At 44.5% G+C, this 72,089-nt stretch overlaps 1 protein-coding gene and 1 long non-coding RNA gene across 2 annotated transcripts; both read right to left on the bottom strand.

Moving 5' to 3' along the window:
* Window positions 1–13,209: 13,209 nt before the first annotated feature.
* LOC102574216 (acyl-CoA (8-3)-desaturase) lies at window positions 13,210–32,424 on the bottom strand. Its single transcript, XM_006269865.4, has 12 exons — window positions 32,134–32,424; window positions 28,113–28,223; window positions 26,012–26,209; window positions 25,239–25,337; window positions 24,185–24,313; window positions 22,978–23,035; window positions 22,417–22,493; window positions 21,584–21,681; window positions 21,045–21,141; window positions 17,843–17,922; window positions 17,507–17,632; window positions 13,210–15,458 (listed from the first exon to the last, which is right to left on the bottom strand). The coding sequence occupies exons 1-12, from the start codon at window positions 32,365–32,367 to the stop codon at window positions 15,407–15,409; spliced, it is 1,359 nt and encodes a 452-aa protein (XP_006269927.2). The 5' UTR covers window positions 32,368–32,424; the 3' UTR covers window positions 13,210–15,406.
* A 9,055-nt stretch (window positions 32,425–41,479) lies between these two features.
* LOC132248668 (uncharacterized) lies at window positions 41,480–51,082 on the bottom strand. Its single transcript, XR_009459977.1, has 3 exons — window positions 50,913–51,082; window positions 42,097–42,239; window positions 41,480–41,640 (listed from the first exon to the last, which is right to left on the bottom strand). It is a non-coding gene; the product is annotated as an uncharacterized LOC132248668 (long non-coding RNA).
* Window positions 51,083–72,089: the final 21,007 nt, after the last annotated feature.

Below are 72,089 nucleotides of genomic sequence, written 5' to 3' on the forward strand. Positions count from 1 at the left end.
CCTCAACACCCTTCGGTGGAGGGCATCTGGACCTGCAGATTTAAAAATGTCTAGCCCTTCCAGAAGATCCCTAACTACATCTGCACTGACTAAAGGCCTGACAGAGCTATCCCTGAGATTGTCCCTACCTCTGGTAGGTGGGATATCCCAGCCCCTGTTCAAGAAAACAAGCAAAGAAACTGTTAATAATATCAGCTTTCTTGTCTGGCGTAGCCACAAGATTACCCTTTGCATCTTGTAGGGGCACTACATTGGGAGTAAGAACAGGGCACCAGGCAGTGTACTTGAAAAAGGACTTTTTGTTGTCCTTTATCCTGGACCTCCTCCTGCTGCTCTTTGCCAGTGCAGGCACCTCTTTGTCCCTCTCCAAGGTTGAATGTCTTATATGTTTGCTTCTGCACTAATCTAGAGGACTTTGTGTAAAGCGTGATAGTTAGAGTGCTTCCCCCTTGGGCTTTTTGAATCTGTACTTAGCCAAAGATATTAAGTTCCTTCTCCTGAACAATACAATTTGTGTGAAGGAGTTTGCAGAAACCGAAGTAAGGCTGATCAGGAATCTAGCTTCTCCCTATCAGTGTGGACTGTAGATCTCCCTTTCAGAGATCTGGTTAAGGATTTATGCTATTGAAATTGTCCTCAGGAACAGGGAATGAGTTCTCTCTACTACTGCTACTGTGTACCCAGATAGCAAAAACAGAAAAAAATACCCATTACCATCTGCACATGGCCAGAAGATGGAAGCCCATTCAGTCTGCTATATTCATCATGAACTCTTGGGTGGGACTATTACTCCTATGAGCCTTGGTAGAAAAGGCTGTTATAAAACCACCACAGTCTTAGTAAGACAATTTTCTGCAAATTGGAGACTTTCTATCCATTTCAGACTATAGAATTCAGTGTCTTGATTCTGATATTCCAATCCCTGCCCAGGGCTGTGCCTAGAAGTGTGATAATCATGTCCTAGCATTGCCAACCCTGATAAAAAATACGAATAATCATAGAGCTAGTCTTTCTTGCAATCAGTTGGCAAGCTCAGTACTTTGAATTTGCCTTATTCCACTAATTACTTTAAACTCTAACTCAACCACTCACGTACTCTCTCTTTCATGCATACACAAACACACACAAAAACCTACCCCACTATAAAAATTAAACAGCCAATATACTAAGTAAACTATTTCTCCTACATACTGGGCATCTCTACATATGTGTATTTACTCTGCAGTAACAAAAATTACTATGCAGTATGGGAGTGCATCTACACATGCATGTCTGTACTGCACAGTAAATATGGCAATTTATGTTGGCTTGAGCGTAAGTTTGATACCTGCATCATTCAGCTATAAGATTGATGTCTGATTAGTTACTGCACAGTAACACACATGTAAATGCCTTACTGTGTAGTAACACTGTGTGAGGACTAACTTGGAACTAACTTTAGTCCTAAGTCAGTCCACACAAAGCATTAATATGCTTTGCTTCCCTGCACGTGTAGACACTGGCCTATTCCCACTTACTGTGCAGTAATTTACTGCACAGTAAATTTAAACCAGCATAAATGCACATGTAGACATGCCCGCTAGAATTTAAAGAAAAAATGTTCATGATATTTATTTCTTTACTATATATGGGGGTGGACTAGTGGTAACAGGGCACAAAAGAGAGATGAAATGGCCATCAGACTTTTCCTATATAGCTCAGAAGAAGCCATTCTTTTCTCTATATTGTAACCAGTGTATTTTTCTGTCATCCTTTAACTCACCTTTTACAGTCAGTGGATATGAATTATGGTGGGATGCTGCTTTCCGCCTATTAAAATTTTTAAGGTACTCCCATGTTTTTGTTCTGTGAATCTCCCATAATCATATACCTTTTCTCCCTCCCACGAACCAGTTGCTGCTGCTTCCTCTCCACCTCTACACACACATGTGGCTAGTCATGTTAGTCTGAAGAAAATTATAAAGTAGGCAGAAGATGTCAACTTGTCCTACCTCCTGTCTTCTACCCCCACGTGAGACCCTTGCTGCTGCTGTTCATCAGAGTACCAGAAAACTGTTAGTCTAAATTGAGAGTGCAAAGTTCATATGTCTTTCTGGCAAAGGGAATAGTAGTATTAGGACCTTGTTACACATTGCACTTTCAGCTGCTGAAATGCTGATCACTGTGGGTGTGTCTATATGACATGCTTTACTGTGAAGTAGCGTAGTTTACTGAACAGTAAATATATGCATCTACACTTGGACATGTTTACTGAGCAGGAAAACTCACTATTCGCAAGTAAATTTGCTGCCTGCAAATGCAAGTAGCAAATTTACTTGTGATTACTAACTACGCAGTACCACTCGTTTAGACACCTGACTGCAAGCAAATCTGCTCCTGGTTGGCTGGCCACCAGGGGAAGGGAAATTACTCCCTGCCCACAGGAGCTGCCTGCTGCTGTGGTGGGCTCCACCACTGGAGCGCAGGAGGCGACTGTGTCCCCCTGCCCTGGCAGCAGAGATCTCCAAGCTCCACACTCTGAGATTGTGATTAGGGAGCAGGAGATGGGAGATCCTTATCTCTCAGCCCCCCTTTGCCATTGCAGTTGGGGAACAGGGGACTGGGAGATCCTGATCTCCCACTGCCAGCTCCATGACAGTGTAGCCAGAGCCATGAGCTCCCAGCAGCCAGGGCTGGGGAATCTGCTACCCACCCAGTTCCACAATCATGGAGCTGAGCTAGGAACAAGTGCTCCAGCTCCCAGCCCAAAATCATAGAATGGGGTCTGGTAATTGTCCCAGTCAGGGGCAGGTCCCAGCCCCATGCCCCAATCGGGCAATCAAGGCACAGGGCTTGGAAATAGCTACAGGGGTGGGGCAGGTCCGAGCCCCTTGCTTTGATCCGCTGAGGGGGCAGCTAGTAACGAACCCCTGGCTGGGAGGGCAATCCCTGCCCAGCTTGGGGCTTGCTGCCAACTCCCCACCATTGGATTGGGGCAAGGGATTGGGACCTGCCTCTCCCCTGCAGCCGTAAGTCCCCTGTCCCAATTCGGGAGCCAGGGGTGGGAGCTTTGTGCTGCTAGGGAAGGGGCACATTGCCCCGGCAGCAGGCAGTCCCCCATGGGCAGGAAGAAATGTCCCAGCTTTGGCCAGGAGATGGCTGTTTCCTGGCCCTATGCTCCCTGACAACCCCTGGGTTAGCACACAGGGAGAACCTAGAGTTCCCCCTGGTGGTGGCAGGGGCCCATTGCAGGGCCCCAGGAAGCAAAAGCAGTTTGTTGCCATTAGCAGCAAATTTGCTCCCGCTTCTCTACACATGTAGACACCTCTCCATGAGCATTTACTCATCACAGTTCTAATGCATGTGTAGACACACACTGTTAATGCTAGTTTGAGTTTGGTGTGGTTGCACATTCAGGTCAGCAGGGGCCTGGAAGACTCAAAGGTAAGAATCCCCCCTCCGGTCCCATTCAGGGTGTCCTCTCTGCCCCTAGACCACCAGGGTTCCCCTGGATCCTCTCCCCCTACTGCCAGGACTCCCCCCTCCCCACCCCCACTTGCTTGTGTCTGCCCATGTTGCCTGTCTCAGGGAAACAAGCTGAGAAAGGATAACCTGTCTGGCCAGCCCGCACTACTGCTTCTGCCAGAGTGCTGTGCTTCTCCACGCTGAGCCCAACCCAGAGAGCAGCAGTAGTGGTGACAGTGGTCGGGCCCGCTAGTTAACCCTTCCCTGTCTGCTCCCGCCAGGACAGATAGCACAAGCAGCCACAAGTAAGCAAGGGAGAGGGGGACAGTGAGCAGGGATCTGGGAAGCTGGGGAGGGCAGCAGTGGATGGAAGTGGTCCCAATCTGGGCCAGCAGAGGAGTGGGGGCAGGTGGAGTGTTTATACTAAACTGGATAACACAGATCCAAGATAATCCTGCCCTGGAACAGTGCATCTTTATGCCGTCTAAACAATGTTTAAAACTAGTTTCCAGTTTTAATGTGTGGGCAATCGGGGATTAAGAGCTGCAGGAGCTGCCTTAAATTAGCATGTAACAAGTCCCTCACCAGAACCTTCACTCCCTCGTACAGACCTGGTGGTCCATGTGCTAATGGGTATTTCAATACCTACTCCACCTCCATAGTAGTTGCTCTTCCTTAATTCAGAAGAATCAGATAGTACCTGGCCAGAGACACTCGAAATTATACAGAGAAATAACAAAAAAGGTCACCTATTAAGTTGAAGGGCAGTGTGGAAGCATAATTAAGTAATGACCCATGCCAGAAATGTTCCTGGAACTAAGGAATTTTAAAGATAAGGAGGCATCCTTAACCTTTCTTAGTGAAAGCAAATGTGAACTGCTGTAAACTAGCAGATGTCCCTGGTGCAAAGAGGGAGTTAAATAGGAAGGAGAGAGAAAAATACAGCTTTTTGTTGATATTATAGAACATGTTGTGTGGCATCCCATGACATACTTCAAAGGATCTCTCAAAGATCTAGGGTGCCCAACCACCTGGTTTGAGAATCACTTTGATAGAAGAAAAATCAAAATACATAATGAAGATCTGAATACAGACTGGACAATAGTATGAGTCAACTAACTGAAGTGAATGAAAGATTAAATTGAGTTTGGGAATCAGGAAAGAGTAAATACAGATCTGAGGAGAATGGAGAAGGTAAGATGTGGATGGGGATTCATTTCTAATCATGGTGTATGTTCCCCTTTGGAAAATTTGTCCTACTTCCTTGCACATCTATAGCTACCTCCTGGCTCTTGTAGAAGTTGGCAGCTGGAAATTCATTTAGGTGTGATTCTATCTTAGTTTCAAATACAGTGAAGTGATTAACGTATGAAAAAGAATAGATTTGGCACACTGTGCTTACTTTCCTGTTCCCAGCCTTCCCAAACCAAAGCCATGGTTTTCACAAATATATGGCATATTTTTCTTTTCAGACTGGATAAGGAATTCTCTCATACAAATTAGATGGTCCCTATAAGTTGGATTCTGAGTAGCTCACAATATTTTAACACTTTACTGAGAAATACCCTGCAAGTTAGGAAGTACTGTCCACACTTCACTAACAGATAACTGAAGCATAGAGAAGCTGTGACTTTTGATGAGGGCACGGAATTAAATTCAACTTTCAGGTCTCAAGCTAATGCGCTAATGTAAACTGCATTTCTGGCATGAATATACGTTGAAATAAGCTGTAAACTTTTCTTAAGCTTTCCTGCTTCTGTGAACATCCCTGTAAGTTTGTTCACAGAAAACAAACACCACATTTTCCTGCAGAAATCCCCAGCAAATGTATATGACATATGAAGAATTCATCATGATTATTAGCTAAATTTTTCCTCAGGCCTAGTCCTATATCCTTCTTGCTGATCCTTATTTCATTCCTCCTGCATGCTCCTAGCCTTTGCCCTCATTCACTCCTTTGAAAATATTCTCTGCCTTCAGCACTTCGTCCCTGTCCCCACTGGCCCAAAATAATACCTCTCTTCATAATCTCCCATGGGATATTGTATTTTCTCAACTTGCCCTCTCTCTCTAAACATTAACTTGTCCACTATCCTCTTCTTGCTTTACTGGCTGTGTCACTGTCTTCCAGCCCCATGCATACTGTCAAGTAACTCAAGTACTCTCTGTGACAGCTAAAAAGTGTACCTTTATCATAAAAGTGCTTGCTGAAGGCTCTATGAAGATTAGACTAAGTGTTTTTCTCCGTATAACAATCCAATGTGGCCAGTGCGCAAGCCAAATAGAGAGTGGCAGTTGACTATTGACTTTCAAGCGTTAAGTGCTAATACTAACCCCTTGACAGCTGCCATCCCATCACTACCAGCCTTGACAGAAAGCATCCAGTGTTATAAGCCTGCATAGATAGAATCCATTAGTATCAAAAACATGTTGCGACGCTACGTGTTTGTAGCTGTAAAAGTTGCCACAAAAATAACGTTCACCTGCGCCTCAGCGAGAGCTACAGCCCAGGACACTTATGCAGCACTAGAAACTTTGCTAGCTGTGTATCCACCACCTATAAAACTACAAAGCGATAATAGCCCTCACTTCTGCAATCATCTTGTATATGACTAGGCCACGAAACATAGCATGTTATAGACATATCACAGCCCATACCATCCGCAGTCTAAAGGATTAGTAAAGCAAGCCAATGGCATCCTCAAATCCAATTTGCAAGTAGCCACTGGCCCAGCTCTTAAAGACTAAAACTTGCACCTGAATCGAGCTATCAATTAAGCTAATAACCCACCCCATCTGGGAGGTAGCCCCACACAACAAGCCTTTAGATTGAGTAGTCCCTGCAAGCCGACAGGAAAGCGACCTAGAAGTAGTAACCCAGGAAAGCTCCAGGCAGGAGATCGAGTAATAGTAAAGCATCCTCAAGGAAATATATGAGAGAAGACACTATTAGCAAAAAGTATGCATAATACATAGTGAGTATTTAAGTCAAATTTATCTAATGAGAGCCAGCTCCTTGTTGTCTTGTTCCTACAAATTGAATCTGTCCACAAGTGCAGCCATAACCATTTCTAATTGAGCTTGCTACTGAAGACGAGTCCTGCTCTGTCACCGGTCTAAATTGACTAACACCATGAAGTGGTGGACTGTTATGAATGTACTCTTTTTATTAATGCTTTATTGTTTTTCCTGAGTAGGGCGTGTCTACTATCCCTCTTATTACCCAAATATTAATGAACTTGCTCTTGAAGACCTCAAAGAGTGGCCTGACCCTGAAGAGCATCCCCCGGAAACGTGTTCAGATAGCCTTCATGTGGTCCAGCTACATTATCTATACTAAAAGAAACCCGCCACCCCGGAACAAGTGAAGTTCTGGTCTCTGAGTAGAAAAAAAAAAAAATTGTTGACTAGCAAAGTGGTAACTGTCAGTGCACCTGTGGCACCAGTTATTATCTTAAGTTCATTCCCTACCTGAAGGCTAGAATAGCTAACTGTGAGAAGGGAAGTGATTGTTGTAGCTCTGCTCGTTAAAAAATTTGTTGTTAGATACTTCTTGAGGGGAACCCTGTTAAACTCAATGCCCCTGAGTTTGTGTCCCCAATAGTGCATTCTGCATCTGTTCAGCCTCTCGAGCCACTGCGCTTATAAAAGAATCTGCCCCCTCCCATCCCTATGGCTGACAACACTCTCCAATGATAGTGTAAGGCCCACCAGGTAAGAAAGGGCATTACAAGTTAAAACAAAATTATTACATAGTTTGTAAATCATACCTATACAGAGGCGTAGTGGAAGGGTACCCACTTTAATACAACCAGAAAGAGGCTGTATCTGCAAGTCTCCACCACTTATCCTCATCCTTTTATACCAGTGGGGTTCCTAAAGCAAATCAGTGCTATAATTTTGCCAAATCAATGCCGTTTCATTAACCCAATACAGCATCATCCCCATGAGCGACAGTGAGAACTCTTTCGCTGTCTGGGAAGTGCAGCATAGTTACAGGCTCCCCAAAAAAGAAAGATAAATGTAATCTGTGAAAAAACAAATTGTTCACTACTATCTCTAGCTGTTCCCCCATGGGAGGCCCCGACACTGCCCGGGTATAACTCCACACCATGGTGGAGGTCACAAGTTAAAATCCTAACCTTCCTAAATGCTTCTTATTCACTGCCCAAGTATTGTTCAAACCAGAACAATAGTATGTTCAAGCTACTTTTCCAAAGTGTTCAGCAAGAGCCCAGATAGCTAAACAGTTACTTAAATAAAAATAGCCAATCATTTTCCGTTCCATAAGTGCACTTAAGTCCCGCAAATAAAGAAATACTCCAAGTTATCTTTAAGACAGACTTAACTCAGCTATAAATGTGTAAAACTTAAATAAATCCCAGAAAAACACTGAAAGGGTAGCCAATCTCCAACAGGCAGTAGGGCTGCTCACTAGGGCAGGCATGCTCAAAGGAAAAACATTAAAGCACAGTGACAAATTGCTAACTAATGTAGAATTAAAGACAGCCCGTCTTGCCCAAGTCATGATAGACACTGCTTTTAAAGCAGACAAAAATCAAACTTAGAGTACTGCGTGTGCACAAGTCCAGTTATCATTAAATATGCATTTTTCCCAAATAATAAACAACATTAAAAATAAAAAATAGCCCCCTGTCTTAAAAAATCATGAAGTGCCTGCAACATTTAAAAAAAGATACCCCTACCAAAGTACCTAGATTACCATTTGGAAAAACTGTGATAAAAAAAAAAAAATGTTCATTCCTAGTGCAGAAAATAAAAAATGAAAACTAGACCACTGCTTATTTGCTAAACATAAGGCTAAAAGAAAGATGCCTTTGCAACTAGAATCTACATTGCCCCATATGAAAAATAGTTACCCCCGATGGCCCTAAGTATGTAGCACAGTCCCCCTTAGTTCAAGTTAGTAGCACCTTAATTAAATTAAAAACCCTATGAAGAAGCTAGCCTCTCAGCCCACCTAACATGACCTGCATATATGAGTTACCTAATGTGTCATACATAACAATAAAGCAACATGTTTATTAAGAAAAAACAAGTCGTTTGCTACATGAAAATGGTACCATCTAGACTTTATGAAATTCGGATTACTTAGGAGCTAAAAGTAGAGCCGTTGCTCTATTGCAATTAAGTAACCATACTATTGCCCTAAAATAGCTAGAAATTTCCTCTGAGTCTATACTTCTCAACTTTATGATACCCGCTTCATGGGTATCAGATATAGACATACCATGGTTAGAAAACTAAAACAAAGTAAAAAATAAGCTGCACAGCCTTAAGGCAAAAGCTCGACAAAGCACTCAGTTAACTCTCCTTGCTCGAGAGAGTAGGCAAATCATCAGTCTAGCTGTCAACGTGCCCAAGCCTTGTAAATAGTATGATGTAATCTGTACTATTCGTGTGTCACCAAGTGCTACCTCAACTATGTAGCTAACCATCTTAAGCATCATAGTATTTTACATTGCCCTAGTGGCAACAACTAAATAGTGTTTTAATCGTTGTTGTAATAAATCTGTTCATGCTATAAAAGTTACATTTATAAATCCCTCCCCATTTCCTGATGTAGCACATGTGGCTTTAGCATTTCAGTTGTAGCTATCATAGTGCTTCAGCAAACCAGGAGTAGAGTGTGACAGCTAAAAAGTGTACCTGTATAATAAAAGTGCTTGCTGAAGGCTCAGTGAAGATTAGACTAAGTGTGTTTCTGTATTTGTTTAAATATTAAGCTATATGTTGTTGCTTAAAATGTAGTAAAGCCTTGTATAAAGTAAAGCCTAGTAAATTTAGGAAAACCTAAAGGTAGTAAGGCCCTGTAGTGCAGTTAAAATTACCTTATCAAAAAAATGCAAGGCCTGTACTACTAATTAGTCAGTCTGAAAACAGTTAAATAAAAAAATCTGAGTAGTCGTTCGTTATCAGTATCATTCAGAAGCTATAAATAAGCTAGACTATCTAGAAACCATTCAGAAGGAAGATACAGCTCTGTAAAAAAAATAGTTAGCTATTGCCTAAATCAGTGAACCCGTAAACCTCGAAGAGCCCAAAAACTGCATTCCAGAGTCCTTCACAGCACCCTTCGGACAGTGTTGTTCAGAAACGCCTGACTTCGCTGAACTTTGTAAATAAAAAAAGCTTACTGTTTATCAAGCATCAAAAGAAACTGCCGATAAGTTGCTGACCCAAATTGCTTTTGTCTGTCATTGTTTGTTTTGTTACTACACATAGTTGTGTTTTTGTTAAATCAATAAATCTTTCTTACCTTTCTACCCCCGACCATACTCTCAATCCTGAATTCTCTGCAAGCGGCTGAAACACTCTCCCCCAGTCTTACCATGGCATCTTGCCTTGAATTATGGCTGGTAAACCATCATCCAGTTATACTGCTCAATTTTTTTAGGACTTACCTTTGCATCTTGCTCTGCAAAGCAGGTGATAAACTGACTGCCTCTGTGGTGCTTCTGGTAGAACTTGCTGACACTGTAGATCTTCCTATCAATTACCAGTCATCACTCCTGCCCAGAGGTCCCATGGCCCTGACCGGTGCAGACTTGGGGAGCTTCTGGAACAGGATCTTTCTTTCGCATGGTGGGGCCAGATTGTGGAGACACCTTCACTTCCAACTCTACACTTAGTGCTGAGATTTCCTTTCCCCTGGTCTGCTGCCCCACGGCCTAACTGGAGACTAAAACATTTCTGCCTTTCCATTAATATCTCCTACATAAAATCCCACTCAGAGACATGCCCATCTCTACTAGCTCATTTCCTTCAGCTTGCCCACACACTCCTGTCACAGTCTCCTCCTTTCCTAATTTATTTTCATTCCTCTTGGACTCCATTATTCAATAAAGTCCCCGGCTGATTCTTGCACTTTGCAAAGTTTATCATAGAAATGCTGAAGGGCTGTAGCCCCTGTTGGGGGGCTGTGGCCCTATGGGGGGCAGTCTGTGAACAGTACAAGGGGCTGCACCCTGCGGAGGGCGGGGGACCCACCCCTCCTGAGAAGCCCCCCCATACACCCTGCCCACACCCCCAAGTCACCCCCACAAACCCCTCACCCACATACCTAGCCCTGTGGATCAGGAGTGAGGGGACTGGGGTGGGGGGCAGGCTGTGGGTTCACAGTAAGGGGCAAGGGCAGGGGCAGGGCACTGTCATATCAGTGCTGCTCAGCGCTACACATCCTGGTGAATGAAGGAGGTAGGGGCAGCTCTGGTTTTTCTATGAGAAAAAAGCCAAACGTCAATACCAAACTATATAGATATTTAGAAATTATTTTATTATGGTGATAGAAGCACTGGCAGGCTTCCAAATTGCTTTAATATTGTAAAAATATCAATAAAACATTCCCCAACTAATTTGATCTCAATCTCTCTCTCCCTCTCTCTCTAATATAATGTCTAGTGGTCTTTTGGTTTACTTGTGGAAGAACATGGATTTGGGGGTATTTTAAAGAGTGACTTTGGGATTTTTTTTTATCAGGGATTTTGCCATTTTTAAATAGGGAACACCAGAATTCCTGCTAGTGAGGCAAGTGGCAGGACCCAGGCAGAGGACCCTGCTCAGAGCTGGCTCCTAGGCCCAGATGGAGGTGGCTGGCCACTTGGGGCCAGGAGGACATGCTTTGACAGTTCAGTGCAGGCCACCACACTGAGAACATCTTCTGGGCAATAACTGCCCAGATGCCCACTGTCCCTTGCTGTGCAGGAGGGCTCTGCCATGAGGCCCCAGTGGCTCCGATGGCTGCTGCTACAGCTGGTGAGAGGCTGAGACCAGGACTGCCACTACAGATAGTGAGTGACTGGGGCCGAGATGCTCGCTTGCTGGGGCTGGGCAGAGTAGTGATCGGGGGCTGGGACTGAGCAGGGGAATGACTGGGGGGACACTGGGTGAGTGAGCTGGGGCTGGGGCTGAGTGGTGGGGGGTGATGTGGGGAGCAAGCAGGGGTTGGGGCTGGGCAGCCCCCACCATGGTCCCCTCCTCCCTCCTCCAGCCCCTCCCCCCCACCTACATACCTGGCACGGACCCCAGGTCCAGGTCCCTGAACCCTGCATGGTGCTTGCTGTGGATGGGCAGTCAGTGTGCTTCAGCACCAGGGCATAGAGACACGCTGGCTGGCTATCAGAGTGGCTCTGTGGAGTATGCGAGCCTCTGGTTGCCCAAGGGCATGGTCTGGGACTGTGCCCTGCCCCACTTTTTTCACCCGGGTTTTATTTTGGTACCTGGATATCCAGGAGATAAATTCTGCCCTCATGCTGTAAATATGCAGCACAGGGAACATTTTTTTGTTCCCACACTTGTGTCTTGTAGCATCTCAAAGGAGTTTGAGACACTGCAAGAGGTACGTGTGCACTTACCTGGACATGCCCTTAGAGGGCACTTAGCACAAGTTAACAAGCTTTAGTGTGCTTGTATTTTAAGCGCCCTCAGTATGGTCTAAGTGTAACATCTAACCATTATTAAGTTCATTCAACCCCCTTCATTCCAGGTTTTCAGTCATTACTTAAAGTACCCTATTAATGGGCAGCAATTGAAGTGCCAGATCATACACACACTGTAAATATCTGTCAATATAAATCTTAAGGATCCATTGACCATCATCCATTCAGCTTCAGTCTCCTCAAAATTTCCCATAGTCTTACTATTAGGATTCTGAAGTCCTCTTTCAGGCCACACCTCATAAGAGTTACTGTGAAAGCAAAACTTTCTGCAACTTCAGAGGAAAATTATATGAGAGTCATGACTACCAGTATTAAGATAAGGCAAGTGCTGATAATTCCTTTTTAAAAGTGTTAATAACGGTTGAAAATAACTACGGAGATAACACGACATTTTGCCTTTTGATAAGAAAATCGAATTGGCATAGTCAGTGGGAAATCTGTTGAAATATTACTGTGTCTTTGTTAACTGAATATGGCAAGGCAGAAAAGTCTGTGAAGTTCAGTTAATGTAAATGTGTAAGAAGAGCAATAAAAGGGGAAATTACAGGGAGCCTGGGGATGTTGGCACTAACAGAACAAAGGATGCCTGACCAAGTAACCAGTCTCCTTGCTGGGCCTCCTCAGGTGGTGAAATAGCCTACTTCATTTACTGTGCTTTGTAGCATAATGTTTTATTACTTAACTCCTTAAATCTATAATTATGTTTTCTAATAAATGGTTACATTCACCTGGTTCCCAGAATTCTCCCTCCTCAGCGTACCAATCTTCAGGAAGACTGGGAGCATGTCATAATGCTAATTTGCCATAGTATGATAAGAGCTTTTTTTTATTCTTATAATTATTCAGGGTACTGTATATAATGCCAGTGCTTTTTTCTCTGGATCACGGTTTAAAACCTTCAGGTAGACTCCAAGCAATTGCAGACTTCCCCCTCACATTTTACTATTTTAGGAACCATAGAACAGATAAGTAGCCCAGGTTTAATCTGTTGGATTGACTTTGTTATATAACCAGAGAAGACCTGATTTTTCCTGTTCCACTTGTATTACTCTAGTGTAACTCAGGAGTAACTCTTGTGTTATAAGTAGAATTAAATGAATATGGAACCACTAGAAATGGCAGCAGGAAGGACCCTTTAAATTAGGAATCAATAACATTAGCAAACTGTACAACCCACTAAAAGGTAATTCACCAAAAAAGAAAAAAAAAAACCTGCAGGGGGGTGGCCCTTTCTATTTCTGTGCCAGTCATACAATCAGTCACTTGAAAGAGATGGAAACTGTTCATCAAATGTCTCTTGTAACAAATAAATATTTATTCTGTAAGTCAGAATTAATACACTAAGACAGAAGAGACATTGAGAGTCTCTATACCATTAAAGCAGCACATTATAGAGCACTACAGTGAAGAATGGTATTCTTGCTCCAAGCGTGTTACACACTCAAATGGATGGTTCAAGAACCACAAAGACAGGCTTGCTTGCTGTCTTCTTGCAATGTCCCTATACAATTATATAAATGACCATCGATATGTAGAAGTGCATTTCTAGACCATGAAATTATCTCGTAGGAAGTGACAACATGCTGTTATATTTTAATAGTTTCCATTTCACCTGTGCTCTATGTTTTAAAGGAAAATGTCCTCCAATGGCCAACTTTGCAATTTCCACTGGTACTTTGGATCATTTACCTCTGAACTGACTGGAAGCTCATGGGGTAGCTGGAAGCTTATTTTGAAATGTGGAATATTCATTCCTAGGGTGATACAGGAGGTGTCGTGCTGACTTTGAAGGGTCAACATTTAAAAAATAATCCTTCCTCTTCTAAAATGATCTCGCAAGCCATTAAAGGCAAATGTGGAACCCTATGGCATTGTTTTACTGACTCAGCCTTTACAAGGGATACCCAGACACCATCACAGCAAAGTTTACATGGCTACAGAAATGGTAAAACCAAAAGAAGCATTATGGAAAACATAAATTCACTTAGACAATGAGTTGTGGAATATGAAGCTAGATTGCCTCTACATTTATTTACAGTCAATATAGGACATTTGCTAAACAAGACAGAACAAACTGCCATCTCCAAAAATCCCTTTATCCCCTTACACAGCAGCATCATGTTTGTCTGTCAGTCCAATGTACTTGTTATCCACTCTCTGTATCCCATAGTTGGAGAGTCATTGTATTCCACCACAGAGCAGCCAGCGGGTGCATTAATGTGTCTTTTATGATGCACATTACATTTAGTACCTCCAATGTGAGGTACTAAATAAATGTTCATTAAGCTGCGCTAATGCACAGTAGTGCATTTGCACACTTTTTTTAGTGAACATAATGCACAGTAGACTATTTTACTGTGCAATAGTGTCATTTTTTACATGACACTTCAACGTGCAGTGAAATAGATTATTGTGCATTAAAGTGCACTTGTAGACATGCCCAATCAATGTTATGTTCAACTAAGTCTCTGTGATGAAAGGGGAGTTCAACTTTTTTTTTTTTTTTTACCCTTCAGGAGCCTTTTATATCTAGGTACTTGAGCTTTTAATTGATATCAATCTGATTACCTTGTTTTTCAGTTCTAACACCAGTACACCATAAAGTGTAAAAGTGTTTAAATAAGATTACCATTTCTTTTCTTGTTTTGCACAACTTTTTTAATCTTTCCCCAATTTGCTGAGTTGCAATGGCCCCCAGCAGACATTGATATAATCAGACCATTGGGATCCGAGGAATTTTATATCCAAGCCCCAAAATCACATGGCATGCCATGACGGGTGCATATGGCAAGACACATGATTTTGGGGACTAAGGATAAAATTCCTTAGATTTAAATCACGTGACTACTGCTGAGTGAGGAGCTCGGGGCTGCCCTCCTGCCCAATCGTCAGGATAAGCTCATGAGTGGAATTGAGCACAAGGCAGCCTTGTGGTCTGGGGGACAGAAACTCTGTAGCCAATCCCTGAGAGCAGGCAGTGGGCATCCCCAGGTCCTGAACCCCAGGGGATGCCCACTGCCTGCTCTCAGGGATTGGCTCAGAGTTTCTGTGTAGAGTTTCCAGACAGAAGGGTTTCCCTTTTTAAGTTCTGGAGAGTGGTGAGTGGATGGGCTCCCTGTGCACTGGCATGTTCCCTGCCTTACTTTGGAACTCTGCACATGGGTCTACAGAGTAAATCATTTAAGTGCTAGAATGTGGGAGACAGGACTGCTGAGGACAGAGACAAAGACAGAGACATCTCTTATTCATTCATAAAGCCACTATTCTACAAGGTTCCGCTCAGATATCCTACTGAGTCAGAGTCACAGAAGGCAGATGGAGTAGAGTAACACTTTCAAAACAAGAATACCTTTAAAGCCCAAATTCATACTGAAATTAGGCATCTCCTCTGCCCCCTAGAAAAGCACAATCGTATCCCTCTCCTTGAGATCCAGTGGTCTGCTGTGTAGGTTTTTTGTGGCAGCTTACATGGAGAAGATATTTCCAGCAGACTTTTATGTTTCTTAGCCATGCAGATAGGCCTCAAGCCAGTGTTCTCCAGAGTCTTTCAAGGAGCTGTAAAGACAAGAGTAATAAGGAGCTTAGTTTATCATGGGTAGTGAAAAGATGAAAAGGTGGCAGTCTGCTAAGTGATCTCAATGGAGAAAGTGGAGTGAGAGATGGCAAACTAGCCTTGTGAAAGAAGTTCCCTTGGAAAGGGAGTGAGGTGGGAGGGAAGGACTAAAAATCAGGAGCAGGAGAGGTATCTAAAAGATGGCAAAATGAGAAAATGAGGAAGCAGTGGAAAGAAAAATGACTTTAAAGGACAAGGAGGAGGAAAATCTTCTTTGAGAAGGGGTCATAGATTCCCCCAAAAATATATGTCCATGACATTGAGCCAAGGGGGCAGAGGGAGTTAATGGCAAAGATGGAATGAGAAGGGACTTGGATGTGAGGAGTCACCAGATAGACAGAGGTGCAGTAGACTACTTGGTCAGACAAGAGGAAAGGGGACAGAAGGAGCCCACATAATTGGGGGGGAAGAAAGTCAAGCAAGAGAGAGTGGAGGAATATGAATGGCTATTTTCTGTCTGAATAGCAATTAAGACCCCTCCTTATATGCTTCATCCAGTTCTGGTCTCATTAGTATAGGAAAGATTCCCAGACTCAAACCTTGGTGTCTCATGCTCTTAATTATTTGCTGGATATATTGGCAGTAGTGAAGCTAAGCACATGCTTGCTTGCAGAACTAGGGTCTTTAAGGTGTAAATAATAATGAAAGTAATTATGGTAAGCAGGAAAGAATCCATAATAGAATATTTTCATTACAGCTGGTTGTACTGGTTAAAACCAAAACAGTTCCCACGGGGAAAAAAACCCTCTTTTTTGAGGAAAGTTAGAATTTATATATATATTTTTAAATGAAGGAAATCAAATTAAAAAAAAAATCAGTTTCCCAGTCTTCTGTCCTTTTCATCCATTCTCTTATGAATGTCAGCAAAGGAAAAAAAAAGAATGTACTCCTTTTCTAATTTCTTCTCTTTCTGTTGTACTACTTTTTATTTGGTTCTTTTACCTCCACTTTCAGGGAGTTTTTTCTGTTGGCTATTGGCTGTGGAAACTGTCATTCATTTGTGAATGCCACATTCGTGGTATTTTTGAGTGAAAAAGGAACATTTTTTAAAAATGCTGAATTAAATACCTTGCTGTTCATTTGCATGAGTATTTACTGAACTGGATCTCAGAATTTACAAAGACAGTTTCACAAAGAGTAATTCTGACCTTGCTATTCACACAGGCCTTCCTCTTTAAGTGTGTATACTTATAGAGATGATATTCCTTTTCCTTTTATGGTTCTGGGCAGTTTCAAGCTGTAACAAGGGGCCTTCCTGGGGCCGGTTAGAGGTTGGCCCACCCACCTGTTCGTAGGCTAACCACCCAACTCTCTCACCTGCCAAGCCTTGATGGAAAATGATTAGGATATTACCCAGGTAGGAGGCTGCCCATTTCCTGCCCCAATGTTATAGGGTGCTATCTGCTGCTCTGAAACCTCCCTTATACTGCAGCCCATGCCTCATAGATGGCATCTAAGTTCTTAATGTCTCTGGCCCCATAACACTCTGGTCTGGACCCCAACTAAACCCCTTCTCATCAGGTGACTTACTCTGCTCTCATTCTGGGCTGCCAAGCTCCCTGCATTCTTTTCCCTTTCAGGCGTGGCATCCCTGGGAACTTTAGCCACACAGGCCCTGGCCTTACCTCCAAGGCCAGTCAGAACCCCAAGCCCCTAGCTCTACGTGCCCCTCACGGTGGGCCTCTGACCCTTTTGACCCTTTTGGTTCTGGCCCCAATATTGACCAGTCAAGGGTGCCTCAAATCAGGCTTCTGAGCAAGTAGCCCACACTCTCTTACATGGGTCCACCTTCTCAGGCCCTACTATGGCAGTGCCTGGTGAAAACCTGCCATATACTCCAAAACCCCAAGCTACTGAACCCCATTTTTACCTTATATTTTTCTGCGGACCCACATCTCTAATCTTCTTTCAAACTTCTCCTCCACTGTAGGCTATATCCCTGCCTAGCTGTATGCTAGTGTGCAAAACCATTCTCTTAATTGATACTTACTGCAAAATGTCTGCAAAGGCAGTGAGCAAGGTCTTGGTTTTGTATTCAACACCATGCTTGGCACAGAGGGATTTCACCAAGGGAGCTGCCTTCCAGAAGTTGTGTCGAGGCATTGTAGGGAAAAGGCTGTGATGAAAGAGAGAATGACAGGTCACATAGGATTTTGCTCCCTCCTTCCTCCTTGTCCCATATGGATCCCTTCTCTCCTCATGTTACCAAACTGATTGGTACCTGGATGACTCTAGTACCTCATATGAAACCTATAAGGCCTTCCACATACTTATACTCAGAAGGATCCCTTTATATGCTCACTCTTCTCCCCATACTCATACTCACTGGTGCTCGATTTGGAAGTTCAGGTGCCCAGTGAACCAGTCATTGAACAAGGACTGGTGGACATTACATGTTGCCTGGACCTGAAAGAGAAAAATGGACAGAAATATATGTTCCATTTTTATAAATGTGCAAAAAATATTTTTTTCCTCATTTTTGTCTAAACAGTTACTTTGGGTTGAGAATCATGGGCATCATTTACCTAACGAATGGAATGAGGTCTGAATGTGACTAGTATGACCCACAGGCCACATATGACATATGACCCACAGGCCACATCTGGCCCCTGGAAGCCCATTGCCTGGCCTCCAGTGTTGGCCCCACATTTGAACTGATTCACCTGAGGCCAAGGCCCAGGATGATTCCACACACAGTGCCCATTCCGCCAGTCCAGGAGGAGCACCATGAAGTGTGCCTACTCCAGATGGTTTGGGACCCACAATGCATGTGGTGTACATAGGCACTGCATGCAGTGCAGGTCCAAGACTGTCTAGAGGAGGCACCATTTGCAGCACATTCCCAGACCAGCTACTCGGTGCACTGTATACAGTGCAGATCACAGAGAAGCTAGAATGTAAACCATGTGTAGTTCAGTCTGGCAAGAGCAAGTGCTGCCTGTAGTGTGCACACTCCAGCTGCTCCAAATGCACCTGCCTGGGCTGGGCTGCACCATCAGCAGGATCCATTCCAACTGTTCTGGGATCTGTACTGCATTTGGCATCCCACTTTGGCTGCTCTGGAACACATGTTGCATCTGCGGTCCATGGGCCCATTGGCCCAATTCAATTGGACTGGCCCCATGTCACTCATCTGGTCCATGGGGCCAGATAAGTGTGACATCCCTCCTCTAGTCTAACCCTCTCCTGGAGACAGGATGATCACTATACAAACCATCCCTTATACCAACATCCCTTGCACTGTTTTTCTAACCTATTTCTAAGGGCCTTTTTACACATTACACTGAGAGTGCACACATGTTGATCAATGTTAGTGCTAGCTCAAGTTTGGAGCAGTCACATGTTTAGGACAGCAGGGGTCTGAAGTACTGAAAAGTAACAATCTTCCCCTCCTGTTCTGGACTTCCCCACTTCCCTCTGCCCTCTGGACCTCCCCAGTTCTTCCTCCCTCAGGGGTTCCCCCTGCCTTTTGGGGCTGAGCCTGGCCTAGAGAGTGGCAGCAGCAGTGGCCAGGCAGGCAGCTTAACCCTTCCCTGCCTGTTCCCCCAGGACAGACGGTACAGGCAGACATAAGTAAGCAAGGATTTGGCATATGGAGCACTGGGGAGGTCATGAGGGATGCAATAGATCTAATCCAGGCCAGCAGAGGAAGTGGGGTGGGTTGGGTGTTTGTGTCCACATGTAGCTTAGAGTGGCTACATGTTAGTGCAACATGAGCTGGGTATCACGATCAGAGATCAAACTAGGCTGGAGTTGCATAACTTTTAGCTGGTTAAAACTAGTACTCAGAAATAGTTTCAGGTGTTAATGTGTGGACAATCCAGGGGTTAAGAGCCACCTAAAATGAATGTATAACAAAGCCCTAAAACTACACAGTCAACCTTGTCACACATATACTAGGCATATTGACCAAAATCACCCTTGTCTGCCACAGGTAAAGCTGGGGGATGAGGGCTCCACTGCTGCAAGCATTGCTAAAACACGCTTGAGAGATCCAAGGAAAAGTCCCATGCCTACCACTATAAAGGAAGACAAAAATCCCAACAGTCCATGCCAGCTTGACCCTGGGGTAAAATTCCTTCCTGATTGCAAATGTGGCAACCTATCTGTGTTCAGAGAGTGGCCCTCTGACTAGGAACCTCTGGGTTTTAGTTCCAGCAGAAGCATGGCATCACCTCATCAAAATCCCCAGCCTTGTCTGCAACCAGCACCCAATGTTTCTGAGGAAGGTGAAAGAAACCAACCCTAACACCTGTGGCAACAAGAGTGGAAAAAGTTCCTTCCCAGCCCCATGCTGGTACAAAAAAACCCCAGAACTATGGGAACAAATAAACTCTCTCTGTTCTGCTTTGAAACCTGGGGACAGCAAGCATAACTGCATATTATACCCTCTAACTTGACAAACAAAACTCCACTTTCTGTATCCCGTCTTTAAACTTATCCCAGATATTTAAATCATCTTTCATAACTAAAAGAGTTGTGAAGCTCTGCTTCATTCTCTTGCTGCTGAACATGGTCTCTCCAATATTTACCTGTGCTAGGCTATAAAACTCTTCTCATTATCTCCCAGCAGTCTATGGGGAGGAAGGAGGGAGGCTCTTCGGCCTCCAATTATCGCTTTTTACAGAGACCTCCAAGCATAACTAACTCTTAGATCATCCCTTGCCAATGTTTATCCAAGCTCTTCTTGAAAAATAAAAATGATGGGATTTCCACCATTTCCCTATGCAGTTTATTCCATGGCCCCACTGTTCTAATGGTGAAGAAGTATTTCCTGATATCTAAGCTAAACCTACATTGCTGCAACTTCACACCACTGATGTACAAAATTATTGATTCATCTGGAATTAGCAGAATAGCTTTTCTCTTGAGCTCCATAGAGACCTGTGCCTAATCTTCCCTAAAAAGACTCTCTTCATATCTGCCATTTGAATGGATAGGATAAAAGCATATTGAGGAATGACAAACATTTCTTTCTGGATTCTTTCAACTCTTAGAGTGGGAGCAAAAGTAACTGGGCTTGTCTATACATAGTATAACTATATCCCCTAGTATAAATATATTTCCCTAGAAACAAATGTAATTAAAGAAGTACACTGCCCTAGTCTGGATATAATTATACCTGTTTAAGCATATTATATTGTCTCTCAAAACTATTTTATCAAAATATTCCATTATAGATCTATCTCCTCCTTCTCCTTAATTGGGACAATCGCAAGATTGATTATAACTTCAAGGGCTATATTTAACGTAAGTCAAAGAAAAAACCTGAGGATATTTTGCATGGAACTTTTGATCAGTGAAAAATAAGAAACAGAAAGAAATCTGATTTTTTTTCCCAAAAGGGGATCTTTTTCCATGCAGTTCTTCAAAAACTTTTTCTCAGGACTCTAAGTGCCATTTATAACTTTCCATCTGTGTCACAAAAAGAAATCCTCAAACCAACTTAGGGTTACAACCCCTAGAACAGGAGTCTATCACCTTCACAACTGCAGACTCCAAGCTTCCAGCAGTGGACAAGATCTTACCTGGGTAGATACCCAGTCCATGTTCTGATCATAATCAATGTGCATTGGGATGTGGTTCATTTGGGAAATCCAGATAAACCAGGTGCTCTCTAGGTACCTAGGCATAAAAAATATACATAGACATGAATGCAGTCATCGTCCACACTTCATTTTAGAGAGACCCGTTCTGTTACCTGGGAAAACTAGTGATTTTCCTGTAGGAGATCTTAAAGACTAAATTGGTAATGCCCTGGTAAAAAGTCTCCCACCCAAACTCACAAGAAAATCTATACTGACTATGAAATAGCATTCTTCTGTACTTCTGTGTTTTCTACCCCAGCAGTTCTGCATACCCAGTATTTTAGCAGCATTGCACTGTTTTAGCTGAGGATCTCACAGAGCTTCCCATAATAATACCCAGCTTTTCCCTGCTTGAGTATGGTTACTCAAGAATTGGCAATATAACAGTATTTTTATATTATTCCTGCAAGTGCTGAATCTCCAAATACTGACAAAATGGATAAGGGCCAGGGAGACAGTAAAAGCCCAGTGAATATTACCTGGAGAACCAGTAGTACGCCATGAAGGTCTTGAATCCCATTAGGGGCACGTACATGAGACAGACTCGAATGTTATAAGTCACCATCAAGAACAGCTCCTGTCATACATTTGGAACAAATGTCTCTCACACAGGCCACCTTATAGTACTACACTCCCCTACCTCTATATGCACCAGCCAACATGAAGCACCCCCCAAAATCATAGAGTTATAAAATTACAGCGAAGGAGGGCTGGAAAGGACCAACATAAAGTTCACTTGTAGCTCAGAAATGTCATGCATAGTTCATGCTTGTTTCCCTGTACCAGTAGGATCCATGCCAAAGCAAATATATTTGTAATTTTCAGTCATCCTGCAAATAGTAGGAATCCACCACTATTCACTTGGCTGAGGGGACAAATACCCAAAGACTAAAACACATAAGAACTGCCATTTACTGGGCTGACCCATAGGTCCATCAGACCCAGTACCCTGCCTCACATAGTCGTAGAGAGCAGCTACTGAAGAGGCAGGTGAACAGGGCATGGCCAGAATTTTCCAATCTTTGCTCCTCTCAAATTGTAGTTTCCATCATTCACAGATTTAGGACGCTCTGGTCCAGAAGCTGCACTTCTATCTACCATATTCAATACCTACTGGGGGATATTTCCTCCAAGAATTGGTCCAATCACATTTTGAACTGGGTTAAACTGGATGAAGATGCTGAGATAACTGTGCAAATGAATACTGAATGTATTCCTAATTGGTTCTTTGATGACAGAATTAGTGCACTGGGGATGAGGAAAACTGTGATTATTTTTGCAAAGGTTTCTGGGTAATGCTGATAATACTTACAAACCATTTTTTGTGCTTGATTGCAAAGTAGATTACAGTAAACTGGAAAAAGGGAATTAGTACAAGTGGAGCCAAAACTGAGGAAAACAAAACAAAAGAGAAACACATTAACAATGTCAGTGGATCACAACCTGTGCAAAAATCTAGAAAAATAAAACGATGAGATTGTTTTGATGTGGGATTTTCAGTGTGGTATAAAGACAAGAGTGATTTCATGTCTTTGTTCCAAGTTTCTGTTTTATTTATCTTACTCCATGCCTTTTCCAATCTCAACCCTCTTTCTTTCCTCAACTGCTCTTCTTTCCCTGTATATCCCTCCCTCTTATGCCAGCTGCACTTTGGCTGTTACCATAAGAATCACTTTCAACAGACACACACCAACTGACAATCCTGACCCTTGGTGGCTAGTTTCCTGAACACCAGGATCATCCACCAGACTGCAACATAAAGCAGAATATCCTTTCTCTGTCCTTTAAAGGGATACAGTGACAGGGATGGGAAACTGTAGTTACTGTTGAGTGAGAGCCCCATGGCAATGACAGGAAGCTTGGAGATACTCACAGGGAAAATACTTGTGTTGATGATTGTAAGGCATGAATTTTTTCTTCTTTTTCCCCAGCTACAAAAGGAGAGGAAGACATAACAGGTGAGCTAAACTACTAAAAAGCTTTATAAGGAATTTTCCAACCCTATCTGACAAATACCAGAAATCAACCTCTGGGCAGTTTCTTCTCTTGAATTTGTCCTGAGAGACGTGATTTTCTTAAAATACAAAAAAGGAAATAATTAGGAGGGAGGAGATATGAATTTGATTTCATCCCCTGTGCCTCTGTATACATATGAAGAGGTCGCATAAAAGCAATTGAGTTTGAAGAGCCCAAACACCTCAAAAAGCAGGAGGTGACAGGCACATTACATTTTCATATTTGTGTCTAAATTTATTGCTTAATTGTTCTGTTGAAGGAAAGTATTCTAAATTATTCTAAATTTAGCTAATACTGTTCTGTTTGCTGGGGCCTGATAGTACAGAAAAACAGGCAATGTCTGTTTCATTCAACCAAACGGATTGGATATGGTAGGATGCATCTTGCAACAATTAATCTGCTTCATTTGGTGACATCTATTTATACACTAAGTATGTTTCTATTCCACCCTGCTTGAATTCCCAGGAAATTGTAAGTACACAAAGGGACCTTCTTACTTTTTTTACTGCTTTTTATGACTAAGTCTTAAGGATTAGATGATGGTTAATAGATGCAAAATGGATGTTGAGGACTTGAACAGAGTGGAACAGTGTAACATATCCCCATCCCAGGGCTATGTGGGTCCTATGCCCAAAAATCAGGTGACAGTTGAAATTAGCTTTGGACAGCCCTGGGTCTCCCAGCCTGGAACCATTCCACATCTCCAACTGGCCTGGGACTGCCCCAGGGCTGGTGATGATGATCAACTGATTGGCAGCACCAACCCCCAGGGAAGCCCTAAGTCTCCAGCTGGGTGGAGGGGATCAGAGGCTCCCAGTGGAGGAAATAAAAGGGTTTCCCCTGCCAAAACTTTAAATCCTGTTCCTGGCACCTTGCATGTGTGGCATGGCAGGGCATGTGAATGTTGAGATCAGGGATCAGGGATCAAATCCCATCCCACAATAAATTTAACATATTCCAGCAGCACTTCCCTGGCTTTGGAATCCTCCAAGCCTCACACATATTTTTATTAAAATACATCTTTTTATTAGCCTGAATTGCTTCCAAACATGCCCAACACTCACCTCCATGGAGAGTATCTTCCCAAAGCTGAATAAGACAGGGTGCATATTGAGATCAGGATCTTTGCGAAAGCAGTTGGGTTTGGCATGGTGTTGATTGTGCAGGTGATTCCACCAGCTGGGTGGCCCCCCCTGTGGAAAGTTCAAAGGCCAAAGAAATTGAAGTACCATGTTATCAAGACACATTTCATCACTTATCTATTTGTCCAAGAGATGTGATGCATTCTCCACCTTGCTATATTTAGAGCACACATCCTCACAAAAAATTATATCTGACTCTAGAATACAGTTGTGCAATAATTTGGGACCATGGGCCACATAAGAAATTGTGTTGAGGCGCTGTGGGCTGGTTCAGCATCCTGCCTAACCACAACAACTCACCAATACTCCCCATGTGAGATGGGGATGTAGGTGGGTTGGAAACGATGTTCAGGAGCAGGAGGATGCAGGGCAAGGCCGGGATCATGAGGTGAAGTCACAAAATGTGACAGCATGGTGCTGGGTGCCAGGGCCCAGGGCTTGGGGCAGAGCCATGATCTGCTGTCTGCATACCACTGTGACAGGCATGGGTTCCATGCACAGGGGCATGCAGGGAACTGTGTCTCTGCCCTGGTGCAGCCTCACCACCTCAAGATCCTGGGGTCCCATGGAGACTAGTTGGGAGCCAAGAAGGCAGGGAGCTCCAATCACATCTGCCCAGCAGAGTGCCCTGTCCATGAGGCTCCTGGCCAGTCTCCATGGTACTGGGGCAGTGGGGCTGGGTCCAGCAGCAGCTGTAGCTGAAGGAGCCACTGCTGCTGCCAGGACTGCTGGGAAATGGAGTCCAGCAGCTGTGCTGCCCCAGCTCAGCTGCACACCCAGGCATGTACCACAGCCTGGGCTGCCCCGGTGCCTGGCCTGGGTGGGGCCAAGGCACCTGCCACAGGCTGGGAAAATGTGCTCCATGGGCCAGATTCAGCCTGCAGGCCATATTTTGCCAACCCATGATTTAGAGCTTATCTCATTAGATAAGCAGTCCTGTTCAGTATCAGACAGCATTCTGAGGATTAGCACTTACTTTCAGATTAACTAAGAATATATGAAACCACCGGTTCCATTTTGTATTTAGGAAGACTGAAAAGTGTCCCACATCATGTTGGAACCAGTTCAACTGTGACTGAAAAAGAACAGAATGGAAATATGAACATTGGCATAAGTTTCCCACACATTGATGCTGCACCCCTTCCCAAAACCAGATACTGCTAAGAAGCTAAAGCATCCATCAGCCCTTAAACCCCTGCAATGGATTACCTATATTACACAATCCACTGATTAATTGCACAGTAAATTTAATCCCTCCACACCTAGAAAGTCATTATTGTGCCATTAACTAGGAAATCTCGCTATAAATTTAGACAGCCAACATGTAGCAAAGTAATTATTACAGCATAAAAATGTCCATCCAACTATAAAAAAAACCCCAATCACCTACAAGTTAGTGCTTGAAACTGTGTAACAATTGTATTGTTGGTTTCTATCCAGCTTCAATTTGAATGTGTGGCAGGGCTCTTAGATCACATAGGGAAAATCTGACCATAGCAAAAATGATTTCCTTGAATTTCTCTCAGCACTCTTACTGCTACAGCAAGCAATTTGCATTATTCCTTCAGTTAACAAGTATCATTGATATAAATGGAAGCCAGAGAGAGAGAAGCTGGCTGCCTACCACCAGGCAGGTAACAGGATCTCGGCAGAAGAAATCTCATGGCTGGAATAAAACCTTGTAACTGTTCTCATGCATGTTGAAAAAGAGAATACACCTGAGTTATTGTGGTGGATTAGGTAGTTTACCTGTGCCATAGTGAACAGGGCCACACCAACAAGGAAAGGCACTAAGGATGCACCAAAGTACCACACAGTGAGCCAGGAAGCAGCATCCAGTACCAGAATGTGCAGGAAAATCAGGATGAAAAAGAAATAGTTTGGCTTCAGGAGACCCATCCTCTCAACAGTGGCTCGCAGCTCACGGAAGTCCTCCACCAGCTGTTTCTGAGGAAAAACACAACATTACTGCACTGTCTGTGCAGAAGAGCAGCCTTTGGAGTTAAGAAACAGCCTCTAGATCAAGGGGAGACACTTTGTTATCCCTTTGCTGCAATAGGTGTTTCTGGGGCAAAGGGAAGCCATTACTGTACACAGTAGCCATGTCTACACATGCATTTACTGTGCAGTAAGCGTTTTTTAGGCCAGCATCTACACGTGCAGCCATTAACACCGTAATGCCACTCGCTGGGTGACTGCATCAGCCTGCCCTAGTCAGCACCCTGGACAGCCCCAGCGCCAGCTCTAACTTCCTCCCCATGTTCCTGCTTCCCATCCTAGGAGAGAGGCCCATAGCCCAGCCCACGGGGGGCGCGCTGTCACTGGGTGCCACAGGGCATGCTGCTGCAGATGCTGGAGCTGTGGTTCCAGGAGCAGGGAAAGCCCCCACTGCAACTCCCTGAAGTGGAAGAGGGCAGTGCAGCACAGAAACAGCTGGGGCTGTCATTTGTCTGCAGCATCTGGCACTACTTTCCCTGCCCCATGGAGTGAGCTGCTCTGTTTGGCTCAGCCTGGACAGGGTTGGGGCTGCATCTGCTCCCAGCTCCGGGTGCCGGTTTCCCTGCAACACCTACCTCCATCCCAGGCACAAGCTGGGCTTCTGTGCTACCAGGAGACTGCCTATGAGAGAACTGGTGTGCACTGCTGGGGGGCTCCATGTAGCTCAGCCCCTGCTTGCGCTGTGCCCAGATTCTCTCACAGGCAGTGTCCTGGTGGCAGGGAAGCCCAGTGCAGCGGCAACATGTAGAGGGTGCACAGGAGTGCACCTGCACCCCCTGAGAGCACTGGTGCACCCCCTGTCAGGCCATGCTCCCTGCCCAGGTGGGAGCGCTGGTGCCACCTCTGCGGCCACTCACTGGTTGGTAAGTTTTGCCATGGGGGAACCTCCCCCCCTCCCCCCAGTCGCTGACTGGTCCCTGGGGGGCACATGTCCCCCCCCCAACTAAGACAGCATCAGTCGCCCATGTCCCAGTGTGTGCCTGGGACAGAGGTAGGTGTTTCAGGGAAATGGGCACCAGGAGCTAGGAGCAGATGTAGCCCCAACCCTGCCTGGGCTGAGCCAAACAGAGCAGCTCACTCCATGCAGGAGGGAAAGCAGTGTCAGGCACTGCAGCCAGATAACACAGCCCCAGCCCTGTGCATACTGCGTTGTCCCCTTCCCCTGCAGGGAATTGTGAGGGGACCTTTCCCTGCTGATGAAACCATGGCTCCAGCATGTGTGGCAGCATACACCACAGCTGGTGACAGCTTGCCCCCCTGTGGGCTCGGCTCCAGCCCACTCAGACCAAATAGCGTTAAGGCGACTAATGCAATGTTAATTGTCTTACCTTGCCTTAAGTGTGCAGGTATGGACACTCCAAGTGTTACTGCACAGTCAGGCATCTACACCTGCCTTACTGCACAGTAACTAACTGGGCTTAAATTTGATACCTGCATCAAGCAGTATCAAATTTACACCCCAGTCAGCATAGTTACTGTACAGTACAAGGGTGCATGTGTAGACAATATTTGTACTGTGCAGTAATTTTGGGGTTACTGTGCAGGAACTGTGCATGTGTAGATGCACCCAGTAACTGTTTGATCTTGGAGAATATCCAGTGAGGGGTTCTGAATGGGGTCCCAGTTACATGGGATGGACCTTGTGATATGCCAACAATCCCAGGGGAAGTCTTTGTGATCCTGAGATCTGTCCATGTATTACCTTCCCAAGTGGGCTCCTCAGCACTCCCATCTGTGATGCAATGCTAGATGCACAGTATGTTAGAAAGCATGGCTGCCAGTCCATTAATTTTTCCATTTTCCCACATAAGAGCCCATATCCCTTCCCACATCTGGTTCTCCAAACACTCACATTTTTATTAGGCTCAGAGGTAGATTGATCTGGTGCCAAATCCCCAATCTGCAGCGGTTTCAAGTATTTTGCCACCAGTGTTTTATTGTTGTGGAAAGCAACAAAGGCATCCTGAGAAAGACACAAGGGCCTGGGGTGAAAAAGGAAAGACAGGCCACATCCTATGCTGCTCAGTACTTCTGACAAATAATTGACTTCCATACACCCTACCTCCTTTAATACCCATGCTATTCTGTAGTTATTCCCTCGTTCCACTGCTCTCTGGCCCTTTGCTGCTAGGTGTCATCTGCTTTGTTACACTGAAAACCTCTCCACGATAATACTCACAGATCCTCAACAAGACAGCTAAAAGGACATAGATTGCAATAACTCAGGCAGAAAATGATCATTAAGTTTCTGCTTGACTGGAAGCAAGCACCCTGCTAGAACCCAGGGCTCCCTTCTTTCAGTCCAGCACCTACCTCACTGAGCCACACACCTTCTGGCTATGCTCCGTTCCACCAGACCCCACAAATAATGCACATATTTTCCACTCATGGCTGTCCAGGGGACCAGCTTTGAAAAAGGCACTGGAAAAAGAACTGGAAAATGGCTGTGGTGTGGTGCTTAGCCTGCTGTATGGGAAACCAGAGAAATTTAATTTCTTAGCCCCTCTGCATGAGGTGAGTGAAGTGAACATAATTCACAAATAAATCCAGAGATTTCAAATAGAAATCTATAGTGTTAAAACATTCAAATCTGCTATGGTCTTTCTAAGTTCTTTATAACAGAATAATTGCTCTATTCTTTTTTCTGTAGTCAAAAATGAGTGAAAAGTAAGAGCTGTCATTTTCCAAGGCATGCCTCAAGTCTAATGAGGGGTGCCTCAAATTGAATGGGGACTGCTTTGAGTCTAAAACATTTAAGAACTACTGCCTTAAAGCATGGCTTCTAGAGAGCAGGAATCTTATTTTTTTTAATATGCCTGTAAAATGCTCAGTGAGCCTATGTGTGACAGCATTAGAACGGTATTGCTGCAGGGCTACCAGAATGAAGGTCTCTCCCACACCTGTCTTTAGAAATGTAATCACTGTAATTACTATATTTAGTTGCACACCACACACCACCAAATAAGACATGCTACTTGTTTTGCAAAGGCAGAAGGAAGAGAAAAAAAATTCTAGTCTTCCCTGGCAGGGCACCAGCTCAGCTACAGTTGAACCCTAGAGCACGGGCACAGTCCCATCATCAGTGTCAACCCCCACTTCCCCTGCTACTTTGTCAATAACTACTGCTAGTTTGGCACTTCCTGTGAGAGGGTTAAACCTGTAGTTGTCAGTCCTACAGCAGGGAAGAGGTAATGGTGCTTATGACAGGATTATATGCTTGCTCCATGCAGCCAGAGGATTCTGACTTGACTCAGTTTGTTCTAAGCATTGCTTCAGGCCATAATTTCAGCTTTCCACTGCCTCAGTTCAAGGGCAGAAATCTTTTCTTCACTTGAGACATGGACCCCAATTTGGGATGGCTAATTTTCAGGGAATTAGTATATATTGTATGCAAATAAATGCAGGAATTTCAGGTCAACAGTTTGCTTAGGGCACTAGATGTCGGTGTTGCACTCGCTTAGACTAAAACTTCTTAGTTTGGAACTGGTAGACAAATGACTTTTTCCAACTTTGAGCTACTCTGGGTGTGTCTACATGTGCAATTAATGCACATGAATAAACTGGGAGCAATTACTGCCCACAGTGGATCCCAGGCTGCTCACAAGAGTTGGTCAGGAGGCTGCAAGCAGCTGCACCAAGTTCTGCAGAGCCCCAGCCAGGCTTGTTGCTGGTGGCAGGTGTGCACATGCCTCCGGGAGGATGTCAGGGGAAGTGCGAGAGATCCAATCCTTGTGGTGGCAGTGCAGCCCTGGCCTCTTCCCCGTTGTCCACTCCAAGACACATCTGCCAAGAAAAAATGCCTTCACATACCATGCTCTGGCATGCATGCTGGTCAGTCCTTCTGACACCTGGTATTGCTATTTCTATGCTTTTATTAAAGGCAAAGAGAAGAGGGTAAATATACAATTAAAGTAGAAAGAAATACCACCACTATTTGGGCTAATCATTTCACTGGTAATTCTGAACCTGAGGTCTTGAGAAGATGAGTAAACCAGTTAGAAAAATCATGCTGGGATGGCAAGGCAGAGAGTCACACTTTCTAAAGTGTCTTGCATTTTATTTCATTCCCAGGATACAGCATCGGTTCAAAGCCAGAAGACCTTGCTCCACCTCATTTCCTTCTAAAGGGCCATATCAAAATATATCTGTGTACCTGTGTACCTGTGATATCTCAGGGATATTCAGCTCCAGCCCCAAGCACTTGCAAGATTATGCAAATGATGACTGTTCCCTCCACTGAAACAGGTGCATTATGGGTGGAGTTGGCATTATTTTGGAGAATTTCAGTGTTTCCTACAGCTGCTGGCTCATATGTTACCAGACCATAGAAATTCTGGAGGTTCAATAAGGTATCTTTATTATCTTTTACTGCAGTGCAGCAATGCACTCTACAAACACAGATATACTGGGTCTTGTTCTTATGAGACAATGAAAAGAAAGGTAAAAAATGAGTACATCTATTTTTGTCATGTCTGAAGGCATCACTATCTAACCACTGCATCACATTATGTAGAAGAGAAATTCAATATTAACAACTGAAGGAATGGGAAAGGCAAAGGGGAAACATCTATCTGAATTGCTGAATTGAGACAGTAAAAGGAAAAAATTGCTTACTCCACTGCAAACTGAAAGATGAACATTTGGGTGCAGACAGACATCCCACTTGAACCATTCCAAGAGTGTCACTGACTGGGAACCAATTCACAATTGTCCCTGGGCAGAAGTGTCCACATGCACATTGGTATGGGTTCTAAGCACTGGGTCCTATGGGTTAGGAGCAGTACAGTGTGGGATGCCTGGAGGTCATTATCAAACACTAGGCACAAGTGCACTGTCTGCACATAACATTGAATTGGTGCAAGGGGGACCAGCTTAAAATAGCACTCCATTTTCCCAATGTGTTTTTGAAATGTTCCAGGATGTTTAAAACAGTCTAAAGTGGCCTGTACATCTAGTCTCATTGACCTGGTACAGATAATACACTTTTACTGGTATAAGTGATCAGAAACTAGTCTATACCCATAGTATAACAGAAATTGGCACACAAAACTGGGTTACACCTTTAACATAACAGAAGTTTGATGCACATAGACTGGTTGGACAATGCTGGAACTCAGTCTAAGATTTGCTCCCTACACCAAAGGGCAAATGTATGTTCTATTCACTACCTATCTCAACTAGGCTGCTTACAGAAAACTGTGTAACTTAAATCAATTCCACCTCAGGCTTTTTGAATGTTTGTACCTACCCTTGGGATTTAAAGTGTATTTAAAAAGGAGAATGCACGTGACTACAACAGCAAATGTTGCATTCCAAAAATAAGCTATGAGCTTTTCTTTAGTTTTTCTCTGAACATCCCTGTAAGGTCATTCTCAGAAAACAAACCCCAAAAATGCATGCAGAAATTCCCAGCAAAATATGTTAAATGTGGAGAATTCTTCAACATTACCAGCAAAATTTTTCTCAGGCTTAGTTTCAGATATCCTCCTTGCTGTTCCTTAAATCATTCCTCCTGCATATTTCCAGCCTTCCCCTTCATGCACACCTTTGTAATTTCTCTCTGCCTCTGGCATTTCTCCAGCTCTGTGCACTTGCACTGGTCCAAAATAATGCCTCCGCCTTCATAATATGCCCTAATATATTATGTCTTCCCAAGGTCCCTTATCCTAAATAATAACTTGCACTATTTCTTTGGACATTGACTTTTCCACTGTTTTCTTCCTCTTTTCTTTACTATATCACTCTGTCATCCAGCCAAGCATACTGCTGAATACCTCAGGTATCCTCCTGCAGGTCTCATCATACCATTCTGCTTTGTATTGTGGCTGATAAGCCATCAAAGTATTGTGCTGCTTCCCCTTTAAAGGTCTTACCGTAGCATCTTGCCCTGCATAATGGCTGATTACCCGCTTGCCTCCAGGGTGCACCAGGTAGAACTTGCTGACATCATAGACTTTCCTGTCAATTACCAACCACCGGTCCTTCCCTGAGGTCCCATGGCCCCGGCCAGTACGGACTGCAATCTCGTCCCAAGTAAAAAGTTGGGGAAAATCTGGAACACATTCTGACTTCTCTCTTGAGGGTCCAGACTGTGGTGACACCTTCATTGCTAGCTACACCTTTCACCTCCCAGATTTCCTCTTCCCAGGTCTGCTGCCACACTTCTAAGATGGAAACTGGACCAGTTCTACCCTTTCATTCCCATCTGATATATAGCATCACAGATTCTGAGACACTCCCAGCAAAGACACTCCACCAGCCATTGGCTCTATCTCAGACACACCTTCACAGATCCTCCTTCTTTTTTAGTTAATCCTAGCCTGTTGTACATATTACTCAACAGAATGCCTGCTTATTCTTGTCTTTTAAAATTAATATTTAGAAAATGTTGACTTGTTGCATTATAGTTATTTAGAATTCTTTAAAAGTTAACTGAATATCGCTGTATATTTGGAAATGTCTTGTTGAATCCTAGTTTACATGTTAAGCAAAAGCATTGCTAAGGTAACAAAATATGCCATCAGGAAAGATGTTTTAATAAAGTAAAGAAAGCTCTATGGGGTATACATTCTGCAAAAAGTTTCCTTACCTTTTCACCCAATGATTATGATTTACCCATCAGACAGACATTTGCCAGGAAGTTTCAGCCTCAAGCAAGGAAAGATTCAGTAGCCTTTTTTGAATTAAGCAGCAACATGAAAACCTGCAGTTACAAATAATGGCAGGTACTCTTGGTTTCACCATATACAAGGAATTTCCAAAAGTTTTTATAGACAAGAATACATTTATTGCATTGAAGATTGTCTGTAGAGAAAATAGCTCTTATGTGCTCTCCTACACTCCACATCAAATTATAACTCTGCACTAGGGAGAGCAGGACCAAATTCTGCAGTAGCATAGGGCTAAAAACTGAGCCCTTTATCTGTGGGGGAAGACAGTGGAAATAGGTCAACACAAGAACAAATCTTTCAAAAGGTCCTTGTTCTTCCTGCAACTTATCCCTTTATGCTCTTTCTGTTTCCTCCCTTTTGGACCATACTCGTTCTATGATATTAGCCAGGCTCTTAATGGAATTCTGCCAACAATGATTCATTTTTGTTTGATCACTTTTAACCTGCCGATGTTAAAAGCAACGCCAATTAGGAATAGATCTGAGGGAGATTATAATTTGTATATAACCTGTCAGTCAGTTGTCCTACTGTTTGTCTAATCATTCATACAGCCACAAAAGAGATTAAATTAATTATAAAACTGGAAATATATCATTTTAAACCACAACATTTGACCTAAGAGTCAAAGGAGGAACAGGAGTACTTAAAGCTGCGTTAACTTGTTCAGGTTTAATGGGCTATCTTACCTCTAACAACAAGAGAAGGAGTTAGGAGCAGACACTTATCTTTGATTTGAAAACTGTCCGCAGGATGCTTGAGCAAAGAGTGACATTAAGGATTGTAAGAACTAATTGTTTCACAGTTAGTGTTATTATTTAATTATCTTAACATGCTGCCAGACATTTCCACAAACTGAAATTCATCTCATGGAGTTTCACTGGTCATGCCAGGCAAGAATTAATTTGAGCTATTTTTAGTTAATTTAAGGGTGCTTGAGAGAGAATTCGCTGCCCATTTCCATAAAAACAGAAGAAATTGCCAGCCTTGATCAGGAGTATGATCCACATTGCATAATATTTTTTCCCTGGTACCAACACCAGACAATTCTGAGAGTGGAAGAAACTCTAAAGTAAGCAGATCTGGGATAATCTGTGGAACAAACACCTTTGAAAATCCCATCATCCTAATCCTTTATAATCACGTATTGTTTTAAACTCTGAAGCAGGAGTTCATCACAAGTACATTTGATTTTTACCATTAACTTTATAACTTTGGATAATCTAGCTGTTCATATAAATATCTGATCCCTTTGAAGCCTGACAAGCTCTTAGCCTAAACCGCAGCTCATGTTAAGGATCCAGGGTTGGTAAAATGGTAAATTCCAGGGTTTAATCACAAGTTGTTTTTCAAAATATTTCTTTTTCTCAGTTTGCAATCTGCCACATTTTCATATATATGAATGTTCTCTTTATTCTTCTGTTCTCTGACAAAAAGAAGAGAAGATGCAGAAGTTTAATCTCTGATAATGTACAAATGTCCATCAGAAAGAAGCAAGATCGAGGCAAATACCGAGACTGGAGTGAATTGAGGTAGACATTTCAATATAAAAGTACATGACTGAGCTTCCACCTATAAGAAATTTCTTTCCATAGCACAAGTGAATTTGAATACTGCTGTGCCAATAATAGGAAGTTCAAATAGCCAGCTATGCTTAGAACAGAATTTCCAAAACTAGAAACTGTCTAGTCAAGCCAACAAACTCAACCAATCCTGAATGTCACCACCCAAAATGAAAACAAAACAAGAAAAAATCCTAGGGCCAGCAAATTATCAAATTCTTTATGCTTTCTTGAGTAACTGCCTTGACATGGGAACGTGCCTGAACATGATGCCTGTAAAAGCTAATGCCAGCTCTCAGCATGTCTACCTAATTGCTCTCCCAGCTTACATATGAGACATTGTTTGGTGTTTGCATTCACCTGGTACTCTTTTTTTATAGTTTCAGTTTACTGGCTTTGAACTATTCCGCACCATGAAAGGGCTCATTTAATAAAGTGTATTATTAGATTTGAATATTTTGCATACAAAGTTTCCTTTGCGAGTCTAGCAATGAAAATGAATCTATAAATTACATTTATACTTTTTTAAGATTCTCCCCATATTGTTTTAGGAGCTTAAAGGGACCTTCATATAAACAGAAAGCGAGTCCATTATTTTTAAAAATCTTGCATTTTTGGCAGATTTAATCATTCGAACATGTTTTATTATAATACACCAAATGTTTGAATGTTCATGGGGTGGGGGGAGATTTGAATGTAATTCTGAAAGCAAATGCTTGAGGTAATTCCTAGGATAAATATCAGATTCTTATGTTTTTTCTCTCTCTATCTATGTATATACACCTCCTATGGATCTCAACCTTGATGTGATGGAGAGGCTTGTATGCTACCAATAGCCTCAAGAGTCCTGCTGTTTGGAGTTTGGCACTCCTGGTAGGGTCACCGAGGGTGAAAAGGTTGAGAGTGAGGTTTCCAGGCTGACAGTGATCCAAAAATAAAAATAAAAGTCCTCAGTGGCGGAGGTCTTCAATGCACAGGTGCCTTCACGCAACAGCATATCTTACAATAATGGATGAGTGGTGAAGAGGGCAGATACTAGTGATTGCCAGAAATTTCTAGTGATGGACCTGTACAGAGGCAATGATTATACAACAGTTGATTTGTACTTGGTACTGAGCTCCAATCATAACTAAGCAGCTCTTCTTACCCCATATGGGAATGGGGCTGGGAAAGGTGCCCTAAACATCATCTGTCTCATTTCACCTGACTGCAATACCATGTCCAGTGGAATCAATGAACTAAACAGAGTGAAGGACAGTTCTCGTGACCAAAGAATATGCATGATTTGATATTGAAATTGCTACACTTAGTGAAACCAGACATGCAGGAAAGGGACAGTTCATAGAACATGGTGGTGGCTACAAGCTGTCATTTACAGAAAAAGGACAGCCTTCAAAGATTGGCAAGATGACATCAGCTTCAAACAGAAGCAAGACACTTATCACCACATTAAAGCCAAGATCCAGAGGAAAATTCAAGAGTGAGAGAACAAGTGGTGGGAGGACAAAGCAAAAGAATTTCAAAAGTCTGCTGACAGCCATGATACGTATAGTGCAACCAAAGCTATATGTGAGCTAAGCAAACAAGGAGCCATCCCTCTGATGTCCAAGGATGGAACAACATTTCTTAAAGACAGCTCCACCACCAATGCATGATGGAAGAAACACTTCCAAGAATTCCTGAACTAAGATTGTAATGTTGAAGACAATTCTACTAAAGCCATTCCACAACACCCCTTTAAGGACTGCCTCGGAGATCCACCAACTTATCAAAAGACCCTGAAAGCCATTAAGCATATGAAGAACAACAAAGAATTTGGTCCTAATGAAATATGAGCTGAAATTTATAAGCAAGGTGGAAGAAAGCTCTCTCATTAACTATATATCATTATCATGAAAATCTGGAAATCTTCCCAGTGGCTCGAGAGATGCTAGAATCATTACCTATTGAAGAAACGAGAGAGATTAGATTGTAGTAATTAACACAGTATTGCACTTCTGCCCATAGCTGGGAAGATCCTCACCTCACTAAGGAGATTCTACCTGAGTCCCAGTGTGGCTTCAGACCACTGTGAGGGGTAATGAATATTACATTTGTTACTAAACAGCTGAAAGATAAGTGTCATAAACAACCCAAAGATCTTTACACACCCTTCACTGATCTGACTAAAGCCTTTGATTCAATTAGCAGAGAGGCCCTCTGAAAGATCCTGATAAGACTTGGGTGCCATCTGAAATTTTTTGCCATTGTTGTCATGACATGACAAGACACATATCTTAAGCAATGCCTCAGAAATGGACCCCTTCACTATTAAAACTGGATTCAAGCAAGGATGCTTGATTGTTCCAGCACTCTTTCTATCTATATTGCAGGTATTATGCATCTTATTGCTCACAGACTGCTTCTGGAGTAAGCATCCAATATTGCATGGACAGGAATCTCTTTAGTATCTGCCAGGTACTTTATAATCAAAGATAACCAACACCATCATTACTGTTCTCCAATATGTTAATGACTGCATCATATGTGCCCACTCAAGAGCTGCAGGTCACACTTGATTGCTTCTGTAAAATGTATGAAATGGTTGAACTCACTGTCAACTTTACAAAAACCAAGATACTTTACCCCAAACCAACCAGCTTCTTCACACATTACACCTAGAGGCCAAACTTGAGACAATGTTGAGCATTTCTCCTACCTGAATAACCAAACTTTTTTCAAAAAGTAAGCATAGATGCTGATATTTAATACCAGATAAAATATATTAGTGCTATCATTGGGCCTCTCTGAAACTATGTTTTCAATGATCACAGGACCCAAACCAAACTTCTCCTCTATCAGACTGTTTTCATCCCTACCCTGTTGTATGAATTTGAAACTTGGATAACATCCCAGAAACACCTGAAAACTTTGGAATAATGCCATAAGCAATGTCTTCAGAAAATCCTCCATATAAGCTGGAAGAACAGAAGAATAAATGCCAGTGTTCTGGCTCAAGCAAACTTCTCAGCATCAAAACGATGTTTATACAGCACCAGCACCATTGGACAGGGCATGTCATAAGGCCCTATAATCCCAACTCACCAATGCTGATCACTCTAGAGGTAGGCCAAAGAAGAGATTCAAAGACACCTTGAAGGCCAATTAAGAGAAATGCAATTTTAACATACATACACTGAGAGACTCAAGCACTGAACCATCCCCAGTGGCTCCATGACATATGACGTCATCAATCATTTTGAGCAAACTCGTTTCATTATAGAGATAGATAAATGAGAGAAACAAAGGGAAAGAGCTGTGACCTGACATCACCAGGATCTACTTCTTTTTCCTGGAGCTTTTTGCCATAACTGCAATTGAACAGCTGATCTCAGATCACCTCTTCAGTCATCTGTGGAATCACTGATGACTTCACTATTTGATGGAAAACTCTCATTCTCATGCTAAAGATTGGTGGTAACTATAGATATGCACCACCTCATAACTGTGTTTGCCAGGCAAATGCATAACAATGATTCAAACAAATGAAGTTTAAATACTGACTGGTAAATATCCAACTCCATCTCTCAGTTACACTTCCAAATGCTTGCTGAAAATTACTAGCATATTAATATATTCTGGGTTTGGACATAGACTATATTATCTTTATATTATCTTTTGGGAAATGTTATGCACAGGAAAAAGCCATGGGCAGAAGCAACACCCCTTTGGGCTGTGTGGCACATATACAGTGAAGTGAATTCACTGTACATGTGCTACACAGTGGTTGGGGGTATGGCCTCACACCTCTTGCTGTGGTTCTAGATGCCAGTTTGCTTTCTGAACTCACTAGCATCGCAGCATAGCTCTTGCTGAGAACTCTGTGTGTGCCTTGAGCTCTGAACTCACCAACTGGTCAGTGCAGGATCTAACCAGGGCCCCTTCTTTCTCACAGCTCTGGAGCCCAGGGGGTACAATCCTCTGCCATGAACCCTCTCCCTCCCCTGCCCCTGAGTTTAGCATCAGGGGAAAAGAGGGAAGGAGCAGCAGCAGAACTGAGTTCCTGCTTTCACAAATCTTCCAAGCCCAGGGCCTGAGTGCCAGTGTAGGTGGATGGGGCAGAAAAGGAAGAAGAAGGGTGAACAACAGTGGAACTCACTCCTGGACTCCAGAGCTGCATGGAAACATAGGCTCTGGCCAGACCCTATGCTGACTTTATGGTAACCTGACAGCTCACAAAATATGTGGTGCATCTGACAGGAGCAATGTTGACATACTAGTGAACTCATAAAGCCCATTGCCTATGTGGTGCACAGCCAAAGGAACTTGCAGTTGCATGACCTCACGTTCCCTGAATCTGCCCCTAGAAAAAGCATGGTCAGAGAGATACCATATTTCTCAGTGTATAGGTTGACATGGTGTATAGGTTGACCTCTAGTTTTTCAATGTGAAAAGTTAGGATTTTTATAGGCATGGTGTATAAGTTGAGGCCAGGCTCAGTGCTCGGCTGGCGTGGCCCCACCCCTGCAAGTGGCGCTGCCTGGGCCACACAAACCAAGCAAGTGGCACTGCTGAGAAACAAGCCTAGTCCTGCCCCCTGCAAAGGGCGCCGGGCTTGGCACTTGGCACTTGGCGCTGCTTACAATAGACAGGGCCAGGCTCAGCGCTTGGCTGGCATGGCCCCATCACCTGCAAGCCCAGCACCTCTCACAGGGGATAGGGCTGCACAAGCCGAGCACTGAGCCTGGCCCCATTGAATCATAGAATCAGAAGGGACCTGCACAATCATCAAATCTGGTCCTCCACAATGGGCAGGAAGTTTTGGACTCAGATGGGCTTGGCAAGGTGCCTGTCCAGCCTCATCTTGAACACTTCCAAGGAGGGTGACTGCACCACCTCTGCTGGGAGCATGTTCCAGATTCTGGTGACCCTTACAGAGAAGAAGTTTTTCCTTATATCCAACCTAAATTTACCCTCTATTAATTTATGCCCATTGGTCCTCATCCTCCCTTGAGGTGCCCTCCTGAATAGTTCTTGATGTTTGACCCTGAGGTACTTGTAGGCCGCTATCAAGTCACCTCTCAGCCTTTTCTTCCTCAGGCTGAACAGGCCCAGTTCCCAGAGTCTCTCCTCATAGGCCTTACCCTCCATACCCTTATTCAAATGGGTGGCCCTTCTTTGTACCCTCTTGAGCTTATCCATGTCCTTCTTGAAATGTAGTGTCCAGAACTTGGCACAGTACTCCAGCTGAGGCCTCACCAACACTGAAAAGAGGGGAAAGAGTACCTCCCTGGATCTATTGGCCACACAGTGGCTGATGCACACCAGTTTTATTTGCCTTTTTGGCAGCCTTGTCCCACTGTTGGGTCATAGTAATCTTCCAGTTCTCATTCAGATGTTGTACCAGGCAGTAGGCCACCACCCATTGTATAGTTGTAGTGACGGTTCTTCCTACCCAGGTGAAAGACCTTGCACTTCTCCCTGTTAAACCTCATCTGATTTCATTCCGCCCATAAATCTAGTCTGTCAAGGTCCTTCTGGATCTTTGCCCTATCCTCTGGTGTACCTGTGTTTCTCCACAGCTTGGTATCATCTGTGAACTTCATAACTGTGCTTTCTAACCCTTCATCCAAATCATTAATGAATATATTGGATAGCATGGGTCTGAGCACTGATCCCTGGGGGACCCCACTGGAGACAACCTTCCAGGATGAGGCCATCCCATCGATCACCACTTTCTGGGAGTGGCTTCTAAACCAGTTATCCACCCACCTCACTGTAGACTGGTCCAGCCCAGTACTTTCCAGTTTGTTAGAAAGCATCCCCTTCTCCATGCCCATGCCCTGTGACCAGCCCATCCACAGCCAAGCACTGAGCCCAGCCCCATCCCCATCCCAACCCCTGTCCCCTGTGGGCAGTGCTGGGCTCAGCACTCAGCTGGGGATGCACCACTTGTCAGGGACAGGGACAGGGCCGGGGCTGGGCTTAGCTATTGGCTGGTGTGGCCCCATCCCCTGCAAGCAGCACCAGGCTTGCAGGGGATGGGGCCGTGTGGGCTAAGTGCTGAGCCTGGCCCTGTCTGCTGTGAGTGGCACTGCCAAGCACCAAGACTAGCGATGCTCACAGGGGACGGGGCTGGTCTTGGCACTCAGCAGCACTGCTCACAATGGATGGGGCCAGGCTTGGTGCTTGGCTTGTGCAGGCCAGACAACACCTCTTGCGAGGGAAGAGGCCTCACCAGCTGAGCATCAGGCCTGGCCCTGTCTGCTGTGAGTGGTGCTGCTGAGTGCCAAGTCAAACACCACTTACAGGGGACAGGGATGGGCCGAATGCTCAGCTGACACAGCCTTATCCCCTGTGAGTGGCTCTGGGCTCAGCGCTCAGCTGGTGTAGCCCCATCCCCTGCAAGGAGCACAGGTACAGCCCAGGCAGTGCCGCTCACAGAGGATGGGGTCACGCCACCCAAGCACCGAGCCCAGCCCTATCCCTGTCCCCTGAGAGAGACACCAGGCTCAGTGCTCAGCTGATACAGCCCCATCTCCTATGAGTGGCACTGCCTGAGCCATGCCAGCTGAGTGCCGAGTCCGGTGCCACTTGCAAGGGAAGGTGGTGCAGTGTATAAGTTGCAGTTCAATTTTAAGAGTTAAAAATTGGACTTCAAAATTCGACTTCTACACCATGAAATATGGTACTTTCAGTGTCACAGGAAAACAGAGTAGGCAGTATACCAGAAATGCTAAGTTCTGGTATTACGAATTGCCTTTCTAGTAGATTGTTTTGTTTCTGTTTTCAGGATCATATTTTCCTACCTTAACTCCTACAGTTTCTTTGCCCAAGTTAAATAAAATATTACATTTTGTTAATTTACAGTTGGATTGGAAAAGCATTTGTGATCTATCTGCAGCAAACTCCCTGTATTTTTCTAGTACTTAAGTGAATCTTGTAGCCTAACAGTGTATACAACTGTGAAACATTTATATCACTCAAACATATTGTTTTTAATGAGCTCACTACTTCTGTCAATCATTCCTCAGGGCCAGAGAGGAAGCCTTTGTTCCAGAAATTGAAAAATGTTTCTTGTCCAGTTTTTCCAGGACAGCAAGAAAGCTGTTCTTCTGAGTTGCCACATTAGCACATTATGTTTTTATTTCTTACAGCCACTTCTGAAAATCTGTGTTGGCCAAAACAAAGTATTTTAAAATAAACAAAATGGAAGACTGTGCACATTATATTTTTTATTCTGCCTGAGAATAGTTCCCTTGGTAAATACTGAGTCCACACAGTTCAATGCCTTTACAGCTCAGTTAATCAGTGCAGATACCCCACTTGCTGCTCTGAAATTTTCTTGCACTGCATTGGGAATCCCTACTAGCAACTGATGGAATTTGTAGATCCAGAGTCAAACTAACCAGCAAAATAAATATATGGTGAAATCTGGTTAAATAAATCACTGGATTAACTTGTCACTACAATCCTACTAGCCAGTGCATAGAATCCCTGCTAGAGTCCTTTAGATTTGTACACAAAATGCTTTGGTTAATTTGTCATCTGTTAAAATCTAAGTTGTCATTTCTGAATGAACTTACACACTATATCACAATGATACATACTTCTGGTTATTACTCACCTTAAAAGGTGCTTATTTATAACTTCTAACAGCAGTATAATTTTCATGTTTTGTGTCCTGGGCAGAGGTGATGATGCTGGAAATTTAGATTGCTGCTGCCACAGTTCTGTCTCCCCTTATCCTTCACTGTGCATTGATATTGCCTGTAAAATGCATCTCATGAAAAAATTAAATGGCTAACAACTGTAAATTAGTCATTAATGCATACTTAGAATGACCATGAGTCCCACTTTTACCAGGACAATCCAATTTTAAGGAATTGCATCATGCTGTACAAACAAATGATTTTATCCCTTTTTCACTAGGCTCCTTGAGACAAGTATTTAAAATAGGACTGTTTCAACTGCCCCCTTCCACTCTCTGGGACTGGAATTCAGAGATAGCTAAGCAGTCTAGAGAGTGGCCAGATGGAGTAGGGGTGTGAGACAGGGTGCAGCAGAGGAGGGGAAAAATATTCTGTTTGAGGCTAAGAATATATAATCACTCTAATTGAGGCCTACCAATCCAGCTGGAACAATAAATATTCCAGGTTTTATTTAGTTACCAAAAGCATAACCAACCAGTGGCCATCCAACCTCTTCTGGAACACCTCCAGTAATGGAGAGTCCACAGCTTCCCTAGGCAATCTATCCCACTGCCTCACTCTTCTCAGTGAAGTTTTTCCTGATATCCAACCTAAACCTACATTGCTGCAAACTCAACTGAAGCTGAAGAGTTCAGAAGAGGGTGCAGGTATATTGCAGGTGCTGGCATTGAGTCATTCAGCTATTTTTGAGAGTAGACAGGCATATCTATAAGGAAAGTATGAAGCTCCTTTCATTGCCCGCTATTCTGACCCCTCTCCTTCCCATTCCTCTCCCTAACCCTATTTAGACTTCCATTACTAGCAGGAACAACAGCAAGAGGAAGAAAGGAAGACTTGAAACTCCTTTTCCACTGCAGGAGGCAGCCTGATTTAATCCATAAGGATTTTTTTACATTCTAGCCTTCATGTTCTGAAAAAAATGTCTCTCAAAAATGTTGTCTTGTTTTCCGTTTAAATGTGTGTGAGTAGTACCAGGATGATATTCCATTGCCACTGATTAATCTGTTCAGAGGTCATAGTTAAATTACTTAAACTGGGGTTCTAAAGACATGGTGTGAGATTCCTGCTTTCTGTGTAACTTGAAGAAAGTAATTTAGGGCTAATTTCTTTTTCAGCTTCAAATGCCCAAATGGGACTTACATAACCATGTACCTGATTTTTTTTTAATCTTTACATTGTTGTTTGATGCTTCTGTTATCATCATAGACCTTCTTGTCATATTTCCAGAAGGGTTTTCTAGATTTGAGCCTATTCAGTTGTGGTGTGAAGATGTCCTTGTTGATTGGGAGATTTGGGTTACTGATGGCCTTATGGTATTCCTGATGCATGTGGCATCGTGGAGGAGCTGTTTGGGAGCAATGTTTCACTAGGACTGGAAGCCATAATAATGGCATACTTTTTAGCATTCCTGATATAATCTGCATAGCTGCATTTAACTGTGTATCAACAATCTTTGTGTGCATACATTTGTTCCAGAATGGGGAGCAATTTTCTTCTGTAGAGAAAACAAGTGCTACAGTGGCCATTTGAAGTGTGGTTGCATGTGCTCCCCATGTCGTTCTGGCCAGTTTATGCACAAGGTCAAATCGTGCTTTCATTTTTTTAGCAACATTCTCTAAATGTTCATAAAAGGTGATTGTGAGTTATGCTAGGTGTTTTGGGAACTTCTCATGGTTAATCTTTTCTCCACATAAAGTGATGGGGAGTTTCTGGTCAGCATGGGTGTTGTTTAGATGAAATGATGTGACTACGGTTTTCCTCAAATTTAGGCGAGGTCTCCAACATGCGAAATATTCTCCCAATAACTTGTGGTCTTCGTAAAGATCTGTCTGAACTTTAGCCTGGGTCCTTCTTCGAGTAGCAAATGCCAGGTCATCAGCATAACTCAATTTCTGGCTGGTGAAGACAGGAAGATCACTTATGTATACATTAAAAAGTGCTGGTACAAGCACTGATCATTGTGGGAGACCATTATTTAGTAGATGGGTTCTGCTGACAGTGTTCCCTAGACGGACATGATATTGCTAGTTAGACAGTACCTTGATACTTTCAGCAGGAGGCCATCTTGCTATACAGTATCATAGACTGCTGATAAATTGATGAAAGCAGCTCCTATAATCTCCTGTGATTTATTTCATGTGCATGATTAACTCATTCTGCTTCTGATCTGAAAGCCTGTGGGTTGAAAGATTAAAGCTGTGGCACCGCCTTCTTATACAATAGGCTTCCTTAGCTCAGAAGAGGGAGAAAGATACAGTGCTCTAGGCATTAATGTTTCACTAAGAATTTAGGAGGATTAGAGCATATGCATCTTAATTTCTAATAAATACTGTTGTGAATTGTTTTGATTCACCCAGAATGTCATACGGTTAAATTGGTACTGCTTTACATTTGTTGATGTTAAAAAAGGCTTATTGCAGATTTTTTCCCCAGATTTCTGAATAAGTTGGTTCGTTTTAAAGTATGTTCAGGCACCATACATGATAACTTCAGTGTGTAACCTCTATAGGTGGCCTACAAGATACACAGATTGCTTAATTGTTACAAGACATGATTCAGGCAGCTTACATGTTATTGCCAAAGTCTTTCACAGCATATTAAAACTTGTTTCGTGAGTCACTGCATACATTCCTGAATAGTCTTTACAGTTAGTGAGTTGGTCAGTTATCTGGGGTATCCTCAAGTTTAATGAGGGGTACAGACTGTCCTGGCTGTGTCCTGGCATTTCACCAATGTTTCTTCGCAACATACTGCAAGCCTTATTTATTTTAGCTAGGTTACTTGGGGGAGGAGAGAAAGGGATGGTTCTTGTTTATTTACATCTCCTTTCTTTCCATTCTTGGTGTTACTAGGGATCCAGTCCCTTTTGTTGCTGGGTAGCTTTGTTGGATTTTGTCACAACCCAAGGGTGTGATTTTTTGTTTGTGTGTGTTTCGGCACCGCTAAATTATTTTCCCGCCGTTTGTAGCTTTCTTTGCAGGGTGCATTTCTTCGTTGCAGCACAGAAATGCACGTTGCAAGGAGTTCCCGCCATTTGTATTTAAATTCGTGCCCCACTATTGGTCAGTTCTAAATTATTCCTATGTGGCGGCTAGCGATTGGCTTGCTAGCCGTATAAGAGGCTTGAGTGGTTTCCGCCCAAGTTGGAGGACTCCACGAACATCAGGAGGAGGAGACTTCACGTCTCGTGAAGATCTCTAAGCGCTGCGGAGCCTATTGGACCTAGCATGAATATCAAGAAGGCAATAGGGGTCTGATCAGCCTCTCGCCTCTCCCCGTCACCGAACGATCCCTCGACATAACCTTCCCTGCACGCAAAAGTTCCACGGAGCCTAGCAAACTTTGTGTGAGTGAATCAGAGTTCTGTCCGAGACCTAAAACTAGGATTTAAGCGAAGTATTCCTGGAAACGTTCCAGCCTACACCACGACCATCTTCGGTGTAAGTAAACAATCTTAAACAACCATTAAGCGTCCATGCCTAATTCTAGCTCTCCGCCTGCCTTCCCCGACCCGGCGTGTCTGGGCTGCTGGCCACAGCCCGCGGTGCACAAAAGGGCCTCGGATCGTTCCCAGCCTGCACATGGCAACGAGGATGGGATCAGGAGAAGGCACGCTGGAGCTAGAATTAGTTAAGAACTGCCCTTGGCGCAGTGGAAAACGCCAAGTAGAAAATTTCATGGAACTGGAGGCACATATCGCTTACCACCAGGCGGGCGGAATGGGTGAGAGATTTATCAGTGGACGTCTTTCGCTGAAGGGAGAAGAGGGAGCTTCAGAAGACGGAGCCCCGAAAGAGAGGGAAGTGTATCTGCACCCCGCGGCATTCGGGTGTATAACGGGCGACGACCGGGTCCTGTTCAGGCCCCTCGAAACTGTGTCCCTCGCCAGAGTCAACCCGGCGGGCGAAGTAAACCCGACCCTCACCCGGGAGTGTGCCCGTTGCCTAAGATGTGCTCGGGAGAGTGAAGAACCGGTGCCAATTGGCCGGTTCTCCCCCTTCATGGTGGCGTCTAGATTGAGGGGTCGCGAGCTTCCATCCGAGCTCCGCGAAGATCTGGAGATGGAGGAACGCGCCGCGGATGAGAGGGTGGCCCCACAATACGACAAGGGGGGAGTGTTAACTGCAACTTTTCGTACTGTAACTGATCTAATGAATAAGAATTTAAGTTTGAAAACCCAGCTGCATATGGCCGTTCAAGCGGTCGAAGAAGCGGCTGCGAAAGAAAATCCTGAAACGCCACGACAAGATGGCGCCGAGCAAGAGGGAGACCACGTGGAAGAACGGAAAGGAAGGGTGGAGCTTCGGAGGAACCCGCGAGAGTTCGGTCAGCGACAATGCCCACCGACGCAGCGTCGTTTCTGGCGACCCCGCCCACCGACGCAGCATCGTTTCTGGCGACCCCGCCTTCATGCCGACGGAAGGGAGAATCGAGCGGAGGAGCACATCTGCCCCTCCTGCCTGAAGAAATAACAGCAGCAGTGACTCCCGCAGCAATAGTTCAGCCTGTAACAACATCGACTCTCGAAAGAGCAGCTCATCCTGTAACAACGATCAACCCAGTGACTGATGCACAAGATGCCGCCACCAGTCGCATTCGTGCTTGGACAGAGTTACAGGAGCTGTACAAAGAATCTGAAATGGAGTCTGACAAAGCTATAGTCTCATGGCTAGAACTCATGTCCATGGAGTTTGAGCTTGACTAACCGCCTTGTTGTGTGGAATTTTTGTAAATATTTTGAGATACATTAACTTATTTTTTGAGAGTTTTGTTTACAGATCCGGAATTCAGAGTGCGTGGTGAAGAGAAGCCCCAAGAAGGATAACATAATCGAGAAGTGAGGGCCTGACGCACGACTTCGCCATGACGCCCACTGAAGCCCTGATCGTGCAGTTTTTTGTTATGAATCTGATTATGTGTATATGTGTTTGTGTTGGTTATTATTTGGTTCGATCCCTTGAGGACGAACTTCTTATGTTGGCGAATTTTGTGTTTACCCGTTTTTTTCAGCGACCCATGATAAGAGCTCTTGATTACTCGAGTGACGAGCGTGCAGCATAATTTAGCTATGCCTTCAGCAAGGGGGGATGTCACAACCCAAGGGTGTGATTTTTGTTTCTGTGCGCTTCGGCACTGCTAAATTATTTTCCCGCCGTTTGTAGCTTTCTTTGCAGGGTGCATTTCTTCGTTGCAGCACAGAAATGCACATTGCAAGGAGTTCCCGCCATTTGTATTTAAATTCGTGCCCCACTATTGGTCAGTTCTAAATTATTCCTACGTGGCGGCTAGCGATTGGCTTGCTAGCCGTATAAGAGGCTTGAGTGGTTTCCGCCCAAGTTGGAGGACTCCATGAACATCAGGAAGAGGAGACTTCACGTCTCGTGAAGATCTCTAAGCGCTGCGGAGCCTATTGGACCTAGCGTGAATATCAAGAAGGCTACAGGGGTCTGATCAGCCTCTCGCCTCTCCCCGTCGCCAAACGATCCCTCGACGTACCCTTCCCTGCGCGCAAAAGTTCCACGGAGCCTCGACAACTTTGTGTGAGTGAATCAGAGTTCTGTCCGAGTCCTAAAACTAGGATTTAAGCGAAGTATTCCTGGAAACGTTCCAGCCTATACCACGACCATCTTCGGTGTAAGTAAACAATCTTAAACAACCATTAAGCGTCCATGCCTAATTCTAGCGCACCGCCTGCCTTCCCCGACCCGGCGTGTCCAGGCTGCTGGCCACAGCCCGCGGTGCACAAAAGGGCCTCGGATCATTCCCGGCCCGCACAGATTTGTCAGAAGTCTTGTGAATTTGGACTGGGGGACTTTCCTTTGGGGTTTCAATGGATATAGATTACCTTTATACTCACAGGACTAATTCACCCCCAACCAAAACCTGCCCCCTCCCCAAGAAGCATGTGCGTGCGCATGTACATGTCTACACACACACAGTTTCAAAAGCTTATTTAAGAAAATGTACCTTTCACTATCAGATAAAGGCACAAGGTTATATGATTGCTCTGTTTTAATATTTTAGAAAGGGCTCTTTTTAAAAATAATCAGTTACAGGCAGTATTTAAACTTAATGTACTTCTGTTAACACAATCACAAACAGCTGCTTTTTTAAATAACTGTTTACCTTGCTGTGGGAAAAAATGTGTGTGGTTTGCCAACTAGATAAGCCCTCTGTAATAAAGATCAAATAATACAGTAAGTAAAATAGTGTGTATATGAATATAAAGTAAAAATAATAAATATATCACAAACTCTGTTTTTAAAACAAAGTTAGTGTCTAAAAAAAGGGGTTATGTAAAGTTAAACCCTGCCTGTGCCATGTTGTCTAGGACAGGCCATGCAGCAAAAGTGGTGGGCTCTGGAGCCTGATAGGGGACCCTTCAGATGTCAGAGACAATGTGACGGGTGATGTGACACACCATGTGATGGGACAGGGTATTCTGAGACCAACATGGTGGTCAAAATGGCTGCCAACATGGTGACCTGGGGCCTGATAGCTTGTGCCTGTGCCATGTAGCCCAGGACAGGCTGTGCAGCTTGAGCAGCAGGCTTTGAGGCCTGATGGTTGGTCCTTCTGGTGTCACAGTCCATGCAGTGGGTGGTGTCACGCACCATGAGATGGAGCAGGAGTTCTGGAACAACATGGCAGTTAAACTGGCTGCCAAAATGGGGGTTGGGGTATCTGATGTCATGCCTCATGTGACATGAGCAAGGGGCAGAAAGATGGTGGCTGGGGGAAAGCATTTCTAATGTCACATATCATGTGATGAGATTGGAGGTGAGGTTTCTGGTGTCACGTACCATATAAGGGGAATGGGCAGGACTGTGGCTGTCACACACCATATGATGGGAACAGGGGGAGAATCCCATTTCCAAAATGGCAGCCAGATCCAAGATGGCAGCAGGGCGTGGGGCACCTGTTAAAGTTGACATCAGCTGTGCCCTATATACTACTTGCACCCTAGCTGAGTAGGTTTCTGGGTGGGACACTCATGCCTGGGCACATTCATAATACCAAATAATTGTAGTCACAAAAAAAGCATGACTAATAGCTGTTTTATTGCAAAGGAGGAAAAGGGCCCTCCTACCTATTAGGCTAAAGCTTCACAACTAGGACAATTTCTCAGACTTCAGAAGACCTGTATTCTAAGCTCTCTGCACCCACAGTGGGGCTTGAACTTCCATCTTGTGGTTCCCTACAAAGTGCTAGGTGTATGCAAAATGGGCCCTATTGGATTCTGATTCAGCCTGAATCAGGGACAGTGCTTCAATTAATTGCTTTGGATCACTGTCCCTGATTCGATTCGGCCAAATCCAAATCTGAAGATCTGCGCCAGATGGGGGGAGGCTGCCACTGCTGCCTGGGACAGGCAGCAGCAGCAATTATCTCCTGTGCTGGGCACAGTCCATGCCCAGCACCAGTCCCAGGTGACAGGGCAGCCTCTGCTCATCCAGGGCAAAGATCTGGGGGGGGTCACAGCCCCAGGAGGGCTGCCGGACTGTGCCAGACTCCTCCCGGGGCTGCAAGCCCCCGGGTCTGCACCCTGGATGAGAGGAGGCTGCTGCTGCCGCCTGGGACCAGCGCTGAAGCCAAGTAAGCCTGGTTTCAAAACTCAAAACATTTCAAAACTTTCAAAACATTTTGAGTGCCCTCATTTCATTTCAAAGCTGTTTCAAAACCTTTTGTTTCATTTTGGTTTTGCTGTTTCGAGCTTGAAATGCGTCAAAACAGCTTTGAAACGAAACACCTGGCAAAATTTTACACAGCCCAAATAAGTAGTGGCCTATTAGGCTAATATCAAGTGTAGAGTGAAGCCTGTCCCCTGTCCCTTTCATACCAAGCAGGCTGACCCCTGCAAGCCTCTCCAAATGTGGAGATCTTAACTGTACAGTTTTGTGGCAAAGGGGGACAGATTTTGTGCTTTCCCCTTAGCTTTAACGCTAGGGGCAATCAGAGAGAAAAGAACTATCTAATCCCCCAGATTTATTTTCCATGCTGTAACAGTGGGAAAGGGACACATTCAAAGCAAACCTCCAACAACTAGATTCTATACCTGGAAAATTATAATCATTTTATGGGGAGGGGAGGGGTCATCTTATAACCAGGGTCATCTTTTATTTGAGTAACTATGGTAATTTGCTGTATCCTATATTATGTATGAAAACACAACAAACTAGGCACCTCATCAGGTGAACATGATCTTGATTTTATCTCTTAATGCAAATATGTCACATGTGATAGCCATCATTTGTGAGTGGCTGTTTAGCTCAGCTGGTTAAATTATGGTGCTAATAACACTAAGGTCACAGGTTCATTCAACTGTTGTTCTATCCTGCTCACTAACAGCCTTCCCTGGAGGCAGGGGATAGTTAAGAAATAGCCCCCTACCATTTCCTGGCCAGAAAATGTGCTTTTGTAGCACTACAAAAATAATGTATATAAAAGGCCTATATCCCTTTTCTCAGGAGCAACAACATTAGACTAACATTTGAAGCATTTATAGATTTTAAAGTCAACACCCAGGTACAGACATTACACTTATTATGTATGGTAAGCATGCAAGAAACACTCTACACCCATAACAGAACAGATAGCCAAGGTACATAAAGCACTGTAAGAATAGCAGATCCCACTCTAAGATAACCCTTGATGGATGTAGTATCATACTTCAGAAGTGTAGTTTAGAGCACTGTAATGAAAATCTGTACCAGATCCCATAATAACTCACATCAGATAGCATTCTTCCGGCATCCCACAGGGCTTTGCTGTACCTAGCTCACACCCGTTGTAGGGTAGTGCTCTAGCTTCAACCAGAGATTGCCTGGTCTGTCTGAGCTGGCACTGCTCCCGAGATGTCTCTGACAAGAGTCAGCAAAGCTTCTCACCTCAGGCCCACATCCTTTCTTTCCATCTAGCCTTACTGACTCACCATGTGGAGGTGGTTTTGGCAAGGATGGTTATTACTCTCACCTGATGTCTTGGTTTGGGCCATTTTCCCCTTTGGGCTTCTCTCTTCCCCCTCTGATTGCTTTAGTTAGCATAAATCCATGCACACAAAGAAAGCTGGTTGTTGCTGAATTTCTCTTATTGTATATTGTTATGGGTGCAGCTGAGCAAGTGCTGAATGTGTTTCAGCTGCATTTTGCCTCTGCTCACAGTTACCCTTCAATTGATTCATCTGCACTGATTTCTGGCAATGGGCAAGTTCCTTAGTGGACATAAGGCTCCAGACATAAAATCATCTTTAACTACTGGCTATTTAACATGGTTTAGAATGGCATCAAGAGATGTTTGGTAATGAAAATGCTCTCTAAATGCAGCATCTACCAAGGCAGACAAGGTTCCTTGGGTGAATTTGATATCTTTTATTAGACCAACCTAAATGGTTGGAGAATAGTTATTAAGCAAGCTTTCGGGTTCAAAAACCCTTTGTCAGGCTAAGGAAGCTGCAGCAGTTGGTGTGTATGCCAACCTTTTTATGAGCCACCTGGAAGAAGACTTCCTCAAAAACTGCACCATCAAACCCTTGCTGTACTTACGATATATCGATGACATCTTCATCATTTGGAGTAAGAACCTGGAATCTCTGATTGAGTTCCACCAGAAATTCAACAGTCACCATCCCTCTCTCCGACTTTCTTTAGAATACTCCAGCACCAACATCTCCTTTTTAGACACAAGGATCAGTATCCAGAAGGGTAAAATACAGACCACAGTATACAAGAAACCCACAGACCAACATACATATCTGCACAGAACCAGATTCACCCAATGAACCTTGTCTGCCTATATCCTTAGACCAACACGGCTACAACCTAAACCCCTGCATCTACCAAGGTACTTAGTAGTTCTGTAATACTGTAAAATTGTATTGTACTCTTCAAACACTGTTACAGAGTCCCTGGTGTAGACAGGAACCTCAGCTCCTATTACTATATAAAATGTACTTGAACATGTCCAAATGTACATCAGCACACCCATACATACTAATATGTAGTATCACCACTTTCCATCTTGTCTGGGGAAACAGAATGTATGTGTAAAATGTAGATTGTGAAAAGTACTTACACTGCCTGTGCCCAATACATGATTCAGGACCAGAAACCCATGAGTGCAGCTCACAAAACCAAAATCCCAGAAACCCTGGATTCATTCAATAGCCCATAGAGAAGCAGCAAGTGTTTCTCTATTCTAATCTCTTAAAGCCAATTTATAATAATTCTGGTCACTCGAGTAATGGTTTGGAACTATGTGCGCTTACAGAAAGCTGTTTCAGACAGTCTGTTACAGACTTTGAGGTACTCTGCTGGGAGTCCCATAGACACATACATAAGGCAGCTAGCTCCAGGAAATCTTTTTCTGTCAAGCTCTTGCATTGTTTGTTTTATTAGTCACCGTTATACAGTTGTCATTTTCCCTGAATATATGAATAATGATATCCAATGGTCTTGCTAGCCTGAATGTAGAGCTTGTTTCTTAGAACCACTCAGAAATTACAAAAAAACCCTTTAAGGCCCAGCGTCCATGACATTCCCCTAAGGAAACACCTGACATTCTTCAGTTGGAAGAGAGGAAAACTGCTTGGCCTGCTTTTCCAAGATGCTGCCTGCAAAAGAAGCAGTGATTTTATTTTCCCTTTTGAACCCAGTGGACCCCCCAAAATCTGAACAGAATTTAGGAAGCCAAGTGAAAAAATAGGGCCACCCTACTGAAGCCCTAGTGAGTGGAAGCAATCAGGTTGTGCCATTTACCAGCCCATGCCCCAAACATGATGACTTAGGATGATCAGGTATTTTGTACTGTGTCAATATTCCATATTCCAGACAAGGTTCCTTGGGTGAATTTGATATCTTTTATTAGACCAGCCCAAATAGTTGGAAAATAATTATTAAGCAAGCTTTCGGGTTCAAAAACCCTTTGTCAGGCTAAGGAAATTTCAGCTGCTGAGGGGAGGGGAGGGGTCTATTTTTTTAAGTTTATCACATAGTCTTTCAGTCACCTGCAAGTTGTTGAAATGTAGTAATATTTAAATCTGAAATTGGGCTTGTTTTTCAAGGATCTGTGGCCTGATCCTGCACTCTCTGAATTCAGGAGTAATTTTCCCTTGATTTCAACTGGAGCAAGATTGGGTTTTGTACTTTACTGTTTAGTCTATAAGGTGCATCTCTATCAGACGATATTGACTGGCAGGTACACGATCAGATGACTCCCACCCGCTATATGGACACCAACCAGCACGCCATCTTTCACTGAGAAACAGCTTTTTGTCCTCTACCACACCACTGACCCCATCACTAGAATCAGCCAGAGCTGCCCTCTGGCAAAAAAGAATGGGAGAAACTAGGTAACAAAGCTCTTGAATGGATCTGGTGAGGAATTCACCCCAGTGAGGATTTACCATCTGGCTCTAATTACAAATGGCACACAAGGTGGAGCATGAACAGATTGGGAGTGAAATATTTTAATAACTTTCTTAATGCTGTCTGAACGCTTTTGTGGGAGAAAATAGCAAAAAAGTAAACTGTATTTCTTATTCTAGATATCTACAATCTGTAATACCTACTCTCTCCATCTTACGTTCTCCAAAATGATTTCAGATGCATCTGATGCAGTAAGCAGCTGCTTACTTCATAGTTCATCTGTAAGAGCAAATATACCATGATTTCTGTCTGTCCTCAGACACATATGACCAAATACTTCTCTCAGAAGAATTTTGTAATGTCCTGATGCAAACAATTTCTTGTTCACACTAAGTTTACGTTTGCTTATGATTTAGGTAAAGTCTGAACTCTGAACCGAAACTCTGTAATACATAGATAGGTCAGCAAGCAAAGGATAAACAGGATTTTTGGCAGAGAACACCCCCAGGCCATGGACAGGAGATATCACCCTAAATAGGTCTGACAACCACTGTAGAAATGAGAAAAAATTCTTCCTCATCAAAAAACCCCAGACCTCCCTCCCACCCAGTCCAGGAAAGGGACACATATGATGGAAGGATTTCCACATGAAAACCATGATCTCAGCCGCTCAGCACTTGCTGCCAGGGTGACTCCTGGGTTCTGCACCTGGACAGGCTCTCAAGTGGTGCAACAGTATTTTTTCCCCTTCCCCTCTGATCCAATCTCTGAGTGAAATCCAGTGGGCATCAGCTGATTCTGCACTGCACATGCACTCACTGAACAGGCACTCATTGTATTGACCCCCAACGACCCTCCTGAAATTGTGGCCCCAACCCATCCCCATACCTGCTCCTCTGGCCTCGCCACCCCAACTCCTGAAAGCTAAACAACTCCTTCCCCTTATCTGCAAGCTCCACATCTGTGCCAGAAAAGCCAGCTCGTGGTGACTGTTATGGTGGGTCCAGGAAAGGCAGTGGAATACCTGCAGAGTGCATGAAAGATGTGTGTAGGGGGCACCAGTGAAGTAAAGAAGATCTGTAACAAGCTCTGTTCATGGTGCCAGAATAGGAAGTAAACACACAGGGTCCTGGAGTAGGGGGCAGGTGTATAAATGCCCTGGCATCACGACCTCCCCCCCAGCCCCCTCCTGCTTGACCTCAGGCTGAACAAACTGCAGCCAGATCTCCCCCAGCTCTCCCTTCTCCCCACTCCTATCCTGCAAACAGCACCAGAGCTGAGGGGGGCTGAGGAAGGGGAAAGAGGCTGCAGGCAGGCAGCCTCTCTGCTGGATTGGCTCTAACATGCAGCTCAATCCCTGTCCACCCCTGACCAAACGGAGAATGTGTGTTGAGTCACTGGGGTAACTGTAACTCAGAGATTGGCAAAATATGGCCCGCAGACAAGATCCAGCCCACCAGGCAATTTTAACCAGCCTGCAGGTGGGTGCCTACTAGGGCTTTGCGAGGCTTCAGACAGAGCTTCGGATCTGAAGAAGCTTCAGACACTTCGGGGTCCAAAGCAGCATGTCCGGGTTGAAGTGCTGGCCTCCTTAGGCTTCCCAAAGTGATTCGGACCTTCCAAAGGGCTTTGGAGCCACCTCGGAGATCCGGCCAAAGGGTATAATGGGGAAACAATAAAATATTTATAACTTTGTTGTTTTTTGCCCAATTTGGATGAAATTTTCAAGAAAGTGGAAAGTTTCAAGAAGATTGGTGCAGGGGTTTGGGGGGAACTGCTCCCCAAATTCTTGGGGTGTGGGAGACACTACTGCAGGCCTGGCTGCTAAGCTACTCTGTTACCAGTTACCAATCAATCATGATTCCCTCAGGGACCAGCTCAAGACACAGGACCTGGCCAATGTAGCCAGTTAATTGCCATCAATTAACACCTACAAAACCAGGCTAAGGAGAGGAAAGAATCAATACAGACAATCAACTGCCCCAAGACAGACACGGTCAGTCCCACAAGCACCCCGGCACGAGTTTTGTCTGTCAGCAGCTAGGGGTGCAGGGCCCCAGGACCCAGAAGCTCTGCACCGATCTCCTCGACATCTGGCAGACATCGTGGCCGCAGCAGGGGCCACAATCGCTGCAGCTTTCACCCTGCTGTGCCTTAACACACCCCGTGTCATGAGTTTTGCTTGTCCACAGCTTGAGGTGCAGTTCCCCCCAAACCCCTGCACGGATCTTCCCGAAACTTGGCAGGCTTTGTGACCTCAGTAAGAGCTACCAGCCCTGCAGTTTTGACCCCCCTGTGATGTAACACATAGACAGGACAGGAGTTTTGCTTTCAAGAATTTGGGGTACAGTTCCTACAAAACCCCTGCACCAATCTTGAAATTTGGCAGGCTCTGTGGCCTCATGAGGAGCTACCACTCCTGCAGTTTTCACCCCCGTGTGGTGGGGGGTGAACACACAACCATGACATGAGTTTGGCTTTCAAGAATTTGGGGTATAGTTCCTCCCAAACCCCTACACCAAACTTCTTGAAACTTGACAGGTTTAATGCTCTCAGCAGAGGCTACCATCTCTGCAAGTTTCATCCAAATCAGACAAAAAACAACAAATTTATAGATATTTCATTGATTCCTCCATTATACCCTACAGCTGGATCTCCAAGATGGCTCCGAAGCTTTGGAGCCGCTTCAGCCAGAGATCTCTGAGGTGCCTCTGAAGCTTTAGAGCCGCTTCAGCCAGATCAAGGCGGAAACCCAGTCTGGAGCTCCAGATCAGGTCACCAAAGCAGCCAGATCCAAAGCCGGATCGGATTGCTGCCAACCTTCACAGGCCTAGTGCTTACAAATTCCCTGTATCTGGCCCAGCCCCTGGCTGCCTGTGCTGTGCTTCCATGAGGCCAAAACCCACTCACTGCCACCTTCACTCATGGACTGGCCCTAACACTGGCCCTGCTGGTAGGGAAACAGTGGCAGGAAGGGGAGGGGCAACAGTGTTGGGTGTGGAAGTGGTGGTGGTAGTGGGAAGTGGGGGGAATGGTGGTGGAAGCAGTGAACAGGCAGGTGGAGGGGAAGGGGGAAAGGAGGAAGTGAGGGGAGGGGTGTTGGGGTGGTGGGAAGGTGGGAAGGTAGACAAGTGTCAGGGGAAGGGTGGCAGCAGCTTTGGGCAGGGGACATGGTTGGGAGTGGTGTTAGAAGCGGTGGCAGTGGCGGTGGCAGTGGCAGTGGCAGGCAAGTGGGAGTGAAGTGGCAGCTGGGTGGAAGCACAAGATACATGCTGGTGCCCTGGGACTGGGCCAGGGCTGGAGCTGACAGGGACCCAGGGCAGGGCAGCAGGAGTATGAAGCCCATTCCAGTGCGGGTACTGGGCCTGCCTGGATCCATCATGTGGAGCTTGCATGCAGTTGCTGGGTTCTCTGCCCAAGCTGAGTGCCTCTGAGGGGAGCCCCACACAATGGAGCTGGCAGCCCAGCCCCACTCACTGTGACATGCAGGTCATAGGGAATGGCGAAGGGCCATTACGGAGCTGGGCTGGCTCTGCCCCTCTCCCTGCTGCCCCAACTGAGCCCCATGACCTGTATCTCTGACTTCATCACATGGAGATCCCCCCAGTTGTGCAGGGCTTGGACATGTGTGCCTCACACAATGGAGATGGCGGCCCGGCCATGTGCAGTCCTGGAGCTCACTGGGACCTCATGCCACTGGGGGGCTCCACTTGCTCCTGCTGCTTGGCTTCAAGGGTTGTGCACAATCGGGGGGGGGTGTTTGTAAGGGGAGGCTAAGACATACACACTGCCATACACACACACCCATGCCCCCCTATGCATGGCCGACGTCCACCCCCACACACCACAATTTCCCTCTAACCCCCACATACCCACAGCCCCCCTCAAGCCCCATACCCACCCACCCCCACATCCACACATACCCCCACACCTTATTCCACCCCTCCATAAACACAGCCCCAACAAACCCCATACCCACCCACCCACACCCCCAACACCTATGTACACCCCCACACTCTCCTCACAAACCCCGACACACACATGCACACCCTCCCCCACACCGCACATACACATACTCACACACATATACCCACAATCCCTCATACATACCATATCCATCCACCTATACCCCCCACATCCCCACAATATAAAAGAGTAAGATTTCATTTTGAGCTATTATGCCATCACCTCTATATATATGATGCAAACATACACAAATCAGGACAAAAATATTATTTTTGAAATAAAGTTAATATACATTATTGTAGATGTTTGATTTTTAGTACATTATTTATATTCTTTCTGGTTCTAAGATGGCAAACCCCCTTCTCAAATGGATTACTCCTAGGGGAAAAGGTCTGGTGGAAAAGGTCAGAGGTTATGGGTGGGACTTCCAATCCCAAAATGGCGACCAGGGAGTGGGGCAAAGGTCAGAGATTAGGGGCGGGGCTTCTGGTCCCAAGATGATGACCAGGGGTGGGTCATCTGTCAAGGGGTGGGGATACTCTCGCTGCCCTTAACAACTCATCGAAACTTGTTAAGTAGCCCTCCAGCTGAAATAATTGACTACCCCTGCTGTAACTCATGGCACTTTCTGTGAAGCTCCATGAGTTATAGCATGGAACTACACATCTGTCAGTGTCCAGGATTCACAGCAGCTGCTACTTGGTAGTAAGTTACCACTTGTCTTACTTCCTATAAATTGTTTGTGTGCCCATGACTTTAGCAAGCTATTCAAATTTCATTTAAAGATGTCAGGTGTTAGAGAATCTATCATATCTTCACAAAATTTGTTTCAAAGGTTAGCTAATTTCACTATTAAAGACATGCATGTAGTTTCTAGTCTAAACCTGTCTCTTAGTGTTCACCTTTGGGATTTTATGTCTTTGTGGACTACACAAGAGTTCTGTGTCAGAACTCTTCCAAACTACCTCCCTCTTCCCAGATTGTAAGTGCTGTTACTTACTGATCCCTGACTGCCTTTCCCTTTTATTGTCTGGATTTCAAAATAATTCTGAAAATTGCTTGGGGGATTCCTGATAGAGAAAGTCATTGTGTAAATCAAGGCTTGTCTGAATTAAGCTATTGTAAGTTCACATAATTGAGAATTTCACAACAGAGCAACTACACTGCAATCGTTTTCCGTGCACACATTCTTATTCTTCAGTGTTCTTTTGCAATTTTGTTTAATTCACTAAAAAAAACCCTTTAATGGCAAATAGACCCCTAAAGCAACATCCCAAGGAGGATGTAGGTAGCTAAAGTCCTTTCACAGATCGATATCTTTCTTCTATCTTAGTCCATGCTGTCTGCTGCCCTTGTGTCTTGTGCCCTGGACCTCCAGGGGGTCCAAAACAAAACGATGTAGCAGTGCAGGAAATGCTTGAATGTGCAGTATGTGGCACCATAGACAGGTCTGCAGCACCACATATCACATGGCCATGCTCATCTGGACATGGCCATGAGGCTCAATAAGGAGAAAAGCAAAGTTCTGCACATAGAATGGAACAATCTGATGCACCAGTACAGACTGGGGATGGATGGACTAAGCAGCAGCTCTGCAGAAAAGGATATGGAGGTTACATTGGACAATAAACTGAATATGAGGCAACAGTGTGATGTTGTTGTGAAGAAGGTTAATGGTATATTGACCTGAATTAGTAGGAGCTTTGCCAGCAGATTGAGGAAAATGATTATTCCCCTTTATTCAGCACTAGTGAGGCCAGGTCTTGAGTCCTGTGTCCAGTTCTGGGTCCCTACTACAGAAAGGATGTCTCCATTCTTGAAGATTTTTAAGACCCGGCTAGAGAAAGGCTTGGATAGGATGATCTAATTGGGGAGGGTCCTGCTTTGATTAGAGGGTTAAACTAGATTACCCCCATGAGGTCCCTTCCAACCATCATTTTCTGTGATTCCTCTCTGTGGCATGAAGTTAGATTCTGTCATGAAGTGTGCAAACCATCTCTTAATCTCCAAGCTCTAAAAACATTTCAACAGTTAAATATAGTCACAGAGGTTCCTCCTGCCATACTTATACTTCAGTATAATGTAATTTAGAAGTTAACACCATGTAGTCAAGCAGTAAAGTATTAGGACACAGTCCGAATGTCTACATGAGATGTTACATCTCCATAGCAATGAGCTATGGTGACATAGCATTGGCAGGCATGAATCATGATGCTGATGCTACTAAGCAGTAGCATTGGAAATGCCCTGTGCAGTGGCGGACCTATGCAGTAGGCCTGTGTGAAGTGGCTAGTATTTGCTTTGGATTTGGATTCAGCTGATTCATAGATTTCATAGACATTAGGGCTGGAAGGGACCTCGGAAGATCATCGAGTCCAGCCCCCTGCATCCAGTTTGCTCTTGAAGGTGTTCAATGTAGGCGCTTGAACCACCTCCGATGGCAGGTTGTTCCAGACCTTGGGGGCTCGGACAGTAAAGAAATTCTTCCTTATGTCCAGCCTGAAACGGTCTCGGAGTAGTTTATGACCGTTCGACCTAGTTGTCATCCCTTGGGGTGCTCTGGTGAACAAATGTTCCCCCAGATACTGGTGGTCACCCCTGATAAACTTATAGGTGGCCATCAGATCACCCCTGAGCCTGCGCTTTTCCAGGCTAAAGAGTCCCAGGGCTCTCAGCCTGTCATCGTAGGGTCTGCTTCCCTGACCTCTGATCATGCGTGTGGCTCTTCTCTGGACTCTCTCAAGCTTCTCCACATCCTTTTTGAATTGTGGAGCCCAAAACTGGACACAGTACTCCAGCTGTGGCCTCACCAAGGCCGAGTACAGGGGGAGAATGACATCCCGGGATTTGCTTGAGAAGAGAGACAGCGATTCAATTTGGTGATTCGAATCACTGTCCTGATTCAATTCAGCCAAATCTGATTCGGAGATTCAGCAGCAGCTGAATCTCTGATTCAGTCAGGCCCATCCTCCGCCCCCTCCCAGCCCAGCAATGGCCACCCCGTCTGCCCCAGCTCCAGCACTTGGGGGAAAAAAGCCGCAGCTCAGGTGCTGCTTGGCGGGGGGTGATCCCTGCTGTCCAACGCTGTGTGGGGGGCTCTGCACTCCCCAGCTCCCTCACGTGTGTCCCATACAGGCCAGCTCTGGCCCTTTAAGAAAAAAAAAAACCTAAAGAAACCCCAGGACTCACCGCTCCTGCTGGTGCGGGGCAATCCCCGCTGCCCTGCGCCATGTCTGGGGCTCTGCACACACCCCCAAATCCCTGAGGCTGCACTGGGGTGGTGAGTCCCCTGGCTTTTCTCAGCTTTTTTTTTTTCTTAAAGGGCTGGAGCCCCGGCAGGTGGGGCAGCCATGGTGGGGGGGGCAGGGGAGCAGAGGGGGGGTTGAGGGGGCTCGTTCAGAGCCCCCCATGCAGTGGGGGGTAGTGGGGATCACCCCCCACCCGGCAGCACCTGGTGAGCACTGGGGCTTTTTTTTAAAGTACCAAGCTGGGGCGGGTGGGGGCAGCCATGGGGGGGGCTCTGGAAGTGAGTCATGGGGGCTGGGGGAGTGGGGGGTTGGGGGGGCTGGCAGGGGTCCCCCCATGGTCCCCTCCCCCAGCCCCCCCCCTTCCCTGCCCCTAGTACTTAGCAGCTTGGAGTGGCTGCTGCTCCCTGCTGCAGCCACTGGGGACTGCCCAAATCATCAAAGCTCTCCGAATCTTTGCCAAAGATTCAGAGAGCTTTGAATCAATTCAGACTTTTAAACTGGTCCCCTGATTCTATTCGGATTTGGAGATTCGGCCACCGAATCAGGCCAAATCTCCTCTGAGTTGAATCACCACCCAAAGCTTCGCAAAGCCCTACTGTGCAGTAACAGCGGTTACTGCACAGTCGTTAAGCACTTGCTTAAGCAAGAGCTAAATGGCTGCACAATAACAACTGTGCAGTCCAGCACACATGTAGACACACCCAGTCATTTGAAAGTTGCTATTGCAATTTTCAAATTACCTCCTTACATGAAAACATACAAGACACTCAATAATAACAGTCATTTTATATTTAGAAAGGATGATGTGTTCACTCCATATAGTCAATGCACTTGTTGGGTGCTGTACACAACACAGGTAGATATTTGAGACAACCTTTTTACCCATTATTCACTGTATGACATCCCCAGGTTTAACTGATGCTGTACACAATACCATCTTCTACAGAATGAACTGTCTCATGAGCTTTATCTGTGATATTAATCACCATAGTATATGAGAGCTCACAATTGTTAATAACCTTGTCCTTAGAAAACAATGGGTTTATTCATAATTCCCCTACCACCCCTTCCAATTACATGCATCAGGATGTTTTTAAGCCTCCCTTAGAGGCACTGGGTGTTGGCTACATCCAAGGCTGGGAAGTTTGACTGGGGTGTGTCAGTGATCCTGCTAGCATCAAAGCTGGAGGCTTCTAGTTCAAGGGTCTTGCTCCTCCACTCAGGGCCAAACTGATCACCATATTTGCATGTCAAGAAGGAAATTTTACCTCATGATCAGATTTGTACAAGCTATGGCAGTTTTTGCCTTCCTCTATAGCAGGGGATAAAGCCTTTATGTGGTATCTTTTGAGCATATGTTGATAACCTTTACAGAAGCAGGACATTGGCTTCCATGGTTTCCCTTAGTAAAATATAGGGCACAACTTATATCATCTTTGAAACATGCTCCATCCCCTGCCACCATCTCGGATCCACCATCTTGGAACCAGACGTCTGCCCCTGTTCACTTATATGGTATGTTACGTCAGAAGTCCCATTTAGTATTTCCAGGTCTGCTACTCCACTGCCCAGCTGGAGACAGGACCAATTCTGCCCCTTCAGCTCCACATGCTTTGTAGTATTTATACGTAAATTCACAAACGCAACCAACACATATAACCCACCAGTCCACTGTTTCTGACTTTGATTAAGGAGAAATAGCACTGAAAAGTCTTCTCCTCTACTAATTAAGCAGTCTTTTGGAGCCCATTCCTAAGTAAAATCTTTGTTCAATCTTATTTTTCCAAAGTAGGATGATATAATAGTTCACAGAATGGACATAGGCATAAATAAGGGAAAAATGTGCAAAGATCAACTAGGAAGCTATTCTCCCTGTCATTTTTTTTAAATCAGTGACTGTCTAATATAAAAAGTATATGGAGTTCTGAACATGAACAACTGGTGCCTCCCAAGACTGGGAGGGCACCATTTGTAGTCAGTGGTTAGCAGCGAGCAGGGACCACCCAGAGACGCTGGCACCAGAGGCAATGAGCAGGGACAGCCCATAGATGCCAGCGGTGGTGTCAGCGGTGGGGGTTGGGACTGGCAAGAAGTGAGCAGGGACTACCTGCAGATGCCTGCGGTGATGTTGGCTGTGGGTGAGAGGCGTAGCAAGCAGTGACCACCCACAGAAGCCGGCGGTAGCTGTGGCAGTAGCCAATCTCAGGGAAGACATGTGCCCCCCATGCTTCCCTTACACATCATGTTTCTGAGAGTAAGGGTTGGAAAACAGGACTGTCCCTGCACTGTGGAATGTTTTCCACATTGAAATACAGAATTATGCTAGTTGTTGCTTGTACCCTTTACGATCCCTGTATCTTACACTTTTTGTTTTCCAGTGGCTCAGTTTCAACCTGAGGGGTGGGGGTACCTATCCTCCTCCCTATTCCAGAGTCTCATAGAGCATTTATCTGCATAACTTTTCATGCTGCAATGCTCCAGAGATCCAGCATGTTGGAGTAAACTTGATTAATCGAGTCTGCTCTGCATGCAAGCTGATACGCCCGGTGCTGCATTGTTTGCATTTGTATAAATGGCAAAATGCGCATCAGAGCTGGGAAAATGGTGGTGGTGCACTTTTGAACTAAAACAATTTGGATGTGTTTTAGTTCAAAAGTGCGCCGCCACCATTTTCTCAGCGCTGACACTTTTCACCATTTATACAAATGCATGCAACGCAGCACTGAGCACTTTCAAAAGACACTCAGCACTGTATCACACACACATCTAAAAATGCCCATATTCTCTAGGAAAGTCAAATTTGTAAAGATGCAGGTTTGAATACCCTCAGACTAAGGAGGAACTAACAACCAGGTATCAAACTTCCTGGAAAGGTACTGTGTTGCAGAGCACTTAGGTGCCCTGCTCCTTTAAAGAGTAGAAAGTGCAAGGGGAAGAGCCCGAGCAGTGAGTGAGGAGCCCCAGCTGCTGGTTACCAGGGCAACCAGAGTGAGCTAGTGACCCACATCTGCCAGTGGTCAGCTGATCGGAAAGGGCGGGGCCTGGCTCACATATAAACCCCAAGACTGAGGCCAGGATGGCAGTTCCCTGCCAGCAGCTAAGGGGGAAGGGGCTCTCCCAGAGCAAGCAAAGGGGAGAGGCCTGACGGCGGATACAGCCTCTGATACTGGTGAGGGATGGAGCACCCCTGGTGTGGCTTGGATGATGTTATAGCCGGGTAGCTTGAATTTATGTTATAACCCAGGGGCTTGTGTTTTGTTTGCTGTTTAAGACTGGTGGTTTGGGTGAGGCAATTAGGAGAAAGAGGAGGCCTCATAGGGAACCCATGGCAGCATGGGGAACCCCAGTGCCAGAGAGGGCACATCATTTAGGGTGCACTGACCCCAGTGCCAGAGAAGGTGCAGCATTTTGGGGGTGCACTGACCCTAAGCACCAGTGAGGCGCAGTGTGAGACAGGGCTGCGGAGAGCCCAGGGAGGGCCAGGGGGCCACATTATAACAAGGCCCAGACCAAACAATGTCAGTTCCATCTGCGAGGCTTGGGGCATGGTAAAGAGGTGGTTGGAGCCATGCGTAGCCCATAAGGCTAGGGTGCCCCAAAACACTCATTGCAGAATGGGACCCACAAGGGGTCCAGGAGCCCACGGGGTCAGAGAATACAACAAAACCACATTCAAGGTGACATAAAGGCAGCCTCCCTATTATATATTTACCATCAAAGACGTGGCAGACGAGAACTGAGGGTGCCCATTGGGCCAACTTGGCATGGTAAGGGGGCCTTGGGGAGATCACGGCCATCCTGCAGGACCCTGAGCCATGACAGGTATTTTAACACCTCAGCTAATATTCAAAAGGCAGGCACAATAACTAATGAGAATGAAGATGGGGTGCTGTATTTTCTATTAGCCTCAGTGCTGCTTTTAGTGGGTGCATCTACACATGAAACAGAATTTATTGCATTGAATTAGTCATTGTTTGCACTGGAGTGTATTACTCCCAGGAACAGTGTTTACATGTGTAGCCACTAGTGCAGCACCTTAAGCCAGGGTGGCAAAGCTCTTGCTAGCAGGAAATCTAGGTGTCAGCCTGCCAGGCTGAGGCTGCTCCTGCCCAGCTCAACATGCTATGAAGGGCTGGCAGGGTCACAAGGTGCTCCAGTGCAGGCCTAGGTGGCAAGCAGCCCTGCACTGTAGCACTCTCATGCCCTGGCCAGCCCCCATCACTGTCTACACATGTTTTGGGGCAGAGTAAACAACTCCATTGTAGAACAATACCTGTGTTGGTCAGTACTATCCTACAGAAATGTTAATTATTTTACTTTGGCCTAATAGCACCACTTATATAGACAGTGACACTTTACTGCTGAGCTAATTAGGCAACTTCACAGTAAGAGTCTCATGTAAATAAAACCCAGTGCCTATCACACTGTGAATGCCTAACAGATTGGGAATTTGGATGGCCTTCAAGCAGATCAAAGCACTCACTTGAATGTCAACATGACTGTTGGGAATGGTAATTAAATATCTAGGTATTTTTATCTAATTTGCTTTTGAGTGTGTGCATAAGCCTAAGGCCAAAATGGAGATGCTGAATAAGTCTAGGCAGCTAAGTATTTTTCTGGCCAGAGGAACAGGTTAGTCCTGTATCATTTGCTGTAATGTAGGCACCTAAAGTCCACCTACATTCCTTTCTAATGCTTTCAAGAATGATTTAAATCTGGTCTTGAGTTAATGAAAATACTCTACGAACTTAAAATTTACTTGGGTTTTTTGTTTGTGGGTTTTTTGTTTGTAGGGTTTTTTTGTTTTCATTTGTTTGCTTGTTTGTTTTTTTAACCTACTGGTGTTGGGAGCAACACAAAATCCACCTACATCTCGGAGATTAGAGAAAATATTTTATTTCCTTCAGTTGTTTTGGTTTGCACATTTGATGGCAGTCTGTGTGTAAACAAGAAATAAGGAAAGTGTTTATAGTCCATCACTCACTCATTCCACTGATGTGATGATTTGCACAGAAACAATGGCTATTAAATATCTTTTAGAACCAGGGATATATGATTATATGTCATTAAGTTTGTCAGAGAACTCAGAGTAGTACTTATATTTATATTAATTTTTAATGGACTATCTTCCTGTCCAACAATAAAAAAGGCTTCTTGAACAAAGACCTAAACGATTCTGGTATAGGAGTGTCCACAATACCATTTAAAGAACTAAGGCATTGAGAATTTAAAGCAGTAAAAGTGATCACCATGACTGTCATCAATAGTTCCTCATAGTTGAGGAAAGTAGTGCAGCAGCAAGCACAAAGGATGCACAGATAACTATGCAGGTCCATACATAATAATAATCTTTTGTCACAAATTCACAGTGTCCCTCAGTGTGTGCTTTGGCCAACTGCTGCTGCTGTTTTTGCTGTTGCTAATGTACCCTTCACCTTGATTTAGTCCCGAATTCTGAAAAATTAACTTGTATCTGATTTTAGCCTACTGGTGTATTAGGTAAAAAATTATCCTGCCTATTCCAGAGTCTCACATTCTCTAGGAAAGTCAAAGTTGTAAAGATGAGGTCCCAGCTAAAGAGGGACTAAAAACCAGGCATCATCCTTCCTGGAAAGGTATTCTAACCCCTAATCTGTTGTGCAAAAGGTAGGCACCATAACTTATGAGAATGAAGATGGGGTGCTGTATTTTCTATTAACCTCCATGTTGCTTTCAGTTCTGTTCAGTTTCTGATTGGGAACTTGGACAGCCTTCAAGGGGCTCAAAGCACTCACTTGAATTTCAACACCACTTCCATGGGAATTAAATATCTAGGTATTTGACCTCATTTGCTTTTAAGTGTGTGCATAAATCTAAGTCCAAAATGGAGATGCTGAATGAGTCTGAACATCTGAAGTTTGGCAAAGTGATGAACAACTGAGGGTGCTTATCAAGCTTACCCAGAGGTATAAGTTTACTGGAAATTCTACCTATAACTTTTGCCCAGTTACCCTTTTCCCTTGTCTTACTCTGCTTGTGCATTTTGCTCTCGCTCTCTATCTACTGATGGAGAGCATGAAGATGCTGGACAATACTGCCAGAGGGAGCTCTGCTGAGGTAACTAATGCAGATTTTTTTTTTTTTTTTTTGGGGGGGGGGGGGGGGGCTGGTTTTCTATTGTGACTTTGTAGGTCTGTGCAAATTACAAGCTGTCTGCAAGTAGATGATGCCTTTATATAGAGCTTTTGAAACCTACACTTTGGACCTGTGAGAGTAAAGATCTCTTGCATGAACTGCTCTCTTTTTATATGTGAAAGAAGTGTTCATGACAAGCCTGAAAATGACACTTCCTTGCCTGCATGGAGTGCTGTCTTTACAGTTTCACCACTGCTGTAAATGTTGTATTTCATTTCTCTTTTAACACACCAAATTTTACAGTGGTCTAAATTTGTTGTTAGGTATTTGAATCCACCATATGCATCATTTTGGCTGCCTGGCTTTCGGATTAAGATGCTTACACTTTACACAAGCTGGCAACAAGACATTTTAAAAGAAACTAGAATGTTGTTTCAGATGTGGATACACAATGGGGTAATTAGTTAATTTGCTCAGGCAATTTGTTCTTCTAATACAGCTTCAGGTTTATGTACATCTTAATGGTGATAGACATGTTACCCAAGCATGGCTGGGCCATGGGCCTAAAAGACAAGTGGGTGAGTGACATATCCTTGGCGTTTAAAACCATTTTCACAGGTGGTTATGTACCTCAAAAATTACAGACTGATCAGGAGAAAGAATTTTTAAATAAGCCTTTAAGCAGATGGGCAAAGCAGTATAATAACCACCATTTTGCTACAAATGATAAAGTGAAAGCAGAGGTTGTAGAGCAGTTTAACAGAACATTAAAATCAAAGATCTGGAGAAGTTTTACAGCCCACAACACTTTTCACTACATCGATGCATTACCAGAGCTTATAAAGAGCTATTACTACAGCTTCCACAGAACTATATGTGCCAGACACGATACTAATTCCTCAAACTCTCCGTGGTAGGTTTGCCAACCATCCCACCCTAGAGTCTCCAGTAGTTGGATATAAATCTCCAGTAGACTTCTGGGAGATAAATGATAGGGCATTCATTAAAATAAATATTAAATGTTGAATCTGATTTAAAAATCCACCAGACTACTGTATAAAATGTAATAGGCATGTGTCTTTGTGGCATAAAGTCTACACACTGTAATTAATATCATTACATCATGTAATGAAACCTCCCAGAATAGATTCAAACAGCATTGGCAACTGTACTCCATGGGTGTGGAAAACAGTGTATGGGAACTATTTTGAAATAAGGAAGCAGCACCCTGGTCCAGAAAAGGGGACCATGTGTGGGTGTCTAGCTGAAAGGGAGCTTTGAAGAGGGTTATGAAAAAATATTCACTGATGAAATTTTCATAGTGAATGAAATCATTAGATGGGTACAGACTCCCACATACTGCTTAAAAGATTATGAAGATTAATGTAACATGGGTTGTTTTAACCCTGAAGAACTACAAAAAGGGAGCCCCAAACAGGACAGAGCTTACAGAATCTGTGATAGCCCGGCATCGGGGATGATGCTCAAGGGCAACCAGCATGGTTTCATTAAGGGCAGGTCATGTCAGACCAACCCGATTGCCTTTTACGATCAGGTCACAAAAGCATTGGATGCAGTGTCACCGTGGATGTAGTCTTTCTGGACTTCAGCAAGACCTTTGACACTGTCGACCACCCCATCCTCATTAAAAAACTAGGTGACTGTGGCTCCGATGCCTACACGGTCAGATGGATTGCGAATTGGCTGAAGGGTCTTACTCAGAGGGTGGTGGTGGACGGGTCATATTCGACCTGGGGGGAAGTGGGCAGCGGAGTCCCCCAGGGCTCGGTCCTTGGGCCCGCACTGTTCAATTTCTTTATCAGCGATATGGACGATGGGGTGAAAAGCAACCTGTTCAAATTTGCTGATGATACCAAAATTTGGGGTGAGGTGGGCACGTTAGCAGGGAGGGAAAGACTGCAGAAAGACCTGGGTAGGTTGCAGGGGTGGGCTAACAAAAACAGGATGCGTTTCAATACTGACAAGTGCAGGGTGCTGCACTTGGGCAGTAGTAACCAGCAACACACTTATAAGATGGGAAACTCCCTTCTTGAGAGCATGGAGGCAGAAAGGGATCTTGAAGTCATTACTGACTCCAAGATGAACATGGGCCGACAATGCGAGGTCACGGTCGGCAGGGCTAACCGAACCTTATCGTGCATCCACAGGTGCATCTCAAGTAGGGCCAAGGAGGTGATCCTCCCCCTCAACGTGACACTGGTCAGGCTACAGCTGGAGTACTGTGTCCAGTTCTGGGCACCCCACTTCAAGAGGGATGTGAACAACATGGAGAGGGTCCAGAGGAGGGTCACCCACATGATCTGGGGACAGCAGGGCAGACCCTACAACGAGAGGTTACGGGACCTGAACCTGTTCAGCCTTCACAAGAGAAGGCTGAGGGGGGAGCTGGTGACCATCTATAAACTCACTAGGGGGGACCAGAAGGGTTTGGGGGAGACCTTGTTTCCCCTAGCACCCCCCGGGATAACAAGGAATAACGGCCACAAATTGTTAAGGAGCAGGTTTAGATTAGACATCCGTAAGAACTACTTCACAGTCAGGGCGGCTAGGATCTGGAACCAACTTCCAAGGGAAGTGGTGCTGGCTCCTACCCTGGGGGTCTTTAAGAAGCAGCTTGATGCCTACCTGGCTGGGGTCATTTGAACCCAGTTTTCCTCCTGCCCAGGCAGAGGGTCGGACCTGAAGATCTACAAGGTCCCTTCTGACCCTACTTCTATGATTCTATGAGTTGAAGATATTCTAGCTGCAAAAGGAAAATGGAGAAAGAAGCAATTACCGTTGAAATAGTTGGGGTGGCCAGCTAAAGGTAACAGCTGGGTAGAAGCTGTCAAAGTCTGTAATGTTTCAGAGTAAAAGAGAAATCATTACCTTCACTGGCAAGACAAGTTGAGCAATGATGGTTTTTACATCACTTTGGCCAACAATGCCTGTGCCAGGATTTTCCCACAGAACACCAGTTTGAACAATACAATACAACTGGTTTAACCTCTGTCTCTCCTGGGGAGCTGAGAAGTATGATTAGTAGAAATATAATACCCACACCGCTAGGCAGCATCAACAAAGACATTCATTTCATTTTTTTTGGCTAAGAAATGGGGTTATGTCCTGCATAGGGGATATTATTCATCCATCACAGAGTACTTGAGTCATATGAACAATATTATTGTCAGCCATCCTGTCCTACCCAAATTAGTTATGATCTACAATCATTTGAGTAGAAAAGTGAGACTTAAAGATGCTGATACCTCTTATGCTTTTTCTACCTGTGGTGAGCTAGGGTCAGTAATCAGGAGAATGTATTTTGGGACAGCTGCCCAAATTCAGCAGCAGCAGCTTTATGGATAATGTTGCCTTTAGTGGGAATTATTCTAAGAGCAACTTCTATTTTAACATTATGATATTAATTTTGTTGCCCTGCAGATCAATGGAGAACAAACCCCAGGAAAACCAATACAGCCAGACTTTGAGATGGTAACTGCAGAACGTATGCATCTGGTGCAGACAACTGGTAAACATATGAAAGACTGCTCCATGTTAATCAGTAATGTTGAGTTTGCCCAGATCTATGCTTTGTTTGCCTTTGGCTTGACCAGGAACGTGCTGACAATTATTCTCTGATTAAAACCAGGGGACCTGAGAGTAGAAATATGCTTTGCTGGGGATTTACCTACCACTGTCAACATGATCATGTATGGGGTCTTTGACAACATTATAGAGATAAATCAAAGAAGAAACGTTGTGTTTGACTACATGTGAAGATGGACACCAAACAGTTCTCCTGGGTTTTATCCACAGGCCATTATGCAAAAGAGACTTTCTTAGATGTGCTCACCACACACCCACATAATCATCTCAGAGAACAGTGGCTGGCAGTTTACCTAATGGATCAGAAACACAGGGAGGTTTTTTTTACTTGTATGGCCACCCCCCAAACAGCACTCTCATTCCTGGAAGTATTATGTTATTTTTTAAACAAGAATGTTACCAGCACTACTTTTCAAATGAAACAGTTACAGGACCCCCGACTCTGTTGCCTGTGGATACCACTCTGTTTTTCCTATACCACCATAACAAGGGATTATCGTTTGAACACATGTTAAACTTGTATTTTGGTAATTTAGTGTGAAAGGAAAAGATGTTGGTTCAGTTTGTAAACAGTAGATATAAAACTTTCCACATGGCTGGACCTGCTCAAAATATGTTTCAAAATGCCCAGACATGTGTCTCTTGCAATGACTCCCATGATTACATTGTCTAATTAAAGCTCCTTGCTGTTCATTTAAATATATATTATATTGTGTGTGTATTTAAATATATATAAAATTTAAATTTATTAAAATTTAAATATATATTATACGTGTGTGTGTATATATATGTATGTGTGTATTTTCATTTTACCCCATACTATTAAAAAACAACAACAACAACAACCAAACAAAAAAAACCACTCTGTAGACCAGATTTTGAAGCACTATAGAATTGTTTATTTCAAGTGTCAAGCTCTACTGAGTGAGCCACTTTCTGTTAGAGAATTTTCTCTTCAGAGGCAATGATATTGGTGTTTCTTTGTCTATGGTGGATGCTTTCAGGTGTTTCAGAAAATCCCAAGTCATGGCACTGCCCATAACAGAGGATGGTATATTCAGCTCGGTCATGGCTTTCATTAATATGCCCCAACCTTTAGGTGAGCACTTACTAAAAGTGGCACGAGTCTGAAGGGCTCCTCATAGTAAAGCCTAGAACCCTTAGAGCACATCCAGACAAGTGCACACGTGCCTGTTGCCCCACCTCAAACCCCTTTGAGACGGGGCAACAGGCACGTGCGGGAAGGAAAAAATTTTCCCCGGGCTGCAAGTTTGCAGCCTGTGAAGAAAATTAGACCCCTGGATATCCAGGGATCTAAAAAAACTGCTCCACAATAGAGCAGAGCAAGGCTTGGTTCAACACCAAGTCCGGAGCCAGTCCTCCAAAAGAGTTGCTTTGGTTTTGGCCAGAGTGTCTCTTTTGTGTTTCTGCTGCCCCCGGCGCTGTCCAAGGTAAGTTTTGGGGGGGTGGGGAAGGGGGTTCATGGGTGTCGGGGGGAGGAGGGGTGGCAGGGGGATGTGGAGGTGGGTTTGGAGAGTGGCAGGGGATATCTCTGGGGCTGCGGGGGTGGGGGGAGTGAGGACCTGGCCCAGATCCCTGAGGCTCGCTAGT

Source organism: Alligator mississippiensis, chromosome 2 (genome assembly GCF_030867095.1).
Source record: "Alligator mississippiensis isolate rAllMis1 chromosome 2, rAllMis1, whole genome shotgun sequence".
In the NCBI taxonomy this organism is placed as follows: Eukaryota; Metazoa; Chordata; order Crocodylia; family Alligatoridae; genus Alligator; species Alligator mississippiensis.

Excerpts from the sequence above, each read along its gene's own strand:
- LOC102574216 (XM_006269865.4), bottom strand. The coding sequence starts at position 32,367 with ATGAAGGTGTCACCACAGTCTGGACCCTCAAGAGAGAAGTCAGAATGT. Across the intron at positions 26,210-28,112 it reads CCTCTGAGCCTAATAAAAAT|AAACAGCTGGTGGAGGACTT; the intron begins GTGAGTGTTTGG and ends GTTTTTCCTCAG. Across the intron at positions 25,338-26,011 it reads CCCTGTTCACTATGGCACAG|TCACAGTTGAACTGGTTCCA; the intron begins GTAAACTACCTA and ends GTTCTTTTTCAG.